The sequence below is a fragment of the Equus przewalskii genome, chromosome 2 (genome assembly GCF_037783145.1).
Source record: "Equus przewalskii isolate Varuska chromosome 2, EquPr2, whole genome shotgun sequence".
NCBI classification, from domain to species: Eukaryota; Metazoa; Chordata; class Mammalia; order Perissodactyla; family Equidae; genus Equus; species Equus przewalskii.
In genome coordinates this window covers 77,571,971-77,644,059 of record NC_091832.1, presented here as the reverse complement: position 1 = coordinate 77,644,059, position 72,089 = coordinate 77,571,971, and the positions used below count along the sequence as shown (strand labels likewise).

The following is a 72,089-nucleotide window of genomic DNA, read 5'->3' as shown; positions in this document are numbered from 1 at the left end:
AGCTTTTTTTCATTTTCATGGAAGATAAGGAAAGTTTATATTTTACATTTTATGAACCACGTTTAACAAGAGCAGGAGTTTCATTCATTGCTTTGGGGCAATTATTTTCAATCAGTTATAGGGCACAGAAACAGTAATACCTCAATTTTGAAAAGTTATGTCACTGAGCAAAGTGAAATTACATAAGTTCTAATCTGTAAAATAAAAACAGTAAATTAATATTATTATTATCATTAGTCCCAAATGGACCAGGTTAGTTAATCAGTGATCACTGACCTTGGATCCCACCAAGTAGAAAAGTAACTCAAGGCTCACCTCCACCAACAGGTGAGAGCAGGATCAGCATCCTGCAACAAAAGATCAACCTTATCTGCTCTTAAAAGTTTTACACTTGTGCTAGAAGTACTAGCCTGGGCAAACAGGAAAAAAAGAGAAATACGAGGAATCCAAATCGGAAAGGAAGAAGTAAAATTATCTCTGTTCACAGGTGACATGATTTTATATGCAGAAAACCCTAAAAGACTCCACACAAACACAAAAAACTTAGACCTAAGAAACAAATTCGGGAAAGTTGCAGGATACAAAAATCAACACACAAAGATCAATTGTATTTCTATATACTAACAATCAACAACCTGAAAAGGAAATTAAGAAAACAATCCCATTTACAATAGAGTCAAAAAGGATAAAATACTTAAGAATAACCTCAAGCAAGAAGGCAAAAGACTTGTACACTGAAAACTACACAAAATTGCTGAAGGAAGTTAAAGAAGACACAAATAAATGGAAAGGCATCCTATATTCATGAATTGGAAGATTTAATATTGTTAACATGCCCATCCTACCTAAAGTAATCTACAGACACAATGTAAGTCCTCTCAAAATCTCCACGACCTTTTTTTAAGAAATAGTAAAAGCATCCTAAAATTGATATGGAGTCTCAAAGGAGCCTGAAGACCCTCAAGAGATCCAAAACAATCTTGAGAAAGAAAAACAAATGTGAAGGACTCACATTCCATGTTTGCAAAACATGTTACAAAGCTACAGTAGTCAAAACACTACGGTACTGGTGTAAAGCTAAGCACACAAACCAGTGAAATAGAGGAGAGAGCCCAGAAATAAACCCTCACATATATGGTCAACTGATCTTCCACAAGCGTGCTAAGGCTACATGATAGGGAACGACAGTCTCTTCAATGAGTGGTGCTGGGAAAACTGGATATCCACATGCAAAAGAGTGAAGTTGGACCTTACATTACACTATATATAAAAATTAACTCAAAATATACATTATATACAAAATTAAGTAACTAAAATTCAAGACCTGAAACTATGAAACTCTTAGAAGAAAAAAGGAGAAAATCTTCATGACATTGGGTTTGGCGATGGTTTCTTAGATACAGGAACAAAGCACAAGCAATAAAAGCAAAAATAATTGAATGGGACTACATCAAACTAAAAAGCTTCTGCACAGCAAGGGAAACATTCAACAGGGTGAAAAGGCAACCTACAAAATTAGCGAACATGTTTTAAACCATGTATCTGATAAAGGGTTAATATTCAGAATGTGTACAGAACCCCTACAACTCAATAGCAACAAAACAAATAGCCCAGTTAAAAAATAGGTGAAAGATTTGAATGGACATTTCTCCAAAGATGATATATAAATGGCTACGAAGCTTATGAAAAGATACCCAACATCACTAGTCATCAAAGAAAGGCAAGTCAAAACCACGAGATATCGCCTCACACCTGTTAGGATGGTCACTATAAAAATAAATAAATAAATAAAACAAAAGGACTAGTATTGGTGAGAATGTGGAGAGACTGGAACTGTTGGTGGGAATGTAAAATGGCATAACCTGTTATGTAAATTAATATGGAGGTTCCGAAAAATATTAAAAATAGAACTGGGGCCAGCCAGGTGGCGTAGAGGTTAAGTGTGCACGTTCCACTTCTGTGGCCTGGGGTTTGCTGGTTCAGATCCCAGGTGCGGACATGGCACCATCTGGCACAGCATGGCTTGCCACATATAAAGTAGAGATAGGGGTCCCACATATAAACTAGAGGAAGATGGGCAGGAATGTTTTCTCAGGGGTAGTCTTCCTCAGAAAAAAAGAGGAGGATTGGCAGCAGATGTTAGCTCAGGGCTAATCCTCCTCAGAAAAGAAAAAAAAAAAAAAATAGAACTGCCACAGAGTCAGCAATCTCACTTCTGGGTATTTATCAAAATAATTGAAATCAGTATCTTGAAGAGATATTTGTACTTCCGTATTCATTGCAGCATTATTCACAATAGCCAAGCTGTGAAAACAACCTAAATGTCCATTAATGAATGAATAAAGAAAATATGTTTTTTTAAATATATATCATGTATATATGTAATGGAATATAAATAATGAAATCCTGTCATTCGTTGGAACATTGATGAACGTTGAGGATATTATGCTAAGTGAAATAACCCTGTTGCAAAAGACAAATACTACGTAATTCCACTTATGTGAAATATCTCAAGTAGTCAAACTCTTAGAAACAGAATATAAAATGGTGGTTTCCAGAGGGGGGCAGAGGGGGAAAAGGGGAGTTGTTGTTCACTGGGTGTAGAGTTTCTGTTCTGCAAGATGAAAAAGTTGCAAAGATATGCTACATACTAATGTGCATATAGTTAACACTATTGTGATGTAATCTTAAAAAAGGTTAAGATGGTAAATTTGATGTTGTATATTTTTACCACAACAAAAAAAAGATCTCAACTTGCCTTATGGAATAAAAATTCTATATGAAATGCCTTTAATTATAGTAATAAACACAAAATAACTCTGAATTTTTTTACTTTGACCTTTTATTCAAGTCTATAAAATTTCCTCAATATTACTGAAAGCCAATGGGGAAAAATTATACAGAGAAAAACAAATGTTTGTCTTTCTCTTCAAAACTGTGAGGAAAGGCTGGTTAGGAGAAAACCCCAGGTCTATGGAGGAAAAAGACATAATTAGTTTATTCTTTCAGATCACTGGGGTCTGTCTAATAATTTCTCTCTGCTAGATCATGCCAGAAGGACAAACAGAAAAGTATTGAAATGTAAGCAATCAAACAGATCATATAAAACCTGAGATTTTCAATTTATATTCAGTAATTTTAATTGTTGATCTCCTTCTTATCTAAAAGCATATTAGTGAGTTCAAGGGATTTATCAGCTGATCAAGGAAAAGATGTAATCACGAGGTGGCACTAGGATGCGACAAGCTTTATTTGGGCCATCTTTTGACAGGTTTGCTTGTGGGGGATGTTCATAGCATGAGACCATCCGGAGGTCACCACTCAGAAGAGGAAGAGGGCAGGGGACTCCTGGAGGAGGTGGAGATCAGAAAGGGGACTCACATGTCTAGATGATGTCGCTCAACAGCAAGACCAGGTGTGTGTGGATCAGGGCACTCCAAAGGGCAACAAAGGCTTGGGGTCTTTTATAGCCTGGGTTTACCTTATCTACAGCGAGCAGATGTCAGGTGTAGTTTTGTAGGGGAGAGCAGGCAGCCCCTAAATGGCTAAAATTGGGGCTATATTTAAAATTGGCTATGTAAAATTTTGAGTTTGGCATGAGTGAGCTTTTGAACTAATGGGTCCCAGAGTGATGTGAAGAAGTAAACAGCATAGGACAATATATAAGGGGCCATCTTTAACCCATCAATACAACAGATATGTCACAAAGCATGCCCACTTAACAATAGAGAACAGGAATATAAATCAATTAAAGAAAGTCAGCAGCTTAGGAAAAAAACTGTTTCCGCTATGTGTTTTTAAATGAAGTACTATTATTTTCCAAGGAAGAAAGTATCTTATTTAGTCAACTTTGGGAAACAAAAATATTTTTTGTGACATGAAAAATACTTCATGTTTATGATGGTGTGAGTAGTCTATCCTTATGGCCTCTGGGTTTGTTTTATTTGCTTGATTGTATTGAAGCCAAATAATTTTTATCATTTTGAGATTTGAGGTTTCTTTTTTTCTGAGGAAGATTCGCCTTTAGCTAACATCTGTTGCCAATCTTCCTCTTTTTTTTTTTTTTTGCTTGAGAAAGATCAGCCCTGAGCCAACATCTGTGCTAATCTGCCTCTACTTTGTATGTGGTTCACCACCACAGCACTGACGACCAGTGATGTAGGTCCTCGCCCAGGATCCAAACCCTCGAACTCCGAGCCACCAAAGCGGAGCATGCCAAATTTAACTACTGCACCATGGGGCTGACCCCTTGAGATTTTTGAAAACCTTTTAGAAGACAAGTCTGTGGACTGTGGAAATAGATCAATTTGTGGTTCATTTTGAAACTTTGGTTCTAACTAGAAAAACTGTCCTTGAATTCACTCACTCTTTAAGGTCTCCCTCTTTGTAAACAAGATCGGTCTGTCATGAAATCAAAACATCTCTGTTTTCTAATGTGTGATTTAATACATATGTAAATTTATACTGAAAGACCAACTCAATACGCTTTAAAAATATACCGTCTTTTTTACGTAATGAGGTAACTTTCGTTAAGCAGCTTATTGCCTTTACCTTTACTTTTTTGCTGTTCTCTGAACTCAGCTAATTAACTACGAACTACAAATATGCACTTTTTCCCAGACATAAACTTTATTATGTGTAGGGATGGTTAAAAAAGAAGTGTACTACATTTGTGAATATTTAAGACATTTAATATATAATGACATTTAAGAGCTATGATAAAATATTATTGTGACAGTGTTTTTTAAAAAAATGTCATCCTATGTGGGCTATCCATCAAGGGTGGTCATTAGGTTACATTCTGTAACTGATAATATTATAATTTCAATAATACAGGAAAAGCAACCTTATTGTCTTTATACGAACACAGTTGTACATTGGAAACAAATGAGAGAAAGTAGTTCAAATATAAATTTAAGAAAATTCCATATGCCAATATACTGTAAAGGATGATCTTATCTAATAAAATGCCTTGAGTCCTTCTAGAGCCATATTTAGCACATCCCGTCATTTCTAATAAGTATTTAGAGCACTGCATCCTGGAGACAGCTGAAATTAGAGAATTCTGAAACCTTAAGCAAAAGCAGTTAACCCCAATCAAGTCTCAATAATTAATATCAGTAGTTGGCAGCTGAGCTTGGATGTCATCACATATTATAGATGATGAGCCTACAGTGAATTAGATCCTGTGGTTGATGAGATTATTTTCCCCATGGTTAGGAAACATATTTCATACCTTATTTTACCACCAGGTGTGTGGCTTTCACCACTACTGCAACTGGGCCACTGTTGGGATTCATATAATTAGTAAAAGTGTAAGTTGGGAGAAGTTGGCAGTGTAAACTTCAGCCATTCCAAAGTGAAATTCCAAACCTAATTGAGGCCTGATGGTTGTCAGCAGCTTCCATGATCAAGTTGAAAATCCTCTCCTCTGCCGAGCTGTGCTATCTTTGGTCGGCTCTTCTATCTCGCAGGGATTAGCCGTGTGCGTCCTCCCAGCCTCACTTCTCTTGGCAGCCTTCACTTTTAAACTCAAGACTTCTGGAGGTCACACTTTCTGTTGCTAGGCTTTTTTCATTTGGAAAACTTTTTAGAATTTATTGTGAGACCACCTTGGATGTTAAGATATTTGTGTAAGATTTAGCTAACACTGAAGACCTTGATGTGCAGGTGGAAACCCTGAATTCTGTCAATCATTGAACGTGGCTGAATTTATTTTTCCAGTTTCAGTATGGATCACCTTACTTCATTTTCCACTTTTGTAAACTATGAAGAGAAAGCAAAATGCTCAACGAAAATATAAGAGCTAATTGGGGTAGCCACACATAACTTACTTATCCTATCTTCTTTCTTTACAACGATTTTTTGTTAGTGGTGCTAGTTTTATCGTCTTTTTCAAAAGCCTTATCAGTTCTATGGACAAGGCATATCAGTTGTAAAAATTAAATATTTAACCAACTGTGAAGTCAGTCTGGTTATGAAAGCCCTTTAGACTAGCACTTAGTCTGCATTCAAAGTGTGATTCGAGAGAAGTATGTTTAATTTTAAAGCAAATACATGAATAACTTTTCCAGGTTTCTAACATCTGGATAATATAACCCAGTGATTGGATTAAAAAGGTTTGTCTGAGAAAGAGTGAAGTCCTAGCTTTGAATGCACGAGGAACTCAGGATCTTAAGAAGACTGAGCTTGCTTATGGTTAAAGTTTCAGAGATGTACAACCCCCTCGCCCCTTTGATCTCCTCTGTTCCTCCCATCTCTCTCACTCCCATTCCCCTCATCCTCCACCCCACTCCAAGGCAGTAGTAGATCCAAGCACGGCAGGGCAGAGGAGTCACATAGACTTACTTCTTTAAGAGGCTGGTTCAGCCTGACCCAAGGTAAGCACCCAGGATCCATGAGGAATGAAAGTAAATATGGGTTTTTCTATATCCAAATTAAAAAGAATGCAGTGATAGGAAGCATGGGTCAATAAAGAATGATTTTTAAAGGAGAATATTTCCTCTTTTCTAATTTAATATTTAATTCCATGTATATTCTTTCCGAACATGCCTAAAATAAGGGTAAAATACATTGAATACATTCATAATAGGCTAGAAACACACACACAAAAATTTTACTCTACTTTGTTACAGTATTGAAATGTAAGCATGCATTTAAGCTGTAAGGAAATTATGTACTCAGAACCAAAAACAATTTATATTTTCAATATGTAAATGTTAAATACAAGAGCATATGTAAACAGCTGGATTACAATTATTTTAGTCCTCCTTTCTGGATAATTTAGGATTAAACCAACAAAGCACCTACTATGCACAGATTGTTGCTTTGAGCCCTGTATAGACTAGGAAAAGCAAGCAAAGTGGTTCTCATTCTCAAGGTGTTCACCTGGAGGATGACCAGGTGAAAATGTAAATGACAGGAAACATTTAAGTGGATTCAAGAAGAACATGATATTGTTTGACATCACAATGACTCACTGACAAATAAGCTGCACAGAGAGAAATTCAATAAAGGTTCAGAAGGTCAGAGGGTCACAAGAGTTTACAACTCATGCAGGTACAGGGGACGTAAGTGTTGACCAGTCTTGAAGGTCAGGAAGATTTATATGGTCAGATGGGAGGGGGAGAAAATGCTAGAAAATGCTAGTAATCCAATATCCCATCTCTGACAGCAGAACATTTTGTTCTGTTTTCAACAGAAAAGATCTTTCAAATGACCAAATCTTCAAAGCCTAAATTTGTAATTACTAGTTAATTTCATTACAGCAGGGTCCCCTGAGAAAAGTGATGTATTTTAAATCCAAAAGACCTCACTGCAGAGCTTATTACTAGCATTTTACCAGCCAGAGGACTTGAAAACTTCTTCTAACCCTTACTGACCTTCAGTTTCTGTAATTGTAAAGTAAAGATACTAAACATGACTAGCAGAGATGACTCAATGTTGCCCTGAGGCTCTGGTGAAACATTCGAAATGAACATGCACTTGAGGTGTAAACACAATAAAATGTTGCAAACTGTTTTTAAGGAAAATATCCCTGCCCACTTGGGTAGTGAATTATTGCTATTGTCATGATATAGAAATATTGAGATATAAATATTGAAATCTTTTATTTATTCTTACCAACACTATTCAATCCATGTCAAGCAGTGCAATGATTTTGTCTATAAGGTGTAGATAATTTTCATTTTATAATGATTATTTTTTCAAAACGACAAAGAGGAGAATGACAAGTGAGCATCCTGCTGTTGATCCGTCCAGCCACAGGGTGTCATTCTAGTAGTACAGATTAGCTTGTGTTGAAGCAATACTCTGGCAGCAGGTACCAAGCACCACGTCATATTCAGTATATTAAATAAATAGTGAAAACCCTCAACTCTTACCCAAATTTAATACTTAATTGTTATACTCAGCATTAAGTGCAACATTAGATATTTTCATGGATCTATTTTGTAATTTTAAATGATTTTATCTTTAGAATAAAATATGAAGGCCTCAAACAAAAATTTCTGGAGTTGACATAACTTCAGTGAATTGAATTAGTCATTGTTTGCCTTGGGAGTATCGTGAGAGAACTACGCAACAGTTACCACTCTCCTATATTCAGAGTTGTAAGGAAAAGCAAGAAAGTTGACTAAGAACTACATTTATAAAAACATTTCTCCTTTAAAAATTTGTTTTCATTTATTACATGAAACTATTAAACTTTGTCCTGCCAGTTCCTGATTCAAGTAAAATCCATGTAAGTTTGATGTAGTTAATTTATGCTGAACCTGCAAAACTTTTCAGCCCAGATTTAACACAGACTCTGAAACTACAGTCTTATCCAAATCAGTGTGAACTTGGTACTAGGTAGCCCACATTGGCTTCTGCTTTATTTGGTGCAACTCATTAATCTGAAAAAGGGTAGTTTTAAACATGTAAGGAAACAAGGTGAAAATGGCTTAGAAAAATCCCTATGATCATTAAAACAGTGACAGATTAGGGTTAATAAGAGGTAGTATTAGACTGATACTTAAATCTCCTTTGTCTAGCCACTGGTAATTTGGGGAGACTTAAGCCTCTATCAGAAACTTGAGATGGAAACTCCCTCATGCCTGCTTATATTGTCTGCCCAGCCAATTACCTTGTGTAGAAAACAGATAAATGTTTTATTCACTCATTTAGCAGACTTTTTGGAGATACTTTGCCACAATAGAGAGAAAACCAGACACGATTCTTGCACTCATTCTGCTAGCCTTTAGTGAGTGAGAGAGACGTGAATCAAATAACCACACAAGACATAACGTTCCAACACGGTTAGTGCTAAGAAAGAGAAGTACACCACAGTGCTAGAAATGCTCATGTAATTGGGGAATTTACCTAGTCATGGAGATCAGAAAAGGATATCCTGTGTAAGCCAGGGGAGAACTAGGGTGTGATCAGTGAGTAATAGTTAGCAGTCAGATAGAGGTAACGTCTGAAGCCCTGTCCGGAAGACAGCATGGCAAGCTCCAGGAACTGAGGAAGTTTGGGTTGCTGTGCATTGGCAGTGCAAAAAATGTGGTGCAAGAAGGCTGAGGTGGGAGTCGGGAAGTTGTGTCAAGGATTTGGTCTTTCGTCTCTGGTCTTTATGCTAAGAGCAAGAGGAAGCCAATGGAAGGTTCTAAGCAAGAGCAAGGATGGAGGAGGGGAAAGAGGTGACTATTCCAGGATGAGATTTGTGCTTTATGAAAGATTATTCTGATTTTAGGATGCAAAAGTGATTCTAGGGAACCTAGTTAGGAGCTAGAGGATGGGATCTTGGATTAGAGAAGTAAAAGTTAAAAACTGAAACCAAAGAATGGACTTGAGACATCCAGAAAGAAATCCCTTTTCTATTTATAGACTCCATCTGGGGATAGATTTTTGGTTTCATCACCTTAATGGTTGGCGAGACATCATCCAACAAAAGAAGTTGGCTCAAGGGCCTAAACCCTTCAACCACCACCCCAAGGAGAGTAAAAGGAGATTTCCTGGTGTTATGATCTGTACTTTAATGATTTATGCTTATGTTTAGATATATATCACCACATGCTCCTCCAAAAATTATTACCCCGATTTAGACTTCTGCAAAAAGTGTAAGGGAGTTCCAATTTTCCCACATTCTTGATAACTTTGAGAACTGTCAATCTTTTTCATCTTTGCTTATAAAACTTGGTTAAAAAAATCTCGTATTGACATTTCTTCACTTATCAAGGCAATTGAACGTATTTTCACATTTATTAGCTATTTCAATGAATTGCCTATTTGTGTCATTTGTCCAGTGCTTCTGCAGTATTTGTCTTTTTCTGAAAGATTTATAAGAGCTCTAGTCTTTATGTATTTTTCAATTCATCTTCCTGTTTGTTTACTAAGAACAAGTTAAGGGTCTCTGCTTACTCTCAAACTATACTCAATCTTACAGCTTCTGCTCCCTCAAAATTTTCAGTTTACTTGTAACTTCAGCTAGTTCACGGCCACTAGGACCCATTATCAACTCTCAGTACGGTTACCAGATTTAGCAAATAAAATTATAGGGCGCCTAATTCAATTTGAATTTGAGATAAACAACACACAATTTTTTAATATGAGCATGTCCTACACAATATTCTGGACCTACAATACTAAGAAGTGATGTATTTATCTGAAATTCAAATTTCATGGACTATCCTGCATTTTTGGGGGGGGCAACCTTATCTTCGTTTTGACTTCATTTGTCATTACAAGCTGCCTAATTCACTCTATATTCTAAAGAGAAAGAATTATATTATTCTAGACTATCTCAGTTTGAACAGAGAACTCTTATAAGGTTAGTTTACAAGCTGCAGGCTTGCTAATGGATTGATCGCTTTTGGGTGAGTCATCCATGGCAGCTCTGAGGCTGAGGGGAGTAGCAAGGGGTCACTCCCATCGATCGGAAGAGGAGTTTCTCTCAGAAAAGAATGGAAAAGTTACACGCCCCAGGACTATTAAGTTTAAAAAAGTCATCTTCTCTTTTGGCACTTTTCGATAAATCTTGGGAATAGTTTTAAAACATCAATCATATTTATTTTGATTTTTTGAGCTTTAAAAACAATTCTATCATTTGGAAAGGCCCTACTTCACATATCTAGGTATTTCAGAAAAATCAAGCATAGCTTTGGTGGGCTAAATAACGCCCCCTAAAGATTTCCACCTCCTAATCCTTGCAATTTTCAAATGTGTTACCATAGGTGGCGAAAGGGACTCTGCAGATGTGATTAAGTAAAAGATCTTGAAGTGGGAAGATTATCCCGGATTATCCAGGTGGGCCCAATGTACTCACAAGGATACCTATAAGAAGGAGACAGTAGAATTAGAATAAGAGAAGGTAATATGTTAACAGAAGCAGAGTCAGAGAGACAGTGGTCGATGCTACGCTGCTGGCTTTGAAGATAGAGGACATGATTATGAGCTGAAGAAGGCAGGCAGCCACTAGAAGCTGGAAAAGGCAATGAAATGATTCTCTCCTCAAGCCTCCAGAAGGAATGCAGCTCTTCTAACACCTTGATTTTAGCCCATAAGACCCATTTTTGGTTTCTGACCTCCAGAACTGTGAGATTATGTGGGTGGGTGATTTTAAGCCACTACGTTTGTGGTCATTTGTTACAGCAGCAATGGAAACCCAATACAATGACCACGCTCAGAATATTTTTCAGGTTTTCTTGAATATCAGAACATTGCATTCACTATAAACAAAAGTACGATAGAATGAAATCTTAATGATGTTATTCCCTTCATTGCTTATATTATTTTAACCACTGTATTTTTGCCTATTTAAAGAAAACCAATGTATGAAAATAGAATTTCTATAAAAGAATAACTTTTAATACTTTGTGCTCTTCCATCACATATCAATTGAAATGTGGCAAACCAATAAATTTTGCTGTAAAGATACACTTTTTCATATTTGGTTTTCACTATTAAATGTTATCCAAGGGTAACTATTTTTGAAGTATTACGAAATTTAGATTATATTTCCAGAATATGTACCCCAATTGTTTTTAAATCTCACACTTCTCTTCTAAAGATTTATGTACATAGAATAAAGTGTAGTTAGTTTGAATATATATGACTTTTTGAAAATAAAGAAGAGTAAATATTAAAATGCTGTATTTTGAAAAGAATGTGTTGAGTTTCTGCCGTACAAAGACACTCACGTTTGAATATTCTATTTCAGGAAATTGTCATATCTTATCTTCTGTTTTGCATTCATTTACAGTAACATGCTTTAAAAACAGTTTCAGAGAAAAAAATTATATGTGACAACTATACTGTTGTATTCCTAATAAAACAGAAAAATTACATGTTACAAAGAGCCATAATTACAGGGAGTTTCAGAAGATATATTTGAAAAGGTCTAGTGGATTAGTCTTTAAAATGGTCCAGCTGCTGGTGAGTTTGGCTTTAATGTTAGGTTAGATATATTTTCAAGTACAACACATTTGGTTACCAAGCATATCATGGTTGATCCAAACAATTCTACGTTTACAATACTACATAGTTTGGTACTATGGAATTTTAAAAAAAACTGTTTTCTTAGCAGCAAACTCTTTCTTTTTTGAAATTTATTTTAGACGATTTTGAGAACTGCATATATGGTATGAATGTGTTTTTCCCCTCAAGAATGTTTCCATTGTAGAAACTGAAGAATTCCTAAGATATTTAGTTGGTTAGTAAGTTAGTAAATATTTTGAATAACACTGATTGATTCCCTATGTAATAGACACCATGATAACACATGTTAATTCTTGTAATGACCTTGTGGCGCATGTATTCATTACACACATAAGGAAAATGAGGCTGACAGAGTTTAACTTGCCCAAAGCCTGTGATTTTAGCAAATATGTATTTCTATCTCAGCTCTCAATAATATTCTGAATTACACTTTGTGAGTATGGTTTAACCATGATCCTTATGTAGATATAAGTATTATAATTACAGTATTTAAGCTATTAAATCTTTTCATTCAGCAGAATATTATCTACCTTAAATAGTAGTATGTAATAGTCAGTGATGTGAGATTATGCTGTGTAACAAATAATGCAAAAAAAAATCTCAGTGGGATTGTTTACTGCTTACTCAGGTGCAATCTACTTTGGATTCGTATATTTCTCCAGGGCAACTGCCCTTTGTTTGTTTAACATTCCAGCCTGCTCTGTGTATAATTTTGTGTTTTCTTTACCATAAAATCACGCACAAACATACATACACAGAACCCTAAAGTACACTATATAAGGGCCAAGAAAGGAAATGAAAAGCAAGGGGACGAGAGAGATTAATAAAAAAGGGATTTAATGATAGTTTTTTCTCAGCTGAAAAAGTAAAGGTCAAGAAACAATGACAAAAATCTGTAAAAGCACAACAGTACACATAAAAACTAGAGACTGTTGCATAAATATCAAAATGCCCATTAAATTAAACAAGATATTTAAGATAAATAAGCAATAGAAAATGTGGTTTAAAAAAGGAACTTACTATCCTAAGAGGTTGCCACTGATAAAAAATATGAAGGAGAGTCAAACCAGTTTGAGCAAGTTCTTGAATAATAAAGCCTTGAATAACTTCTGAAGTAAACTAGAATATAGCTAAGTTTGAAAACTGATTTCAGATAAGATAATCAGGCCTTCAGGAGCCTGTCCCATGAAGTTGCTTTTGGCTAAGAAATTTAGGCTTGATAGGCTGTGTCTGACCCAGTGTAATTCTTCATTCCTATCTAATTAGCCTCGAGAATGCTATCTCATTTCTTTCTTCTGTTACAATGTCTTTTTTTTCCTTAGATCTAAATTTAATAGAAAAATCTGCGGAGTGTACAATGTGTTGTTCACATCTACATGTCTGTCTTACTCCCACGTACATACACATAATAGCTGAACAGTTTCAAAAAGAATTCAGGAATTTAAAGTTTTAACTCTAGCACGACCACAGATTTAGGATACCATTCACTCTCTTTTCTTTCTTGTTTTGATCCTTTCTCTTTTTCTTGTACCTGACAGACTTCACTTAAAAAACTCAAATTAAAAAGAAAATAGCGTTGGCTGTTTCATCATTATTTCTTATCTCCACCTAAGGTGAATAAAACCAACACATGGAGGAAATTTGCATCAAAGCAGAATAACTAAGAAGAGAGAAAGCATGTTGCACTCTTTATTGAGGTATTTATGTATAAAACTAGGAAGAAATATTAAAACTCCACATTCTCTACTGCTTGGATTAAGTTCTCTTAGTGTATATGACCAGTATTTCGTCAGCTTGTCAAAAATATGTTAATGTAGGTATAATAAAAGATGTAATCTGCATGCCTTTAATGTTGTATTTTATCTTAAAACATAAATGTCCATTCAGTCAAAATCTTTTGTTGATATGCCAAGGTCTGATTCAGGTACATTTTTCTGATTGAATAACCCTCTATTTCTAGTTTCACTTTCTTTAAACTAGAACAAGAACTTAATATATGTTTTAAGCAACACAAGTATGGGATCCTTCTGTATTTTTCCCCAATGTTTTCTGGTTGTCTTTTCCACACCTAATTCATGAGCCTTGAGTTTTTGTTGTTGTCGTTGTCATCATTGTTTAGCAATTAGCTCATCTACAGTAAGTAAAACTCTTTAGGTAACCAAACTCCTCAAACCCTATGTTTTCATTATGTAACAAAATTTAACTGAATATTATCCCCATTAAGAAAATTTCTGTAACATTGTATGTAGGTTTTATGACTTTCAAGTCATAGACAAATACGTAACTCTTCGTGTCGATTCACTTATCGCCCCTTTACCTGAAATGTTCTGCCCTCAGGTATGCACAGGTGTTCCCCCTCACTTCCTTCTGGTCTCTGCTGAAATAGCAACTCTAGAGAAAGCCTTCCTCACCAGGCCAAAGTTAGCTCCCACATAACTGTCTATCCCTTATCCTGATTTGTTATTCCTTATAGTACTTAATACCATCTGATAGTGTTCTATTTTTATTTGCGTATTTTCTATGTTTCTCCACCCGCCCTAGAATCAAAGCTTCAGGAGTGCTGGTTTTAGGACTGTTTCTTCTTTCCAGTGCTGTGTCCTAGTGCCTAGAAAAGTCACTGATTCATAGCAGATGATCAAAAATATCTGTTGAACTGATACATGAAATAATCTTGAGCCCCCATTTCTGCTTAATAACAGAATAAATAATCTTGGTACTTCCAAGTAAATGAGGATAAATTTAGTATTTTAACAATCATTCCTGATTTAAACTTAGTCAGATTCGTGGATTCCTCCCTCTTGTCACTTGTTCTCAGGATGGCATCTCAAATCTGGTTACGCATAAGAGGATGGGCTTGCATGCTTTTGCAGTGGAGGAGAAGGTGCCTCATCCTTTGTAATTCTGCACTGGCACCCAGTGAGATGGAAAAATCTCACCTGACACTTGATCTTGGTCCTGTTTTTCTTTTGAAGCTTCTAGTGATGTCTGAGATCTGCCATGATCTTTGATTAACCAGTATTGACTGTCAGGCTCCTTTGGGTCTGCAGACTACTTCTATGATTGGGGATAAAGAGCAGAATAGTAGGCACAGAAAACCAAAGGAAACTCAGAGGTCCACAAAGGAGGAAGTTTTCCGAGGCCCTTTCAGGAACAAACAACCATGTTTCCATTTATAATTTGATGCTCCCGCTTCACTGTGCAGTAGGTTTATGACGGCTTCACCCCAGGGTTCCAAGAAGGAAATGGGGCATAAATGCTCCCAGTTCTTAGATCTGAAGGTCGCTATCATTTCCCACTTTGGAACTTGGCTTAAGATCCCTTGTCAGGAATCCTTAATAAGCGTGATCCAGTGTTATCTGTCCCCATCGTCCCTTTATCTCCCACCACATGGACAAGTATTTCTAGTATTCTCTTACATCAACAGAAATTTTAAGAACCTGAGGCCTTCATGTTCCTAGGGGTTAGAATGTAATGACCTTTTTTTCTTTGAACATATCCATCTTTTGCTTTTAAGCCTTGGCAAGACTATTTTCTATGTCATGGTTTTTAAAAGCTGGTTTGAAACTCTTGTTTTATCTGCCCAACAACTATGTCACTGAATGTCACTTTCAATAGATTGGCAGGTCTCTGAGGCACCTGGCTGAGAGAAGGGTAAAGAGCCTTCACACGTCTCAGAATTTCGTCCAGCTACATGGACTACACTCAACTGACACATACACATACATACATACACGGAGTTAAAAAAAGATTAGGAATAAAGGAAAAAAGAGGGAAGGAAAGAAAAATGGGGTGCCTCAAATTGGCTTTGTCTGACAATGTTTTAACATTGGAATACACCTAAGATAATAATATATTTATGTTTGTAGTCATAACATTGTAAAATAAACACTATCCTCAAGACCAACTGAGAAGAGGACTTGAAGTGAGGGCTTTTAGCGTGTAGGAGGAAAGAAGTATTTATTTTGAAGCAGAAAACACCACCGCCAAGAATAGACAGATGTGAAGGGAGAGATGCAGTGTGGATTCAGAGGTCACTGAAGAATCAACCATTTTGCTCCAAAAGATCTTACCTATTAGATGTTACTTAGGACATCAGGGACATCAGGAGGCAAAACCCAAAAAACCCAAAACAGTTCTGATACCCTTGTCTCTCAAAACAGACATTTCTAATTTCAATGCATGAAGTTATTTGATCATTACTAAATTTTGAATTTATAGAAATTTTCGAAGATATGGAAAACTTAAAATCAAACCAAGAATATTTCCACGTCCTGAAAGATAAGGCCACATTAATATAGTCATTCAATTGTTTCTTTTCTAATTTATGTAAAGTTTTCTTTTCTCTGTCTGCTTTATGCAACTGTGATAATAGTACATATGCAAAAATAGATCTCGGAGGTTTTGTTCACTTGATATTATGACACAAGCTTTCCATATTATTACAAGCTCTTCATTAACATTTATTGGCTACATAATACTCAAGATTGAAAGTCATATGTGCTAAGCAACAGGCATTTTAAATATACAAATTTCAGTGACATATGTATGAGACTTTTTCCAAAACTTTTTATACCATTATTTAGAAACTTTAGAAAACAGTATTTAGAGTATAGTCACACTACTTAGAGTCTGAAATTGTAAAAGCTTCTGAAGTGTTAAAATGTGCCCCCTCAACTGTTTCAATCCCATTTGGGATAGTTGAAGACCCCAACCATTGCATAGACTTGTCTGTTCTCCTCCCCTCAGTATAGCTCCTTCTGTCTGTATCCATTCAGCTCCCCAAAATAACAGACCAACCATTTCCTTCAAATTCTATCCCAACTTTCTTTCTAATGAATTGAATAATCGTAAAATTCTACTACCATCTATGAGGAACAAAACAACTTTAGAAATAACTATTCTATGGTTAATCATTGCTACAATGCTTCACTCAATTGAGAAAATGCTTAAGATTTAAGATTTGCCAAACATTTTTCAATCCATCTTCAATGATTTACATCTAGTTAACAGTTGTCTCCAGGATCAGCAACGTTATCTCGATGGAAGCATCAATTCTAACACATATTCAGAAGTCATATCACAGCAATATTTTAGGATCAGAATGTTGGGAATTGGGCCTTTGGCAAAGCAAATATCCTGTGCAGAATGGTGTAATTCAGGGCTATGTCATAGCTTTTCTCCTTCTGCTTTATTAAATTAATTGGATAAAGAATTTCAGATAATTGAAATGCATGTCCTCTTGACAAAGTACGTGGGATTTCGAGCATTTGTTAATTAGTATTGAAACTGTGTTCTAAAAAGATGCACTTAATTTTCTCTGCACCAAGCAATTTTGGTAATGATGACTATTAGCTCATTTTTCTCTTTACATTTCTGTTGTAACAATGAAAATTTCCACTGAGGCAGATGGATGCCTCATTTTTATTAGAAAAGAAGGTAAAGTGCAAATAAGTGCAAATTAGAAACACACTATTATAGTCGCGTGTTGCTTAACGATCGGGACGCATTCTGAGAAATGTGTCATTAGGCGATTTTGTCCTTGTACAAAACAAACATCATAGAGTGTACTCACGCCAACTTAGATGATGGTATAGCCTACTACACACCTAGACTATATGATGCTAATCTTATGGAACTACCATCGTACATGCAGTCTGTTGCTAACCAAAACACCGTTATGAGGCTGTATGCTTTGTCACTATGCATGACTGTACAGAGTATTCTAAAATATTACTTCACAATTATATACTTGCTTTAGAAAATCACTGTGTTCTTATAATAAGCATTTACTATGATCCTGGAGTTTATCTCCTTCCAGAAGTTGAGGCTTAGTCTTTATCCAAAATAAGTCTCCCCCTGTTTACCAAGTGACATAATAGAAAACCCTGCATACTAGATGGGAAGTCTCACAACCCATAATGAGTGACAACTCTGTCCTCTGGAGCCCTAGCTCCCCTTGCACTGAGCCTATTGCCATTGAGAGCTCAAATGTGATCAGAGGCAAGCACCGAGTGGATTTAAGGCTCAGAGAGAGAGAGCATTTGGCTCTACTGAAAGGCTGCCGGAAACATGAGCTGGTGCCCCATATGAGAGATCTCATCCTGGTCTCCTCTCCAACCCTGATCCAGTGCTTCAATCCCTGGCAGATATCTGGCCTCAGATCTTAGCTTGAAGGGGAAGTGTGTATCAGTCCTCCTGAGAACAGCATGACTACACTCTTCAGCTTCCCTGGACCTCTCAACCTGGCCCTGGCTTACGCATTACTAGGTGTAGGGTTATTCTCAAGCTTAGTTCTACCCTCCTCCAGAGTATACACTTTCCAAATACATCCCCAGCTGCTGTATACATGGCTTGAGGTACCATTTCTGAATCTAAGATCTCTCATACAAAAATGTCAGTATCCAAGAAGGGAACTTCATAAAATTTTCCATGACTCCTTTCTTCCCCTTCTCTGTTGATTATCCTGTGTCTCACTCTGTCACCCTCTATCTCTCAGGATTTCATCTGTGACTCAAGATACCTTGCTTCTCTAATTTAAACTATAGATTTGTTAGCTTTGGGTACAGTGATATGCTCACAGAGATTCTTAAAGCCAAACAATCTTCTTAAACGTGACAGGGTAAAATTATGACTCATACTACATTCAAAAGAAGAGAGAATCCTTGTAAACTCATCTGATCCTTTTCACAGTCACAGAAGAAAGAAATACAGGTTTTCCCCACTATTCGAAAGTTTGCTCTATGCCACTTCACTTTTACAAATGATGTACATTAGTACCTATTTTCGCTAACTGAAAGAAATCCAAAGAGGATTTTCCCTTTTACGAAAAAAGGTGAAAAGCGAAAACAGTGCTCAGAGTCCATTTCGCAGGGAGCCTTTAAAGAGGCAGCACACACCCAGAGTAGTGAGGGGGACCCCGTCGGGCTCTTTTCCTGGGAATTACACTCCCATGGCAGCATCAAGCCACCATTGCTTTGAGCTGTGAGCATCTGTACTTTATCTCTATTTATTTTGGTAAGTTATTTCGAGAGTCTGGGAACACCCCAAACTTTTTTCCATATGCATTAATGGTAATTGCTTCTTCACTTTGTACCATTTTGGCTTACAAAAGCTTCCATAGGAACGCTCTGCTTTCAGATAGCAGGGAAATCCGTAAACCTGTATTTTGTTCAATTAGATGATCTAGGATCGATCCAACCATTGAGATTGTCTCCTTAGGCAATTCCGTCTCCATTTGGAGAGTTCAGATACATCCTCAGTCTCTCAGGATGGCATGATGTAGCTAGCCTCTTAGTGAATGAGTCAGCAGTCGTTCTTTGGGACCTTATGGTCGCAGAGTGGAGATGTGTTCCTTGGATCCATGTGGAAGCCTTTGGATCCCTACTGGTATTTGCCATGCAGGCTTCTGAGGATGCTCCCTAGACTGGTAATCATCGAGCTGAGGGATGACTGGCTTTGTCCCAAAGGAGTCTGCAGGAATCTACTGCTAACAATTGTGATGTAACTTATTGTCCCTTGTAATTTATGGTCTGTGGCCTTTCAATAGAGACAATGCAGCTTGGTCCTCCCCTGCGGCTTATCCCCACCTCAGCAATTGCTGTTCCTGGAGACACCACGTACGTCTGTGATTTCCCTGCTAGTGGCCTACATTGGATTTCCCAGCTTTGAGGATACAATTCTGAGAAAACATTGCCCTGCCTCAATGATCCCCTCTGACAAGAACCATCAGCCAGGCTGTTAAGCTTCCCATGCCCTTCAGAAGCAAGAGAGGAATTCTTATCCCATCCTTATTATATATGAAGCAAAACTCCAGTCTTCTGTCAGCTTAACAATAAAATTCCACTGAGTTTATTTTGAAATGGCTTTCCCAGGGTTAGTATAGGGCAGCTTGGAAGGTGGTCTGCTCCCAGAATATCACATGTAAAGTGATGTTTCTGGAATCTCCTCCTTTATTGTTTCCCATATTGCGCTACACTCTTCTTTCCTAGGGGTGTAACCAGGAGAAACATCACCCTTGCTTTCTTTTCTTCTTTCAATAGTTCACTGGGGACTAGGACAAGAGGGACCGCATTTCCTCCCCCCTTTCCTAGACTAGCCCTGTCTCTTCCGTATCTGGGTCTGGCACATTACAAGTTTTCACTGAATCCTGTGGAAGAAAGTGACTAGAGGAGAGAGCAGCAGGATGAGCATTTTCTTCTGTGTTGAGGCCGTAGTTTCAATAACAAATGCTAGCGATAGTCTTAAGGAAGGTACGGAAGTTGTCTGATTACTGTCAGAAAAAATAAAAATAACTCATTATCATCTATGCCAAAACAAAAACCCACAAATTTTGGAAGATGGAATATACCAAAAAAAAAAAAAAAAAAACCCTCAACATCTTAAGCAAGTTATTTGTCTGAGGAATTACTTTTGAGCTAACTTTTGGCAGACCAAATCTGTTCATAATAAACACATTTATACAAGCTTTACTAAAGTATGTTTGTAATATGTGAAGACAATTGAATATTCCTACTCTTAAAATCCTCCAGGCCATTCTGAACATTTTTCAATGTCTTAAATGGAAATTATTGGGGTTTAAATCAAGCATGTATTAGATGATTTGAAGAGATGCAAAATGACTTTGACCAAAATATGACTGACCTTATCCACAGAAAAGTCCCTATCCTACTTTCATGAAAGATTAAATAGAATTCAAACGTGGCAATAATATATTCCAGTATCCCCAATTTTTCAAGAAAATGTCAACTTTACTTCTTCAATTACAGAATATACACACTTTGAGAGACAGCCAGAGAGTTCAATATTAGGTTACTTACTGTCAAATTCCTTCCAAAAGTCTAGCTAGAGTAGACATATGAGAAAGTTTAACTCTCTATTCTTTCAGGTTCTCCATGAATCACCAGAGTGAAACATATTTATGTTATTTTAATTCACTATGGTAATGCTAAGAATTAATGTGACCTTATGTTTTGAGGACCAGCATGAAAAGACATAAAAATCGTGTCTACATCTTCTATAAATTGCTACTGAAGACTTTGTCCTTATACCTGTTGCGCAATTCTCCACATATAAAGATGTGCCTGAAAACTTTCTCTGAATGAAATAGTTTAGCTCTTTTTTTTAAGACTTTATTTTTTTAGAGCAGTTTCAGGTTTATAACAAAATAGAGAGGAAAGTACAAAGATTTCCCCCACACATGCATAGCTTCTCCAATTATCAACATCCCCCACGAGAGTGGTACATTTGTTACAATTGATGAACCAATGTTGATTCATCATAATCACTGAAAGTCCGTAGATTATATTATGATCCAGTCTTGGTGTTGTACATTCTATGGGTTTGGACAAATGTGTAATGACATGAATCCATCACTACAGTATCATACAGAGCATTTCGCTGCCCTAAAAATTCTCTGTGCTCTGCCTAGTCATCGCTCCTGACACTTAACCCCTGGCAACAACAGGCCTTTTTACTTTTTTTCATAGTTTTACCTTTTCCATGATGTCTTATAGTTGGAATCATACAGTATGTAACCTTTTCAAATTGGCTTCTTTCACTCAGTAATACCCATTTAAGGTTCCTCCATGTCTTTTTGTTGCACTGAACAATATGCCATTGTCTGGATATATCAATTTATCCAGTTACCTATTGAAGGACATCTTGGTTGCTTCCAAATTTTGGCAATCATGAATAAAACTGCTATAAACATCCATGTGCAGGGGTTTGTGTGGACATAAGTTTTCAGCTCTTTTGAGTAAATACCAGGGAGCATGATTGCAGGATCGTATAGTGAGAGTATGCTTAGTTTTATAAGAAAGAACCAGACTGTCTTCCAAAGTGGCTGTTTCACTCCTTTTAAAGGAAATTATTGCCTGGAAGAATGCTCTCACGCCCTCACATGTACTCTCTCAGTCTCGCTCCTCCTCCCGGTCATGACCAACGAACGATCATACTGTGCATGTCATGTGACTTTGATGAGCTTACCATTAATAAGAAGTTTTCAAAAGTAACTTTCAATTCACCCAAAATATAGATTCAAAACCGTAGTATTTTCTAAATCATTAAGTCCAACTATAAAGGTTTATTTATACTTTATAAATCTAATGAATATAATAATCAATTTCAACAGGGCCTTTAATTCATGATTGATCAACCATCTTAATTATTTCTATTTACTTCTTATGCTCCACTCCAAAACAAACAAAATCTTTTAAAATATATAGCCATTTCTATTCATTTAATAAATTAAACATATACATATGTTTAAAGTTATTTTACAAATTTTAATGCTTCTTATAAAGTCAGTAAATATATATTTAATTTTTAACATAATATCTCAGGTCTATATTCAAATGTCAAATAAGATATTTTGAATTTAGAGTTAGTAACTCTGATATTCTAAATGCTTTCAAACAGCTCATCACACTGAATAGGAGATATGCAGAAGCCGTTCCCAAAATTCACACAAAAAGGCTTTTAAAAGTTTAATTTACTTCACCTTTAAATACATATATATAATTCTATTATTGTACCCATCAAGGAAATAATTATACTTAGGTTACTCGTCTCCTGGAGATGTTTGCTTAAAACATGAGTTTTGATTCAGCTGAGGACACTCACTAACAGATAGAGCCCCTTTTCATAATCTATAACAACGAGGGCTCTGTGACCTTCAGAGGGTTCAAAATACCATTCTCTTATTCTTATTCTTACTTTCTTTATCTCATTCTTCCTTCTCCTAAAGAATTCTGCAGCCACGTGGAGATGGTAACTGAGGGCTTTACTACTTGGTTGAACATTGCAAATCTTTGTCTCCCTTCACACATTTGAGTGTTTTGTTGTCTGGCCCTAAAAGCATTTTTAATGTCATTCCACTGGATCCTTCATACACTTATGTCATTCTTTCATAGCCTCTTTTAAATTTATTGCCTGATTTGGGTAAGCAGAATTCTGTATTCTGTATTGTTTTCCTATTTTCCCTGTCTTGCAGGCCACAAGTTTTATAGACACTACACGTCATCAGATTGGACTCTGTACATCTCTCACCTCCATAATCATAACACCAAACTCATGCTGATGACAGCAGTACGTAAAGATGAATGAGATCCAGCACTTGAGCTCATTAAGAATGCCCAGCGCAGTCCTAAGTAGTGGGGCTCCCTTGATTACATGCTCATTAGTTTTCCTTCTTTGTACTTTGCTTTCCACAGAATCCTAAGAAGCACCTTGTTCATATACAATGGTTTACCTTATTTTAAGTTATCCTAGTCTAAACTCCTTACTTTTCTCTTTACCATTGATATAGTGGATCTATTATTCTTATCTCTTTTTACCATAAGTTTTCCCTAATCCTTTTGGAAATAAAGGAGTTCTAAAAGAGTGAATAAATCATTTTATAAGTCCATTATTAGAATCAGGTACTGTTTGATAGGATGTGAAGTCAAACTGGATAGCTCAGTTATTAAGATATCTCACTAACGAAATTTGACTTTTTAATTTATTTAAAATAGCATAGCCTTTAAAGTTTTCAATATTATTCTTTAAAAAATACAGGGCCCTGGGCAAAATTTTCCCAAGAAGTATGTTGCAATATTCTTTTGGAATGAAAAAAAAGCATAGATTCTCGAATCTTTTTTTTTCTTTTTTGAACTATAGTTTAATCTCTTACTCTGTATGCTTGGGCAAGTTACCTAAGGAGTCTGAGCTTCAGTTTCCTCATCCATAAAATGGGAATAATTTTAAAACTAGCCTCATAGAGTTATTCTAGGGATTAATAGAGTGAATGTATGGGCAAAAACAGTAAGCACTCGACAAATGTTAGTGGTTATGTTTTCCCTTTTTTTAATTCCCACAAAACTTGGACAGAAAGAACACTGTCAGTATACTGGGAAGATATTAATGACAAAGGACATTTTTGGTTCTAACAAGTACATAGGCTTTTATGTTCTAATGTATTTAATAGAGTGTTGGAGAATGGCAGTTTTCTTGGCAAGGCTGTAGAGATTGCATCTTGGAAGAATGACAGAAAAGGAGATGCTAAGTTATCAGTGGCCAGATGAGGAAGATTTTAATGTGGTCTCCTAAGCAGTTTGGGATTTTGAATGCTAAGGAGAGAGATCCACTGACAGCCTTTAAGAAAAAGATTATGATTAAATTTACATTTTGAAAATATCAGACTGTTGACAATAAAAGCCCGACAATATAGAATAACAATATTCACCATAGCAGCAAGACTGACAGAAACCATTTAGAAAGATATCCTAAATATTAAAGAGTATTAAAGTGAATCGTACTAGGAAAGTTTCTCCTCAGTAACAACTACTTACAGTCACCGAGATGTTTTCCCAGTTGATACAATGTCTAAATCCCCTTTGAAAATCTGCAGAATTGGGGCAACAAATCTCTCTAAAGTGACTCTCAGAACTAATTAAGATCAAAAGCACATTTCTCACCAAAATATTAAATTGAAATTTCATGTATGACTAGGAAAGATGTAGAAAAATGTTTATTCACATTGAACTTTTAAAATAGATGAAATTCGCCTCTAGAGTCACTCCTGCCAGTCACTAATTCCAAGTAGCACTTTATTTCATCTTCCTTGTACACATCAACTCAAATAGCCTATGTAGCAGACATTGAAATGTTGAGCAAAAGCAATCTTCACTGAATGCATTTTTAGATGACCTGTGAAGAGAGTTATTTGTTCCAGCCTAGCCCAGGTTATGCAATATTACGAGATTCAGTCCCACGTCTGATCTCTTAAGGCTGCAAGGATACATTATGTCCCACATTTAACATTATTCCTGAGATGAATGTTTGACTTTTGAATTGTTGGAAGCAAATCTGTACAAGGCTTCCCTGGCTCAGCTACTGAAGGGACAAACACTCATTCTTCAGCCAAATGTTTGCTCAACTCATTTCATGGGAATTCTGACTCAGTGTAGAAGCTGTGAATTCTCTAACTCTCACCAGAAAAGAAGTAATGGCTTCCCAAATGCCATGACCTCCAAACTCAGGTAAAAATAGACACCAATACTCATGAAATTGTCTCCTTGTTAAATCTGACTATAAGTTTACTAAATCACTCAGAGCTGAATGCAATAAAAACTGTGAAATTAAGTTCTCCACTTATTGATCACTCTTTAAAGAAGTCGTACATTTTTTAAACTATTCTAAACTTAAGAAAAAAATGACATTAACTTATATTATTTGTTACTTTGCAGTTTCAAAGCAGATAGTAAATCATTATATCTCTTCAAACATTTCTCATTTTACAGAAACTGAGGTTTAAAAGAGTTAATTTTGTCTTATACAAGTACTAAATAAAATTAATCAAACAGAGGCCTTCTAATTCCTGGTAATAGTAAAATCAAAATTAAAGAAAATTACTGTGGGATTTGTCACTATACTTGACTTCTATAGCCACATCTTATGGTAAATAACTGATTTATTCCTTTCAGGACATTTAGTCCTGTCCGAAACGTCCATAAGACATTTAATCCATAAGACATTTGGTCCACAAGGCATTCGGTCCACAACAAAAGTTCCTTGACATTTGGTCCTATCCAAAACTTCCACAAACAGATTTGGTCCATGTTAAATGGTTTTGGAAAGGACCAAATATCAAGGACCTTTTGGTGTGGATCCAATGTCTCCATAGACATTTTGGACATTTCTAAATACGGCCAAATATCAAGGACCTTTTGGTTTGGACCAAATGTCTGATGGATGTTTTGGACAGGACCAAATGTCAAGGATCTTTTGGTGTGGACCAAATATCTTATGAGCCAAATGTCTTATGGACATTTGGGACAAGACCAACTGTTTGCTAATCAATTTATTCACTACACAAATGTTTATTAAAAACCTAGCCCTGTGATAGATGATGGGAGGAATGCAGAGATACATAAAACTGCCCCTATTTTCAAAGAGGTTGCTAATCCATAGTGTATCATCAGGAAGGTGGGGTGCGGGTTTGTGAACATGCATTTGCACACATGCATGTATGTTTCATTTTACTAAAATCAACTATCAGAAGATGAACCAGATTGAATACCATTTGTCTTTCAAACTTCCTAATGAATACCATGTTTCAGGACATTTGGCCCTCCCAAAGTTGGTAGTTGCAAGCTTGTTAAACACGTTCTCACATACCAATCTTTGCTTTTTCTTCTGGAAATTCTAATATAAACATGGTAAAAAACAAAATTATCTAAATGGATTCACGGCTAAAAGGTGCTATAAAATAATCAGCAAATGTATTGAAAAAACATCAGTTGTCACCAGAAAAAAAAATGCATTTTCTTTTGTAAGATATTCAATGTTTATACTCAATGCATAATTTAGAGACGAATTAACCTAGTTTTTCCTTTATAAATAAACTACTATGTTTCCCATGAGAGTTTTGTGAACCAGTTAGTACTTTGTGCTTTTGGCAGGAGGACAACTTTTTAGTACAATTTTATAACCTCAACACTATTGAATTACTCTTTTTAAATTATGTTTTTTCTTGTAGCCACTGTGTACCCTGGGACAATCATCAAACAGTATCTTGAGCAACATTTTCCATTTCCATACAGTTTGACACATAGTATTCTTAATTGCTTTCTCTCTGCAAAGGCAACTTACTTTGAAATGCTTTTCAACTCTGCATCATTTCCCCTCATTTGTAAGGCACCTCCTTTGATGACATAACCAATACGTATGATTTCACTTCTTAAATGCCACCTACAACTTGCTACCCATCTGCTATTTACCTGCAGAGTGTAAAAACAAGACATGTATTAAAGAATCAGTAAATACTTTTAAGTCTGGGGATGCCGTATCATTAATCTTATTGTTTAATGAGACAATTTCTAAATCTCCATGTGCTATCTGACAATTGTCCCTTGACATTTGTAATGTAGCACGAATTTGCAAGGGAATCAGAAAATAGGATGGTTGGCTGGGCCTGGTTCTGAGAAGAGGTTCTGAGATTTAACAAGCATGGCAATGATGGGAAAAGTTTGTTCAGGATAATGTCACATAAGGAATATACTTACTCTGGGGATGACCAGAACATTCCACTGAGCTCAGACACCAGAGCACAACTGCTTCCCTCTAACTCCAGCAACAGAGGCAGCTAGATCTTTCTCCTTTCCAACTATCTCCCTTCTTCTATTGTATCCACCTTATCCTCGTTAAATTTAGGGGTTCAGGGCAACAATTTTGGCAACAGTAATCTTCTGATTAGTGTTTCTGAACATGGCAGCTAAGTCAACATTCATACTTCTTTTGCATGTGAAGCATTTTATTATGTATGAAATGAACTAAGACACACACTTCCTGGTCACAGATAACAAAATGAGATGTACCAGTAGATCTAAACTTTTATCCTTTCTCTAGTAGCACAACTCTGCCTCTCAAACAAAAGGAGTTTGTTGGAAATGGTGTTTACCTTTTCCTACTCAACTGGCATTTGAGAAACAAAGAAAGGTTGAGGTTTTTATAGTACAGTCCTGCCCGACTTTGCTCATAGTCTGTTGCAATTCCATGTAATTCCACCTTGTCACAACAGGAAGCAAGTTAATAAACATGCAATTTGCCCTGAGGACTCTTCTTGTGAAAACTCTACAGGCTTTCCTCTTCGTCAACAAAACCAAAACTTCTACATTAATCCCAACCCTGTCATTAGCACAAACAGCATGAAATCCATACAACAGTGGAAATTTCTAAATTATTTTTAATTTTTTTAAAAAGTGTTAGCATTTGTATCCCAGAAAAATGTAGCTTTCTTGAGATGATGTAGCACATTTATGCTTCTACTTTATAGCAATTTGGCAATAAAATAACAATAGCTAGCATTGTTGATTATGAGGGGATGTTACCTCGCATATTTTTACCCACAAATCTTGAGTATTTCTACCACCTGCTGTTTCCAACCTTGTCCTTCTACTACAAGAAATATAGGACCAGAAAAGAAGGGACAAGTATGAAGAAATAGTACCACTCTTCTCTTCTACCATTTAAAGATTAACAAGTTGTCACCTACACTTTTGTTTATCAATATATATATAGGACAAAGGAAAAGGAAACAAAGAGAAGAAAGAAACAAGCATGATAGAAGGTGATGCTAGTAACAGCTATGATAAAAGAAGAAAGAAGATATTTGGAAAAGGAAAAAGATATGGCTGCCTCTGCTGCTGGAGTTAGAGGAAAGCAACTGTGCTCTGGTGTCTGAGTCCAGTGGAATGTTCTGTTCATCCCCAGAGTAAGTACACTCTTTGTGTGATATCATCCTGAACAAACTCTGCCCATTATTGCCACACTTGTTAATTTTTTTTATTGAATACCACTAAAATTTAGAAATCCATGAATATATTTTTTTAAAGATTTAAGAAAGAAATTCATGGAGCCAAATTCGCTGCCATGAATTGGATGAAAACTTTGCTAGAACCCACAACGAATGGTCCAAAAATGACTCTACCGCGTTTTAATTCCAAAACCATAGATCTGGCTGACCTAGATTGACCCAGTTGTTTTTCCTGGCCATCTCTTCAAATATTACTAGTTGCCTTCTGTTGGGGCTGTTTCAAAAAATGTCATGTTCCTTGTCACCCACATATTTCAGTCTTCTTTCATTCTCAAGTGCTGCTGTGAGGCTGGAGATGGTCAGTTATAAAACTAAGAGGATTCTGGCATCATAAACTGATTATCTTCGATTCTTTTAAAAACAACTACTAACATGAGACTTGAAGTTATCCAGCTTGCCAAATTCAAAAACATCTAGTATTCAACTTGTGTTTGCATTGTCAATGTGTTCTTATTTTCCACTTTCCCATGACTTCCTTTACCAGTTCAACATCTATTAAGAGACTTTTTGAAGTAAAAGAAATATCATAAACGTTTTCACATGTAAAGTATCTCACTCCGGCCATCAAATCAAAACCTTTAGTCAAATAGTAGAGACAGAGTAGAGAATAGTAAGAGAGTCAAACTTCATGAGATGTGTTACAAACAAAATTACTTCTGGCTTCTCCTGTACTTTCACTAACGTCACAGTTTGCCACTTAATTATCCTCTAATTGCTTCTCATAAATCATTAATATTGTCCCAAACTGTTTTCTGTGGTCCTTCAGGGCAAGAAGCCTTAGGACCTCGAAGGATCAGACCAAGTATTAGGAAGTTAATGGGTATTCACTAAGTGCTTTCTGAATGACAGTTAATTGCTAGAATACACTTATTTTTGAGTAACTGAAATTACTTCCTTGTGCAAGCTGAATATCAGCTGGTTCACACCTCTCATTAAAGACCAAGATAGTGTTGAAACAATGGATTGCCTCTGCAGTGCATAATTTTCAGGAAGTCCAGCACCCAGAGACTTACAGTCTGATGATGACATCTGACGCTAAAACTTCTGTTTCAGATACACTATGATTTAGATCACATAGGCCCCATGAAGACTGTCCTGTTCATGTACCAAAGAATTTTAAACATAGAATTTAGATTCTTTCTTTGATTCATACATGCATAAACACACAGAATCTATACGTGAATAAAAGACTTTATAAAATTTAAAGAAAGAAGGATGAGTTAGACTGCAACAAGACAAACATCTTGAAATCTAAACCCCCTTCCAAAAAATCAGCTGGGACCATTATCATTGATGGATTTCCATTGGGAACAACCCTGCATGTATTACCCAAGGTCTCCAGTCATCTTTTTTATTCCTTCTCTTCCCTTCCATCTCTCCTCTCCCTTATTCCTTAAAGGATTATTCCTAGAGCTACTGCTTTTTAGTGTTCTTCAATGAAGAGAAATTAAGCTTCCCAAGCTTCAAGCTAGACAGTAAATTCCAGGACCTTAGCTGCACAAATGCTTTGAATAACACATTTTCAGATAGCTGTAAAAGGCAATTTATTTTTCCCTTCTACTCCGGAATTTCCTTCACTGTCAATAGCTCTAAATGCTAGGGAAAATGCAGAGGAAATGTTAAATAACATTTCTTATTGATATAAGAGACAATATCAGATTTAAAGAATGATATCTTTTAAATCTTTAAAAAATGGAAGTAATGGGGGCTGGCCCCGTGGCCGAGTGGTTAAGTTCGCGCGCTCCACTGCAGGCGGCCCAGTGTTTCGTCGGTTCGAATCCTGGGCGCGGACATGGCACTGCTCGTCAGACCACGCTGAGGCAGCGTCCCACATGCCACAACTAGAGGAACCCACAACGAAGAATACACAACTATGTACCGGGGGCCTTTGGGGAAAAAAAAGGAAAAAATAAAATCTTTAAAAAAAAAAAAATGGAAGTAATGTGTCACAAAATCAGAGAAGTCATAGATCATGTAATAGTGTTCATAATAAAGAAATCTGAAGAGGAGGATAAGATGTGTCCAGGGTGGACAGAAGATCCAACATTTCTTCAGCATCCTCTATACCAGACAGTATCTTTTACCACAGAGAGTGAGTAACCAAAAGGTCTGTAGATTGAACACATGAATCTGAATAGAGCTGGGATTCAAACTCATGTCTCACTAAAAAGAAGAGACGATGAGATGGACGACTTTCTTAGCCAACAATCACTCAGTAAGTAGGTATTAAGTTATCAATTCTACACTATTACATGTTTCCATCAAACTATTTTATTTAGGTGTATCCTAATGCCATATATAAAAGATTTGACGTGGGTTATGATAAAACAGAAAATTTGATTAAAAATTTGATTAAAAAATATGGTAAAACAGAGCCATGGAAATTTAGCTAGCTGAGAGCAATATTACCAAAAATAAACATTATATAAAAATATAGGCCAAAGGATGTTATACAATCATGAAATACTGATACTAAATTATACTAAGCCTCTTGACCAGAAAAGTAATGAGAAACTCGATTAGTTATAAAATTCATGTCTTGCGTTATTAAAAAAATGGAGCAAATGTGTAAGAGAAATAAAGGTTTTCTTTCACTTCTTCTTAGAAAAATTATTTTTATGGTTAATGTAATGGATGCTTCCCCAAAAACTTTTTGACAAGTAAGGCAACAGTAGATTTCATACAGAAGTAACTTATCTATTTCTTCAATGAATGAAAGCGTAACTCAGCAGAAGAAATTCAGGGGGAAACGTAAAATGTGGCTCAAATATGCAGTTACCTGTTGCCAAAATAAGCAAGAATTAAACAATAGGATAAACAGATTGCATGTTCTTTAAAATAGCCCTCCTTTATAACCAATATTTTGGTAAAAGATGCATATTGGTTGACTTTGAAGATATAGTCTCTAGCAAGAATTCAAAATGTAGGTATCATCTCTAGCTTGTAAGAGGAGAGGCATGTGTCGTCTGTATGAATGAATACATTTGAAAGGATATAATACTAAGTGTTCATAGTGGTTGTCCAGGGAGGTATAATTATGAGTATATTTTGTTTTGTACATTTTTTGTCTTTCTTTAAGATTCGACGTGAAGTGGGTTACGTAGAGATATGCCAGAGCCTCCTCCCTCCCCTGCCTCGTTGTGCCTGTTTAAGGTTTGTATCAATGTTTAAAAAATTTGTAACTATATGTAGGCATGGATGTTAACTAGATTTGTTGTGGTGATAATTTCCCTAGACATACAAATATGGAATCTTTATGTTGAACGCCTGAAACTAATATAATGTTATACATCAATTATATCTCAATTAAAAAAAGAAGGCATCATCAACACAGGTATCAACTATGTGGATAACATGTTGCCATAAATGAGCATGATATACATGCAATTGCTTCATGCTGTGGATGTTATAAAGGAGTGAAAATACTTGGCTCAGATGAATGTGGGCCATAGTTAATGAAAAGCCAAGAATAAGTATAAACATGAAGAGATGCAAAAAAGCAAGGAAAAAACAACTGTACAAATTAAAGATTAGGATGACTCTTCATAAGAGCAATATTTACCTTAAAAAAAAAAAAAGAGAAGAAACAACAAAGGAAAAGAAAAAGAAAGTCGGGGGGTCTGGTTGCCTTCAAGTTAAAAATGAATCAACAGCATGGAATAGCCATCAAAAACGTTCTTATGAAGATCCACTACGTCCAGAGCAACAGAAGTGAGCATCCTGCTCTGTTTTAGACCTCACAGACCACAAACGGAGTGCTGACTCCTGTTTGGGGATCTACAGTTTAAGCAGGTCACCAACAAACCGGAGAGAGTCCCAAGGTGAGTAACCATAATGTTGATGAAAGCAAGAGAAGTAGGTATCGGAATCGGAAACTTTAAGTCCAAAAAGTGAAATTTTAGGGACTAGGAAGAAAGGTTAGATCTTCACATATTAGGAAGAGGGTTATGAGGAAGAGGGATCACATTTTCTTCCTCTGTTTAACCCAAATGTAGCAGACCTAAGGGATGACAGCGGGGGTTATCTCAGTGCAGTGGGGAATCTTCTTTTCATAATCATGACCAGCTTTCATAATGCAAGTACTCTCTTCATTTCTTTGCTTTCCACTCTTTTTAGTTTGGTTTCTGTCCTCATTTCTATATCAAACTTGTTCTTGATAAGACTTCTATGTTAATAAATCTAAGAGATGTATTTCAGAAGTTATTGTAATCAATTTCAGCAGCGTTCAGAGTCACCTGTTCTTATTTTACTGCAAACTTTCCAATTGTTCTGTATCTATTTTCTTTTTAGTCTCATTCTCCACAATAGTCAAATTAAGGACTTCTTTTCTTATTCTCTATTCTCCCCTTACTTGACAGTTGGACATCTCACAAAAGTAGTCTCCATCACAAACTTCTCTTCTGAATTCCGGATCACTATCTGTAAATGCCTACATGATGTCTCCTATTGTTTATTTTAAAATGACTTCAAACACAAGATGTCCAAAACTAGACCCAGATTCTCTCCTCCATTCCTCCCCCCCAAAAAATTCTGATATTCTTCCAGTATTCCCTGACTTGATGAATAGCAACACCAACAATTCTGTGGTCCAATCTTTTTGTGGTATATCCTTGAAGTTCTCTCATCTTCTCCACTCCTCCATTAATCACTATATTCTGTGGATTTAATTTTCTAACTATTTTCCAAATACTTTCACTTCTCATCCCCTCATTAGCACTCCAGTCAACGTCACCATCATTATCCATTCATGCTTTTTACTATATTTGCTTCCCAGCAGGTCTACCTAAATTCTGCTCTTGATACAACCCACTTCTGATTGTTCTCCATGTTTGTATTGATATTTTTTGGCTTCCATAACAAATTACCACAAGATTAGAGGCTTGGAATGATACTCATATTTTATCTCACAGTTTCTGTGGGTCAGAAGTCTGGGTCAAGGTTAGCTTAGCTTGTTCCTCTACTCTGCATCTCACAAAACTAAAAGCAAGGTGGAGGCATGACTGCATTCAGTTTTGGAGGCTCTGGGGAAGAATCTGCTTCCAAGCACATTCAGGTGTTGACCTAATTCAGTCCTGTGCTTGAAAGACTGAGGTCACTGTTTCCCTGCTGACTGTGTACAAGGGTCACCCTCAGCTCCTAGAAGTCTCACTCCATCCTTGCATGTGGCCCCCTAAATCTCAGAACCAGCAAAGGCATGTCAAAACCTTCTCCCATACAGAATCTCTCTTTCTCTTCTGCTGAATCTGTCTGGGTCCAGTCAAAGAAAGTTATCTACCCTTAAAGGCTCATGTGATCAGATTGGGCACACAGGCATAATCCAAGATAATCTTACTATATTAAGGCCCATAACCGTAATTACAGCTGTAAAATGTTTTTTGTCATCTAATGTAGCATATTCACAGGTTCCAGAGATTAGGGTGTGGACATCTTTAGAGGGTCATTCTGCCTCCCACAACGGTCAATGTCATCACTGCCGTTAGCTTAAAGGCAAATCCCCTTAACACAGCCAACACAGCCCTGTAATAAATGGCCTAAACCACTCCTTCAACCTTGATCAATGCAACTTTCCCCTCATTTTCTCTAGCCCAGCCACACTGGCCTTCCTTAAGGCCCTCATACTTTTTATGCTTCCATCCTCCATAAGGACATTACACATACTGGTCTGTCTGCCTAGAAAATTTCCTTCCAATTTCTTTCTCAGATAATTTCTACTTATCCTTCTGCTTTTAACCTTAAGACAGACTTCTTGATTAGGTCAAAATCCCATTTGTAGCCCTGTGTACCAGCTCTTCATAATCTGTCACAGTTTGATTTTACAGTAGTCTGTGATTATGCAACCAAAATCTCTCTCCACTTCGGCAACAGCTCCATAATGTAAGGAGTGTGCTCACCTCTGTGTTGGCAAAGTGCCTGCCACCAGCTAAGTGCTCAACAGACACTCCTCCAGGGAGTGCTGTGGGAATCGTCACAAGGAAAACTGCTCCAACATGGAATTACTACGTTGAAATTCATAAATTTCCTATACCTGATTTTTCAATATTAATAACATATTACAATATCATTTTACAATGACATCATGTTAAAGACGTTTCAATATATATAATTTATACTACCTATAATAATAAAGTGTCATTAATCCTATAAATGTTAGACTATCTCTTGACCAATTGTAGATATAGATCATTGTCAATTTTAGTTTCTCGGTTTTGCCTTTTAATGCTGAATGGGATTTTTTTTCCAGTCTCTTTTTCAACTGAGGACCCAAGAAAACAAGTGCCAACCATTGCAGCATAACAAAGGAGGTCTTAGATCATGTATCAGGACTGAAAAAGAGATGCCAAACCAGTTTTGTCAACTTTACCTAAGATGTATCTTCAAGTTATACAAGCAAAGATTAAGAATTTGGCCAAAAAATTGAAGAACTGTGCCATGTACATCTCCAGTCCTTCTGCTGCACCGCCCCCCCCATGGGAGAGGGAAGCATAGAGCGTCCCCTGGAAGAACTTCTTTGGGATCCCTCAGAGAACTTAATACGTGTCTCCTGGAACTTAAGGAATATAGTGGAGTGGTGCCTTACTCAAGTTTCAGGAAGCCGAAGTGGAAGAAGCTGTGTAAAGTGACAATGCCAGCAGGATAGGGGCTACAGCTGAGAGTTAACTGCAATCACTCAGAAAGCCACAGGTCCCTAGAGAGGCAAGGACTTTTCACCACAAAGAGGCCACGGGAAGAGGAGGAAAATGGAAGGGCCCCGCTGGTGCAGAGGCTTTTGCTCGTGTCAAGAAAATTACAGAGGAGAGATTCTCGGTGATGCGGGAATCTCCAAGTGCCTATGGGAGAGGCCATTTAAAAAATGCGCCACAAGCAGCAAAACCACCCCCAGCTGAAAGACTGTCTGGTCTGACCCCAAGCTTGGAGAGGCTGAAGCTGGAACTAACAAGTAAGAGGTAGAAACTGGCAGAACAAAGAAAGAAAAACTGATTGTATGCCCCTTTTCCAGTGCCAACAGGAGCTTGTGACAGGCTGAGATGGGATGGCGAAGGAGGAGCAAAATTTGAACTGAATTTGGAATTTTGTCAAATTAATTAAATAAGTGAAAGTCCTTTGAGGACTAAAGAGACAGGAGGTCTTCTAAAGATTATCTAATAGTAAAGTAACTACCAATCATTTAGTACAAGGAAGGGGGAAACCAACATAAGCAGCCAGTTTACAGGAGAAGACGTGAGAAAAATTAAAATTGTTTTAAAATTGCCTCCTATGAATTATTTTCTTAATGTTCATGGTACATATTCAGGATACACAGATTACAAAATCATTAAATGTATACATCCACATTAATGTGAGCATTTCTAAAACCCTGGAACAAGCTATCAAATATATGCAAGGTGAAATAAATGCTCAGTTTTTAAGGATAAAGCATAAACAAAGGTGCAACTTCTTTTGCTTAATTAGTTCCACTTCTTACAAAGTAAAGTATATTTCAATGACAAAAAGTCACGTGGTATTTCACTCTTGCTTTTGTGTTAGCACATAAGAGCATCTTGAGAAAGTGATGAAAGAAGAAAATATCTGACATCCAGATGTTTATTTTCTTAAGAAATATGTCTAAGAGTTAGATATTTGCCACATTTAGACTTGCGTGGCCTCCACAGAGATGACAGAAATCTTGTTCCAACTTGAGAGTCCCAGAACCCTCTGAAGTGGCTGAGAGGTTAGCACAATTCAGAGGCAGGACGCACCAATGCTATCCGTCTTCAGCTCAGTCATTCAATATGACAATACAAAGTTTGACCAAATGTGAAATTATGCCAATCAACCACTTCGTTTGTGTCAGAGTAGAACTTCACAAAGGATGATTGCTTGTATATATATATAGAGCCCAGTGTCAGATAATCACAAGGTCTGCATTTCTCCTTTATTATAGATCATGAATTTGGAAGCTGATTAAATTCGCATGTTCAGCATGCAACAAAGAGTTCTAAAGGGGGCTGGCTCCGTGGCCGAGTGTTAAGTTCCCGCGCTCCGCTGCGGCCGCCCAGGGTTCAGATCGTGGGCGAGGACATGGCACCGCTCATCAGGCTGCATTGAGGTGGGGTCCCACATCCCACAACTAGAAAGACCTGCAACTAAGATATACAACTATGTACCGGGGGGGTTGGGGAAATAAAGCAGAAAAAAAAAAAAAAGTTTGGCAACAGTTGTTAGCCCAGGTGCCAATCCTTAAAAGAAAAAAAAAAAAGAGTTCTAAAGAGGTAACATAGCTTCATACTCAGAGATTAGTAAACTTTTTTTCACCATTGTCCATATACCACTCACTTTTTTGTCTATTTTTGCAGTTAAAAATGTTGGTAACCATGCAGTGTCATTGTCCAAGAAAATATGAAGTTGGAATCATTCATTTGTGGCTTTTTGTGCAATGTCTGAAAGTCCAACAGTTCTATTAATATAAATATGTGTGAAACTGTAGACCGAGTAGAGTTCACAAAAAGATAGATTGATGACGACAAAAACTAAACTAATAGTAATTTATACTGAAAGGGAAAATAAAACGAAAGCCACAACTTACTTGAGGCAAGTTTTATGATGCATTGAGGAAAGTTTTCTCTGTGCAAAACAAAAATGCCAATTTCCTGTATCTGCACATGCACACAAACGTTTTGTAACATTGCTGTATCCACTTATGCACACAGACAGATGCTTTGTAACATTGCTGTGCCTGCCGGTGAACACAGACACGGTGACATTGCCTGGGCTCATATGTCAGCAGGACTTCACAGTACATTGAGTTCTTGATAAATTCTATAAACAAATTGTTTGCTTCACACATTCAAGATTGTTAATTCTCAACAACTTACTTATTGTTATACTAATAAATAACCTTTATTCCTGTTTTAAAGAAGAAAATATAGAATTCTAATTTTCACATCAGCAGACAGGACCTGCCTCTACTTTTTAGAAGTTTATATTAGAAACACAGTTCAATTATTCAAGTTCTAATCTACTGTGTTCATTAATAAAAGGAGAGATGTGCAGATGGCAGTGGTTCTCATTTTTCAAGACCTTCCTACGAAGCCTTGTTTATACACGCCCAGAGTAAGGATTCCATAAACGCTGCTGCTATGAATAAAATCTGTGTTCATTTTTGTCTTCTTAGTGAAATCATTCTAAAGTACCAGTTTGACACACAAACAACAGCCTTGGTCCTTTTGAAAATGTAGTGGCCACCTGCATAAATTCAGGTAAGGAACAGAGTTACTAAGAAGTGAATTAAAATCATGATATACAAACCTTGAAAGCTATGCAAAAGTTTGATTTTAAACTAATTATTCAGCTGAAATATTTATTTAACCAATTTAAAGAAATTTAAATTTACTTTTGAAATGTTTTGAAAAGACACTGGGTAGCTTGCCAACTGAAGTTATCGTGTAATAATTTAAAAGATTTAAAAAAAAGTAATTCACATTCCTGTCACATCCAAATTATTTCCATTTTTTCATGTTATCAGGTCTTTGTCCATAAGTACGCATAATTTACGACGTTTTGTTTCTTTCACTTATATCATTAAAGATTGTAATTTATTTAACCTATTCAGTCACTCAGAATAGACTAGAATATGCTGTGGTAACATCGAACTCCAAAATGTTGGGGTTTATAACCACAAAGATTTATTTCTCACTCACTCTCTGTGCCCACATGGGTCCCCTGGGGCTCATCTCCAGGACTTCTTACTTGGAGAGGCAGGCTGAGAAAGGATCCAGGGGGAAGAAGACCCACACACAGGTTTAAATCTTCTGCCTAGAAGTGAAGTTTGTCACTGCCATCCAGATTTACTTGATCCTGCCTAACTTCAAGGACGCAAGGAAAAGTAGTGCTACCACGTGCCTGGACAAGAGAAAGAACACGTTTTTTGAACAATACTGATGACAGTCCCATCCATTTTTGAACATTAAACTTGTTTTAAATATTTTTACAATTTTAAGGAGTGCTACAATGAATATTTTCTTACACATTTTTTCTGTTATTATTTCTTCAGTACAAATTCCTAGTAGTGGAATTACTGGGTCAAGCTTACGAATATTATAAGGACCCAATACATACTGCCATATTGCTTTTCAATGTTATAGTAAATAAATGTCTCTGTTGTATTCCCCTAGGAGCCACTGTGTTCCTCTTGGTATCCCCATTCCTAGCAGTGCCTTAAAGTATAGGCAATCAAGGACTCATTGGGTAAATAAATAAAACATCCTAGCCTATGATTTTGCAAAACCATCTCCTTGTTTTGAAATATCATGACTTTATATGGAGAAATGGAAATATTTTAACTGAGAGAAAATATTTTGGAGACTCATAACAGTTTAGAAATCTATCATTCTTTTATTTTCATATTAGTTTGTGATGCCAGTCACAGATTGCTGATACAGGAAGCTCAATGCAATCCTACTAGTACTATCTATCTATCTATCTATCTACCTATCTATCTATCTATCTATCTATCTATCTATCTATCTATCTAGCGTATCTGTATAGACACACTACCATTTTAGGAACAATAAAATAGTATCTAGATTTGCCTAGAATTTCTTTGATAATGACTGAATTAGAATTCTTACTTGCATTCAATAGGAACAGACTTTGGCTAATTGAAAGCAATGTTTTGAAAGGAAATTGAGTAGCTTACTGAATCACTAGGAAGACTGAAAAAACAAAGTTTCAAAAAATAGGCAGAAACTCTTATAGGCAAAATCTACCCATGTGCCCAGTCAGATGGAGGACACTTTGCTGTGACCACTGCTCCTTCAATACAACTGTTGGCATAGATGCCTCTGTTGGCACATGACATAGGTGCCATTGCTACCCCAATTCTGCCACAGCCTTTGGAAACCAGAAGTTGATGCTACTGCCTCTGCACTCTCTCCAGGCTCATTTCCTCTAGATTCAAATGCTTAGGTGGGAACATGTGATTGGCCAAGAATAAGTCAAGTGTCCAAACCCCAGGCTGCAAGATAGGGGGACACAGTGTCTGGGACTTTCAGCTTCTGTAGACAGAGGTGGGATGTGTTCCACCAATGATAATGCAGGGAAATATTCCCCAGACATAATGAGGGAATTCAGAAGCAGAGAAGCACAAACAAACAAATTTCAACAAAAATGAAGCAAATATTTACTACAATTAGCAAAATTAGACATTTTCTACAATTTCCTTTAGTATATTCCACTTCCCCCAATCCAAGCCTCATTGAGATTGTTCTGGTCACTTCCTCTGCCCTTTAGCCTTCAGGATTTAAAAACTTTGCTTTACTTTGTTTTCTTCCTATAAAGGGAGTATTCATTTTAAGTTTCCTTCGATGAGTCACATCCTACTGCTTTTAGAGACTCTAACGCATTTCCTTTTTTATATTTTGGTCATGTCATTCTTTATAAAGTCTATCCAGTCTATCCAGAAATGTATTGCAAGTTATTCAAGATACCTCCTTTCTCTGCTTTGGGCAAAGAGGAACATGTGGGCAGAAATTGCCAATATGCCAAGAATGAAGATGCAAACAGCAATAGGACTTTGTTCCTCCTAGTTGTGTAGTGGGAAAGACAAACAAATAATTCCAATACAAATGTATATGCCACATAAATGAAGTGGATATAGAATACTCTAGGCACACAAAAGAGAGAGTGACCAGTCTTGCTTAGGAAAAGTTTCAGACGAGAGGATATTTGACCTGAGGGTCTCCATTAGCACGAAGTCCATCATGCAAGGCAAAGAATAAGCCCTTATAGGAAACGTTGCCACATTTTGATTTCCTTAACAAGTTTCCTCTGAGATGCAAATTTTATCAAGAAAAAGAATAATTTAATAATGAGCTGTCACTGCATTTAAAGACATCTCTATAGCATAAGTTATCTAATGTTAAATAATTTTCTAAGCTTTTGGTACTAACTCATCACTGTCCCAGGTAATTATTTTCAAAGTAATAGAAGCTTTTAAAAAGGAAAGAGAAAATTCAAATTAGAGATACATATTTCAATCTTTGCCCCTCTAAAGCTAAAAGAACCTATCTTTAACTTTACGTCTTTTTTATCACTGACATAATGTTTATTTTCAGTACAAATAATACCATATAAACCACCAAAACAATTTTAAAAGAGCTCAAGGTAAAGTTTACAAAATCATCAATTTTTAGAACTAGCAGTTGTCCTTCCTCCGGTCTAAGGGCAGCCAAGTTCAAATATTACCACCTACACCTAGATTTTCCCCCACTTCCCTCTCGGCTATCTCTCCATACTCCCTCTGACTTAGTACCATTGACAATTCCTTTGCAGTACAGTTTCGGTTGGGAACCATTGATCTGATCTAAGGGCCTCATCTTTCAGAGGATGAAATTCAAATTGGGAGACATAAAGTGACTCAAATCTACTTGGTTCCAAAGTCAAGTCAAAGGCAAAGATGGTGAAATCTTTGAAAAATATCTCACACTGAGATTAGTAGAAAGTGCAGTGGAGTATTTAGTTGGGAGTTTAACTAAGTGTTTCTTAGGCAAGCAAAATTGAATTCAGGTGTATGAATGCTTTATGAAGGTATTTTCAGCTCAACCTTACAAATAACTAAAAAGTAGTGCTCCCTAACAATGGAATAAATTGTCTTACATGATGGTGAATTCCTATATATTTGTTGTATTCCTGAGGATAACAAACTTTGAAGACAGGGTGACTTGGAAGTGATCATTGCTTTGGACTGAAGATTCTCCTGGAAAATTCTAAGGTCTAGAGACTCTTGATCAGATGATTCAAGAAGGAGTTCCATTTCTGTCACCTCCTAATTCTTTCATCTGGGACGAATCAATAGTTTGTCCTTACCAGATTATTGTGATGATCTTCTAAGGTTGTACATGTAACATCACAAGGATATTTGTACTCTACTTCACAATTTGCACTTTATACTCTTATCCATCATCCAAAACTCTATCAAATATGTTATTATTTAAAAATAATTGGCACTGAACTCAAAACATGTGACTATTTGGGCCATTGTAAGAAAATAACAATAACAACAACAAAAACATCCGTCATGTTTTTCTTGGAAAATGAATTCTCAGGGCACATATTGTGAGTTTCTCTTTCAACCCTAAGAGTCTGTTTAATTCCCATGACCTGTATCTACATCAACAGGTTATCCTGTGCAACTAATGAAAAACAATAAGGTGGCAGAATGTTTATCGTTGTTTTACCTCACTGCCCTAATTATTTTGAATTAGTGTAGGTATAACCATAAGCACAAATTAATACTATTTTGCATGGCATTTTACTTTGTTGAAGAGGCAAGAACTTCTACCTGTATATAAATATGACCTTGTCCCTTAGAAATTACAGGAAGAACAGAGCAAGGAGATGGGTTTCTGATTCTTTTAAATCCAGAAATATAGAAGAAAGAAAGAGAAAGTGAGGGATGAAGGGAGGAAACGAGAGAGAGAGCAAGAGAGAGAAAAATAGAGAGAGAGAAAAGCACTAGACAAAAGAGAGAACTTGAAAGGGCTCATTTTCATCAGATTAAATTGGTGTTATTTTTCCCTAGTGTGCAATAACGGAACACCATGTGTAAGGATTAGCTCAAATTGATTTAAAGGCACCGATCTCGTTATGAAAGGTCTTTCAAAGGAAAAACATGATGTGTTCTGGCACTAGGAAGACAGTGCCAGGAAGCACATTCAGCAATTTGCTTTCCAAGTCGGAAACAGTCATTAAATCTAAAGATCAAGTTGTTTGCAAAACATGTTCAGGCACAAACTTGTTTCTAACTCTGCTGAACATTATTGCCGTCTGGTCTCATATGAGGGATTGCTTATAACATTGTCTTATATTATATTGCTTATAATATTGTCCTTCAGCTTCATCTCTGATAGATATTAACTCAATATATGAATATACACAGTGCAATTAAATTTGTTAATTTGTCCTTTAATAATTGGACACATAAGGAAACTATGGATAGAAAAAAACCCAAAAATTTATTTACTTACAAACTTTTAGTGTATTGTGGGAAAATAAATAAAACTTCTGTTGATGAAACTAAAAGAAACATTAAAAATATTACAATGAAGCTGCATCTCATAAAAGAAGAGGAAAAGAAAACACTCTGAAATATGACTAGAATAGTTAAAACTTCATCAGATTTCTTGCTTAAAGAAAGAGTGAGAAAAAAACTAAAAATAATTAACTGAGTCAATCTTATAGAGGAAATATTTATGAATCTCATTTATTATAAAACATCATCTATCCTCTGGCTAAATGATTCATAAATAATTGGTTACCTAATACAGTCAAGTGTTACCTAACGATGAGGATATCTTCTGAGAAACACATCGTAAGGTGATTTTGTAGTGCAAACATCATAGAGCACTTACACAAACATAGATGGTATAGCCTTCTGGTACTAACCTTATGGGACCACAATCATATATGTGATCTGTCTTTGACTGAAATAATGTTATGCGGTGCATGACTGTACAACAAAAATAAGTTTCCAAAGAGTCAATAATACTTGCCATTCTTACAACCACCCGCCTACATCTTTCCAATGTGTTAGCCATGGAAAACCACACACCCCAAAAATTAAAGTCTCAGAATTATGCTTCCTGCTTTGTAATACCCAAAGGCATGATTATCTAATACAGTGGAAACCACACCCTGTTTATGTGTTACTGCTGCTCACTTAAGACTGTTCTGGTTTCTCCTACTGTTTCCAAAACAAAGATAAGAACCAGACTATATGATTTCCAAATAAAGGAAAGTGACAGATGTGAATATTATAGGAAACAGATGATCTGCCTTACAGGAAAACAAACATAAAGTTAAATAAAATAAAAAATTATCTAAATAAAATAAAATTAAAGTTAATATACTACATATGTAATTAAGGGATAGGAATACTGGCAACATTATAAAGTTAAGTCAAGAGCATACCTAATAAGGTTAAAAATTTTTCCTTTCTCCTACAGATACCCAACACAGGACAGAGATAGAGGACAGAGATACCCAAACACAATATTCACAGTTCATGTATGTTCACCTAGGTGGTGCAATGCTAACATACACCACCATCAAGTGGACCTCAAAGGAGAGCAAGTGGGTCAAGATTCTGAGTACCTATAGTCTCACATCGTCCAAAATGTGCCTTAAATTCATCCTTCCCAATAATTTCTTATCCATCATTATCCTCTTCCATTCCTCACTGTCCCCCCTTCCAACTAGAAGCTACTTAAGTAGTAGAGCAATGATGATTGCATAAACTTCCTAAGTCAAGTCAATTAATTGAATCACAGAAAAGATACTTACTGACCACCTACTATGTGCTAGACATTGTTCTAAGTGCATTGTAATCGTCAGTGGAAAAAGCAAAAATATCTCCCTCACGGAGCTTACATTCTAAAGGAAGCCTACAGAAAACATTAATTGAATAAATGAGTAGATAATAAAGTATGTTAGAAAGTTATAACTGTTATTGGAAAAAAAGCAAAAGTAGGCAAAAGTAAGATCAAGAGTGCGTGGAGTGTGTAATTCCAATAGCGTGTTGAGGATAATCCTCATTAGGCAGGTTCTCATTGAGTAGGTGACACTTAAGATTAGTGGCTGGCCACATGGATTAACTGATGGAAGAGAATTTCAGGCAGGAGAAACAGCCAGTGCAGAAGCCCTGAGGAGGTCATTGTACAGAATTTGGCTATTACCATGAGGGCAAGAGGAGACTGTTAGAGGATTTTAAACAGGGGAGGGACGTGATCTGATTTATATTTCAAAATTATCGCTCTGACTGCTGTAATGAGACTCTAGGGGGCAGAGGTAGAAGCAAAATGACAAACTGGAGCCTGTTCAGTAAAGTAGGTGAAAAGTAATGTCTTAAACCCAGGTAGTAGAAGTGGAAAGAGTGAGAAATGGCTAGATTCCAGGAAATAAGTGGTCATGGAAATAAATTGTAAGAATTTTGTTCTTTGGGTACCATGAAGAGGACACTCACAGACACAAAGGGGAGCCTTGAGTTACTGAATAATTCTGTTTTCCTGGTCAATAGCATGAATGTAGCTGGAAAAATCAGACCCAACTTCATTTCTCCTCTGTCCTAGTCTTAATCATTAAACTTTTTAAATCAAATGAAAGTCATTTTTCATCATAATATGAAATAGTTCTTCATTTCAACAAATTTCCCAGTAGCTACTATATGGCAGAACAATGCTACACATGGTATAAAAGGACAAATCAGAAGTAGTCCCTGTATATTTTAACAGAGAGAAAAAGTCATTTAAACAAGTAAGGACAATTGAGTGATATCATTTTGTGCTAAAAGTTTAAGGAGGTAAATTAGGGTTCAAGGAGGGGTGGTTTTGGTGAAGGGCAGATGGAAAGGGGAATTTAAATGATTTTTGGATATGCTATCCTTGAAAAGAGTCTTGAAAGACGAATAATATTTGTCACAATAATCAGTGTATTTCATACAGAAGGGGAATATGAACAGAAACACAGACACATGATCCAGGAAAGTACTTTAGGACAAATTTAGGAAGTTTGCTGTGATTGAAGCATGGAATTGTTGGAAGACAGTTCTCCATGAGTCTCTCATGTTTCTGCACATCACGTAAAAGAGGCATTAACTGCCCTTTTGTTCCAAGGGTTTCTTTGATAATTTGCTGGATTGACTCACAGAACTCACTGAAAGCTGTTATACTCACTATTATGCTTTACTACAGCAAAACGGTACAGATAAGAATCAGCCAAGGGAAGAGACACATGGGGCAGAGTCCAAAAAAGTTCCAAACACAGAGCTTCTGGTTGTCTTCCCCAGTAGAGACATATGTCTATTCACTCCTCCCAATAGTGATGTGTGATAATACACACTCAGTATTCCCAGCTAGGGAAGCTCCCCTGAGCCTTGCTGTCCAGAGCCTTTACTGGGGTTCTGTTATATAGATCTGATTGACTGTCCATGTGATCAACTTGAGTCTCCAGCCCGTTCAGAGGTCTAGCTGATACATGACCCAAAGCCCCTACTATAAATCACATTGTTACACTATCTAGGATGGCTCAGGGATCCCAGGTAAACAAACACACTTTTTTCAAGCAGTACATTCCAAAAGCTTAGAAATTACCTCCCAGGAACTGAGGACAAAAGCCAGACATCTCTTTGGGAAAGGTTAAAGTTTTTACGACACACTCTAAACCAGGAATCTCATGTTTTCTGCCAACATCCATGAAACTGTGGCAGGATAACTTATTAACTTGCAGTCAGGGAAAAATTTCAGACCTTAAACAGTTCTTGATAGGAAAATGGAGAGGGATTTTGCCGAACGATATGCATAGAAAAGGAGGTAAGGAAGGACCACATCATGGATTCCTTTTATGCTTTGCTGAGAGGTTGAACTTTTACTCTTTAGCCAATTCAGATTGTATGTTTGTAGAGACACCCAGTTCACATTAGAAATATGATTTTCCTTAAGCGTCACTCAACACCCCATATATAGAGGCAAATACTGCAAGTGGTTGGAATGATTTCAGTTTAGGAGTTTTCAGGAAAAGTGTTCTGGAAATCTAGAGGGCAAAAGCATTGAAGATGTTGGTAATAAAAAGATTGAGTTAATGATCCAGACTTTATCAGCAGGAACAGAGAGTCATGAAGGGAAGGAAGCCTACCAATGGAAGTAAAGAAAAAGAAAGGTCTGGGGGGATAGAAGGCAAAGAACAGGCATCAAAGGAATAAAGAAGGGAGATGCGGGATGACAGAAGAATATGATGAAAGATTGACTTACTAGACTGCACAGCTTCAAAAGTTGATCAGTTGAACTAACAACAAGGTTCAGGATCTTCTAAAAGCATGGGTTGTTAAGATTAACTATAAGCAAATTTTAGACTCAAAAAGCATAGTAAATTTGAAAGTAAGATTAGTCGTATACAAAGACATTAAAGTCACTAAAGAGAATGTGAGGCATCATAAGAAAGAAAAAGAACATATGCTAGAAGCCAAAATGCTAAATGAATGGGGAGAGTCAAGTTGGTAAGTGACAACCTGGAAGGGCTAGAAGTGTCATATCTAGTGACAACAACCTCAAAAAGGAAGCGTAGAGAAATAGTTGTCTGGAATTGTCTGGAATGCCAATGTTTTCCCTATGTTGTATGGAAAATTCAACAGCTTTGATACGAATGGGCTTCAAGGGACAGTTCTTGAAACTAGAAGAGACCTAAGTTTCAGAATTGAAAAGGGGTGAGTGAGGAGGGGGCATTTGGGCATTCTCTGAAGAAACTGAAGACATAGGAATGTTTGCTAACAGGAAACCCAGCATAAAGAGTATGCAATGATCATCAATGGTGTGATGGTTAATTTTATGTGTCAACTTGGCTGGGCCATGAGAGGTGGGAGAGGGTTGTCCAGATAAGTGGTTAAACAGTATCCTGGCTGGTGTTTTGGGGTGAGATTAACATTTGAGTTCAATACAAATACAGCAGATTGTGCTCATCTAATCCACAAAGGCCTGACTGGAACAAAAGTCTCAGTAAGGGAGAATTCGCTCTCTCTGATTGACTGTCTTCAAGCTGGGACATAAATCTTCTCTCGCCTTTGGAGTCAGACTCACATTGCAACTATACCATCCGCTCTCCTGGGTCTCTAGCTTGCCAACTTGAGATTGTGGGACTTCTCAGCCTCTATAACCACGTGAGCCAATTCCTTACAGTAAATCTCTCTCTCTCATCATGCACCACATAATGATGCATAATGACCATAGTCAACAATGGACCACATATATGATGGTGGCCCCATAAGATGAGTACCACATAGCCTAGGTGTGTAGTTGGCTATACCATTTAGGTTTGTGTAAGTACAGTCTCTGATGTTTGCACAACAACAAAATCGCCTAACAATGCATTTCTCAAAACATATCCCCATCATTAAGCAATGCATGACTATATAGATGGATAGATAGATAGATAGATAGATATAGATATAGATATAGATATAAATATCTACTATTGGTTCTGTTTGCCTGGAGAACCCAGACTAATACAAATGGGGAGAGGTTATCAATGGAACAAGAAATGAAAGAGACACTGAAGAAAGCAATACGATAATGAAAATGAGATATTACATGGCTACGTGGACCCAAGAATGAGAGGCATAATGGGACTGATTTTCTGCAAGTTTCTAAACTCACAAACACAAGGTCTCAGTTGCAGAGTAAGGCTACTGAAGTACCAGAGTTGAATCTTTGCTAAAGTTTCCAATGGGGTGGTATTAAATCTTCTACTTAGGAGTTGCTGAAAGGATGAGCTAGTTTATTACATGCTGTCTCCTAGTAAAATTATCTGACACAGAATCTTGGTTGTCTTAAGCATCGGAAGTGGAAATTATACTGACCTGAGGCCAGAAGGCCCAGTATCTTCTGTCATGAGTTGGGGAGAGATATTCTTTAAAATGGATTCACTGCAATTAAAAGAACACATATAGTTTAATTTAAAAACCTAAGTCATAGAAGAAATCAGGAACGTGATAACATCCACCTGAAATGCTCAGAATAAAAAGAGATTAAAGACATTAAGTGGGGAAACAGATGAAATTGAGAGACAGTTTTCTTAAGTGGGCCGTTACCAAGGAAACTGAACAATGCATCTTTCTAAATCCTTTGTGTTTTCCTTCTATTTCTGCTTATTTTTGAGAGCCATAATGTGACTTTTTGAATTATGTGGCTGTGCTACTCACACGTTAAGAAGTGTGACCCCTAAAGAGATCTGGGCTTCAACAAAAACAGATAGTTGAATATCAGGCTAACAACAAAGTGACATTGCTTCATTTTCAATTAACAAATTGTCTCTCAGGACTTGACATTTCTGAGAGTGTTCAGAGATTCAAATAATGCCTGCCAGAGAGGGAAAAGAGCAAAGGGAACGTTTAAGAACTGACATTTAATGGCGTTCTTAACCTCTTTTGTACCATAAACCTCTGAAGTATCCGATGATCTCCTTATCAGGATAACCCATAAAATGCAGAGAAGTACAAAAGAACTCAAGTGTGTTGAAATACAGTTCTCAACAGACACTTTCAAATTGTGATGCTCTCATACGCATACTTTTTATTAATAGATTAAATAAGGAGATATAGGGACAGATCTAATAATTTCAATTATTAGATCTATAATTTTATAGTGATAAAAATGAGGTATTTTGAGACTTCTGCAACAGCTGTAACGTGATATGAAAATTTCTGTGTCACCCAATACACAAGTGATTGGGAGCCTATCCTTAGCTTCAAGCATGTTGAAATCTAGTAAAGTAACCTAGAACAAAAAGGGATGTGGGAAATAAAGAATAAGACAGTCACCTTGTAAAATTTACAAAAGGTATATTATACGGCCCAGAGATTTTTGTTAGTGCCATAGAATGGATTCCAACTCCTAGCGACCCTGTGTACAGCAGAGTGGAGCCCTGGCTGGTCTTTTTGCACCATCCTCTCATCTTCCAGAACTATGCCAGACAATGTCTGCTGCTATTCATAGGATGTCCATGCCCAATATTTTCAGAAGTGGGTGGCCCGGTCCTTCTTCCTAGTCTGTCTTAGTCTGGAAGCTCCACTGAAACCTGTCCACCATGGATGACCCTGCCGGTATTTGAAATACCGGTGGCATAGATTTCAGCAACACACAGTCACCACAGTATGACAACTGACAGATGGATGATGTGGTTCCCTGACCGGAAACTAAGCCAGAGCCACAGCATTAGAGCACTGAATCTTAACTACCAGAACACCAGGGCTGGCTCCCGAGAGTCAACTTGGATATATATTCTAGACTCTAGGCCTAGAGAAACTGTCACATTTATGCACCAGGGGTGTTTATTTTATTACAGTATTTTTAGTAAAAGTATGAAACTTAACAACCTAATGGTCCATAAAATAAATAAAAGGAGGTTTTATATAAAGTTGGATTTATTAATAAGGTGAAACATTATGAAGCAGTTAAACGATGTAATGTTGGCCATAATAGTGATACGGGTGTCAGCATCAATGGTCACATTACACTATCCATTTAGGTATCAACGTTAGTAGTAAGAGCTATGGGACTCACGGGGAAATCTCTAAGACACAAATTGAGCAGAAAAAATAACAGGCACAAGGAAAGTGTACACAGTATGATCCACTCGTACAATTGAAAAAATCACAGCCAGAACAATGCTATTTATTTCTTACAGAAAGCACACCGAAATCAGAATGGAAGAAGACACACTAACTTAAGATAGCTGTTATCCTGCGGAAGGATGAGGCTAAGGACAGTGTGATAAAGCAGCCTTTATACACCTGTGAAACTGTATAACAAGATGTTGATAAGTGTTTATTCTGGAATGTGGGAGTATGGATCCCTGTTATGAGATCTGAAGAGTAAATGGAAAGGAACAATATCAAAAATCTGATGATTAAGAAAAACAAAAATAAAGATAAAGAAATTCTTCCCTACTGAAGCTTCTCAGCGGTATGCTCGGGGACCAGCAGAAGCAGAATGTATAATATGATAGGCTTTTTCCACGGGCAACTAGGATTTGTGAGGAATTCCAATACTCTCCCAAAATATGATCAGTAATGGGATTTGAATACTCTATCTTGATAGAGTATGAATCTGATTGAAAGTTAAAAGTTTGGATGATAATGTATAATAATGGTGTTTCAAATTTTTTTTTATAGTCTCTACTACATGCCCTGGGCTTTGTAATCATTTAATCCACACAAAACCCTCTGAGGGTTATTTTATAGTTCAGGCTATTTAGGTCAGATAGGTTCAATGACTTGCCAGAACTCACACAGCAAATATGAGGAGGCGATAAGATGTGAACTCCTGCAGTCGGGCCCCAGGGTGCATGTTCGCAAGCACGCCTCCTACTCTGTGGGTGTGCCTGCACAGCAGTGCTGAATTTGAAGACAAACATTTGTATTCTTGGGCCATGACTAGCAAGCACTCAGGGCTACAGACAAAGCACTCAGTGACTTGTCTAAAGTCTCAGCCAGTACTTTTGCCCCATGAAATATTTATTGAGCGTCTGTTGCATGCTAGGTTCTACCATACAAGTTTTGTACATATATATCGTTCCTTAGTTATTGAAAGATATTTTTGAAAAACTCCTATTTGCAAGATGCTGTGGGAAATAAGGCAGGGTGCCTGAGGTAAAGAAGATTGTAGCCTAGTGAAGAAACCAAAATACGAACAACTAATAATATTATGTGTTTTAACGAGTTGGAAATTTGCCGATCTGACAAAATGAGTTCAAAATAATTTTTATTGAGATATAATTGACATAAAATTTAAAATAGAGGAGAAAAACTTTTCCATATAACACAACAAAACACAATACTGAGGAGAAAAATATTATGATGTATAAGAATAAAAAGTAAAACAAGAATTACCTAACAATTCTCACCCAAAAAATGGTGATATCTAGAAGCCAACATGGCTTTCTTAAGACTAAGTGGCCATAACACTAATATGTGATATAAATCACATGCATTTTGATTTAACCAAGCAAGTTAGTCAAATTAATGATCAATAGAGAGTCAGATGTCATAGCCACTCAGAAGGCATAACCTTCTTACAGCAATCTCTAGCACACCCCGTTTCTAAAATAAAAACAAGCAAAATTCCCTAGCTGTATATATTCCCCCATTAAATAATTCAGATTCAAGAAACTAAAATTAAAACTAAAATGTGAATATGACGCTCAAAATGCCCATAGACAGTTTGACAAGTTAGTATCTTTTCAAAAAGAACTGAAAAATCAGAATGTTCTTTAAGAGAAAGACGCAATGAGTTTTTCTATGACAGCAGTCTCCTAAAAGGTGTAATGGTGATTGATAAATATTTTTCAACATTATGTTTAAATATGCATTTTAAAACAGCGTGATCAAATGTTTAAAAATGAACTTCTAAAATTACATTTCCCAAAGCAGTTTTAGAGGGAAGCCTGAAGGTCCTTATCTAAGACATTTGTGCATTTATGTTACTGAATTTTACGTTCCACATTTATGTGTATTTTAAATTTCAGACTAAGAAATCATACAGCTTGATAAAGGCTCTGAATGTAGAAATACTAACACGACTGCTTGGATTACATCAAATGTGAGGCTTTTTAATGTGTTTTGTTTTGTTTTACAGAATGGATAAACTCATATTTCTTTCATTTTTTATTTTGGGGGAACCTAGTTTCCCTGTATATTCTTTGATAGAAAAACCAATTGAAAATAGTGAAATATTTTTCCTTACCAGTAACGTCGAAACATCTCTATTACATAGAAAGAGGGTAGGACCATAGTATTATAAAATTTATTCTTTTATTTATTTGATAATTCATTCGGCAACTTAATGAGTACCTACTGCTTGCAAGGTAATGAGCTGTGGGCTTACAAATAAGTAAGAAAAAACTCTACCCCTCATAGAAGGTTTTCGTATTTCTGATACGTTTTACTCCTTTTGTTCGTGCTTATTGCTATTTCTGTGATAACTAGTAATTAATTGCTTTTGCAAAATTGAGGATATTGTTCACTCTTACATCAGGGCAACAAATATCACTTCAGCCTAGTAAATTTCAGGTAAAACAGAGCAAAATCAACATTCACTCTTTAAACAAAACTAAATTATGTTTTAAGTTCTGAGATATTTTTATATTCCAAACTATTCCTGTTTATTTTCCACCTACTTCTAAGGCCATCGGGAAATAGTTTTTTAACATCTGATGCTGGCTGGGTTTACATTCTTCCTCAAGGGAATTTATAAATTTTTCTACAATTTCTTCTACCAAAGTTTCCAGATAATAACGCAAGAAGAAAAGAGCATGCTATGGTTAAATAACGTGGGGAAGGAATGTAGTGACTCCACTTAAGTAGATATATTCACTGCAGAATTTCTCACATCCTTTAACATGCTAATGTGTATTGTGACTCCAAAGAAACTATATAGAATGCAGTATTTCATTAAATCATTTGACTTTGGAACACTTTATTCAAGGTTCTACAAGGACAGGTTTTCTGAGAAATACCTTTGGGGAAAAAAATGTGCTGGTGCAGGCACTTAGAAAGAAAAATGATGAGTTGTGAGAGCAAACACGGGTTTACTAAGAAGTCCTTTCAGCTAATCCATTGCCTGTTTAAGAGAGTTACTGAACTGTTATGCCTGGGACTGGAAGAGAGAGTATATCTGAATTTTAGCAAGGTATTTCATCACGATAGCAAGAAATGTGGGCTGGATGACAGTTTAATCACTTGGGAACACGTCAGGTTAACACAAAAAATAATAATTATTTATGTATGTCCACCTGGATTTTTGCCTCTAATGATCTCACTCAGTCCAACTTCTTAATCCCTAGTCTTCACGAGGACATCGATGCAACCTCACTAAACTGCAGGAGGAAGAGACAGCTGATGGACTAGTTCAGGGCAGGGAAAATCTTTCTATAAATGACAACAGAGTAAGTATGCAACGTGACTTTCTAAAAGCAAACTATGCAGAAAATATAGAAATCTTTGATGTGCAATGTGAAAATGATAAGAAATTGCTGTCTCATCATCAACTTCCACTCAAGCCAAGCTACAAATAACAGCATTAATTATAATAAGACTTTGTATGGACCTGCTTCTGCAGGCAGATTCTGTAGCAGTGTTATTTGTAATATCTGCTGGAGCACCTTACTGTAATTTGAACACTGTGTATTTTCAATTAATGTTAAAGTTACTGTTCCACGGTATTTGTACAAGTTAGCTACCTGGGGTTAGTATTCTTACAATTTCTCTCTCCCTCATGCTGTTGCACATCTTCCTCTCCTTTCCTCACAGGGAAGTATTACAAAGTTTAGCAAGTGTTCGCTTTCAGGATTTTAAATTTAAATTGTGAATTATTTTCTACCCATGGATTCAAAGATACCAGACTTGAATATAGTTCACAGAAAAAGAAAGGCCTATAAAATTCCTATAAAATAGAGAGAAGAAACATGCTAACTTAAAAGGAAAAGGCAAGAGGGTTATTTTTAAGCTGAAGGAATTTTTTTCTGAATCTTCAACTGGGGAACTATCTCATTGGAGGACATTTACAAGGCAATGTAATTTTTTCGTCCTCCAGATAAGAGTCAGTTAACAAACAAGAAGACATCATAGTGAACTTGCATATTTCTCAGCTATTTCCATTAAAATGCCATCTGGCTTATAACTGGAATGGAGCGAACTGCATCCTTCAATTGGCTGTGTGATTCTTTTCTTTCTTGTTGAAGTATCAGAATGCGGCAGTGAGCCACCACATTCGGATGCACAGGATTGAGTATAGAAATGGTATTATTCTAGGGGCTGGCCCCGTGGCCGAGTGGTTAAGTTCGCGCGCTCTGCTGCAGGCGGCCCAGTGTTTCGTTGGTTCAAATCCTGGGCGCGGACATGGCACTGCTCATCAAACCACGCTGAGGCAGCGTCCCACATGCCACAACTAGAAGGACCCACAACGAAGAATATACAACTATGTACCAGGGGGCTTTGGGGAGAAAAAGGAAAAAAATAAAAATCTTTAAAAAAAAAAAAAAAAAAAGAAATGGTATTATTCTTGCTGTCCAAAGGAAAGTTCAAGGGTAATGACAGAATTAAAAATAGAAAATGTGGTTGCCTTGTCTTTTGATCTGTTTTCTCTCTATAACCACTGAGAAATAAAATTGTTTAAAACAACACTGAGGATATTTGGAATAATGCAAGGAATGCTTAAAACTATGAACGGCCACTGCATGGAGGTTGTCAGCTCTGACGGCTCATTCCACTTTTGGATTGTAACGTGTTCCTTCGAGTCTTTTTATTATTGGTCTACATTCAGACTATAATCTGTCTGTGCTCTATACAATTTATTTAAAGGAACCCTTTCGTATGTGAGTATTGTGTATCAGTGATAAGAAAAATAAAAAATGGTTTCAATAGAATTTTTATTATTTCTAAGAAAATGTCAGAAAAGTACATCTCAGTAAAATTAAAAATTATGCTCCATTAAAAATAGTGAAACTTTTGATATGCTTGCCTAGTAAAAGTGTTCCATGGACAAATATGGTTAGGAATGGTAATATATTTCCTTCTGGAAGATTTACAGTGACATTAGATTTCAAGGAAACATGTTTAATTTTGCTTTTCCTGTGATTTTTAGACTTATTTTAGGGATAAACATTTTTAAAGGTATTCAGTCTAGAAAAAACTGATCTACAAATATATGAAAGCTCTTATTCTGTGAGCAGCTGAGTTAGTTTACTGAGATATTCTGTGTTAGTCAGGGTAAGGAAGGCTAGCTGCTACAATAACAACCCTGACATCATAGTGGCGTACATGATGAATGTTTTTTTCTTAACATAAACTCCAAAGTTGATGAGCCTCATCTAGTATCTCTTTTAGCTTGCTTTCCTCCTTGCTTTCCTGTCAGCTATTTGGTATCCTTCCATCCTTCCATCTCCAACATCTCAGAGGACTTTGCTTTCAGCCCAGCCCACAAGAGAGAAAACATGAAAGTTACACAGGATGTTTTATGGCTGGGCCTGCATATACAGGAGTGTGTCACTTTTCCCCTTGTGACATGGGCCAAAACTTTATCACATTGTTCTACCTAGATATCAGAAAAATTGGGGGAATTTAGATTATTGTGAGTTAAGAAGTTGAAGAGAACTGAATATTGGCAAACATTCACAAAAATTATTTATGCTAATCCTTTAAATTAAGGTTCAATCAATCTTTACTTTCAAGTTTAAATTAAATTAAACTTATTAAAATTAAATTAATTTCAAGTTAAATTGGTTTTTGAAAATAAAAGAGTATCAAAGTATTTGCAATTCAAAGCCCAAGAAAGAAAATTATTTTTAAGTCTGATCTAATATATCTTCTCATTCATTTTAAGAAACTGTGGGTGTCTGTGTCTGTGTATCAATTTCGGATGTGCAAATTTTAAAACTTTCTTAGTAAAAATCTCTCTGCTCTAACATATCTAATAGCATTTTCTTACAAGTATCTGATAAATCACGATGATGGTTTTGATCATAGCAATTAACTGATTTTGGAAGAAAAATTAATTTAAGTCCAATATATGTAATTTAAATCGATAGTTATGATATATTGTACAGTTCTACATGTACAAAGTTATACAGCATGTGAATATACATAGAGACCACATATTTAAATGGATAATCATAACATTATAAGGCTAATTGTTTTAATGTTGCTAATGTGTGAGTTCATTCATTTTAAGAATTAAGTAAGTACACAAAGAGCATATCCACAAAGCAAACTGAAGTGAAAATGATGTTTGAATTCTAGCCAAAAAGACCAAAAGGAAAAAAAAATAAGTAAATACATATAATCACTTCTCTTCTCTTCTCTATTGAGATTCACTAAAAAGTACTTGATTATTTCTGTTTTGAGTGTAATCAGAAACCTGTAACAACAATTAAGTAGAAAAATAATAATGATCAAAGTCAAGAAGTAACACATATCCGCACTCTAGTCCTAGAGTGATGCTTCTTAGAACATGCTCAAAAACCCTTCACACAAATCCACAACCTCACCTAGATGCCATCAATCTCAGCAGGACCATATGCCCTACTTGCCTGAGACAGAGGTCTCCTTCATAGGGCCATCAACCTAAGAAGGAAAAAATACCCGTTTACTTATACACACATACACACACACCCCCCTCTTCATAGTAACGTTTTTCTATAGTTTCTGAGAAAGAAGTGGTGCTCTGATAAGTAGTTCAACTGCTTGTACTCTGGATATCTCACCTTTAAGGACTTTGCTGTTCAATTATCCTTCTTCTCAAATCTTCTAAGTCAATGGCTTTCTTCTTTACTGCTGTCCCACATGCTCAGGTATCCTCATCCAGTGAATGGATTCCTATGATCCTTCAACTCTGCTGCTTCTCAGTTTCTTCTTTTCTCCATGATCAAATCACTTGCAATGTATCTATACCCAATATTGCTACCATGACCCCACCCACTCTTTCCATTACCTTCCTGTGATCTGTCTTCTCTACTTATCTATTGAAACTCCTCTTACTAATGCATCCATGACCTCTTCATCTCCAAGGCCTAAGAACTTTCCCAGTTCTTTTCATCCTCATTCTCTTTATAGTTTATCTTTCCTGGCCTCCATGACAAGCCCATTTTATTTGTTTTCCCATGCAATTTTGACATTTGTTTTTTAATTCCTCCGTAACTACACTTTCTTTCTCTCCACCTCCCTTTAAACATGTTTGTCAAGGTTTACTTCCTCAGTATGCATGTCTTTTCCCTCAGCACTCTATCTCTCAGCTTTGTTAAAAAATTTATTCTCAACGTCTTTAGCAATCTTGTCTATGGAAGTGACTCCCTTAGCCGTATCCCCAGTCCAAATGTCCTCTCTCAAGTCAAGCCTTGTGGTTACAACAGAGTGTTAGACATCTTCTGCTGGATGCCTTCACTGCAACCACAAAGCGAATATGACCAAAGAAAACTTCACTTTCTCCCTAGAGCTAACGCCTTCTTCTGACATATCTATCTCTTTCAAAGAAGCCTCTATTTGCTCATTCACCAAGGCATAGACCTTTGATCACTTACTGATTACTTGACATTTGGGGCCATATTCACACAATTGAAAAATCCGACAGAGTCTGTGTCCACAATGCCTTTTAATCTTACTTAAACTACAATGTTTATTGCAAATCCTCAGAAATTGCTTTCTTACCTACTGGTCTTTCTGCTCTAATCCACTCTAAGCACCGATGTCCAATTATTATTTTTTTTAAGTTACCAGATCTCTTCTTAAGGACAGTCAATTACCTCTTCGAGAACATGCAATCAGAGATCAAAGTCTTCTACAAGGTGGCCTCTACCTCCTTTCCCCAATTTATATCCCACTGATCCCCAGTGAATATTCAATAATCCAGTTATGCTCATCTACAAATGTGTCCCCATGATTTTCCTCTTTTAAGACATTACTTATGCTTCATCCATTCCCAGGAATTCCTTCTACCTCTTTCTCCCTCCTGGACATCATGTCAATTCTATTTATCTGTAAAGACCATCTGGTCAAATTTCACCTTCTTCAGATTTGTCTTTTTTAATCCTCTCAACCATCTTAAAACCCTTATATAATGGCAGTTAGTTTATTCTGACTTGTATTTCAGATACAATGCCCCAGCCTCATTCATAATAAGTTCTTGAGCAACTATTTTTCTGTTTGCATCTGTGGCATTAAAATAAGAACCTTGAACACAGCCATCGTTCAGTAAATGTTAGTTGAATCTACAGATCTTTTACTTTGTTCACTCAAGTTGTGCTATTCAAATTTGAAATTTACATAATGTAAAAATCTAAAGAGTTTCAGAAACTTTGGGTAACAAAATGGGTATATTTAGTTAAGCAAACATTAAAAGCTTTCTCAATAAATTTAAATCACATAAAAACAGTTAAGAATCAAAGAAGAAATCTAACAAACAAAATGAATTGAAAGATTCTATAAAAAAGTATAAATATCTAAAAGGCAAAAGATGAGCATAAAAAAGAAAGTTTAGAAGTGAGAAAAAGCATATTTTCTTTTTAAATGTTACTGGAAATATGCTGCCCCTGATAGTTTTTCAATATTACCAAGAGAGAGATTAAAAACAAAAAATATGCAAATGTCCTATTTCTGCTTTAATTTATTTCCTTTTATAGGCTTTCTATTAGATTCGCTGCCAAGAAAACCTATGCTGTTTAGGGTCAGGAATTTATTTAGAATCTTCAAACTTCATAACTAATCTTTAATGAATTCCCCAAATAATATTCACAACTAAGTTTCCAGTGACTGGAATAAAAATGTCATGTCTCAGTTCAAAAGTTCTGGAAGCTCCAAGGGTTTGAAAATGTTAGATAATAATAATCATGAGGGACGAAAGGAGAGCAAGTAGTGGTAGAGTTTGTAGATGATTCCTTCAATAAATGCTAATATATTTGAAGACAGGTTTTTGGTTTTCCTTAAAAACCTTTGGGTTTGCAGAACTTACCATTGTATCGGCAAGACCTTGATTCACGATATACATTAATGTGACTGGGACATGACTCAAGTGAATCCTGTAAAGTCGCTGCTCAAAAGTGGTAGCCACTCAATTGCAGCAGCAACATTGTCTAAAAATTCAAAGCAGAAATGAATGCTCTGAATAATACTGTAGAATCTAGTATAAAAATAATTCTTGAAGCTCCAAAGAATTAACCACACCATTTTTGAGATCTTGTCCCTAGGTAAAAATAAAACTTACATTTTCACAGTTTTAGACAGCATTATAGCAAACTATACTTGAAACAAAATTAAGAACACATTGGTCTGTTGATCAGACAAAGCTCTGGTTCTCAGAGCACGTGTATTAAAGCAAAGCAACCAGAATTTTCTAAAATTCAAGAGAGTTCGTAAAACTAGGTAGGATTTAGCTTTGACTCACCTCTTACTGTAAATGGTCCAAGGTGTTTCTACCAAATGTCATTTCTTTTAAAGAAAAAAAAAAAATTCTTATTTGTTTTTCTATCTTAAAGATATTTCAAACAAAATATTATTTAGAATTTTTTCAAGGCTCATTTTATTTTCCTTAATTTTTAAATTTATGAAAATTTTAACCTTTAGACACATTCCTGGAACCTTTCTCTCTTACCTTGAAAAGCATAAGCATAGAATATTTTCTACCACGGTCCTTTTTCCTCTCAAGTCAAACACAGTGGAGGACTGTCGGAATTTACTTGATGTCTATTTACAGCACGGGTTTTGAATCACACTTTTGAAAGTCTTCTCTCCAAAAGTAGACTTTTAAAGATCTCCAGTACTTTCTCTGACAGACTGTATAAATCAAAGCAAAAATTTTTAGCTAATTGCTAATTTTCTTTCCCTCTCTATAAAATCTAGTTAATAATTCAGAGCTCAGGAGCTGTACCAAATATGTTACATAGGGAATTGAAGATCAGAACATTCGACAAGTAATGATCCAACAAATGCTTCTTTCTCAGGGCTGAAATAGCTCATTTATAAATTGCCTGTTTTTTTTAAAGACTGACTGAACCGACAGCTTGATCTATCAGTTTTGAAACATGCCCTGAAGCACAAAGACAAAGAGAGAGAAGCTCAGATGGAGGAATGAGGTCTGTGTCACACCTGGCGGGGTGCCTGCTGGAAGCTTCAAAGAGTGAAGGAAGCTGCTTTCAGGTTGCGGAGAAGGAGCTGACTCAACAAAGCCATTTTCTAAGCTTTAAAAGATATCTTTCACAAAGTTCTAAAGACTTCCTTGCTTCTCTCAGGTGCCTGAAGCCTGCGAGAAAATTTTTAATTAACTTAATTCAAGCCTTGTAGTTTCTATGAACAAACTGGGAAAACTGTGACAGGAAGTTTTCCTTCATTTTTCTGCTCTTCTTTATACTCCCTGAATGTGATTTTTGTGCCCAGATTGTATAGATTTCTTAACACAGATAATCTCTTTCTGGGCGGAATAAAAATATTTGCTGGATTCTCATTGAAAAATATCTGAAATTCTTAAAATGAAAAGCTAAGTGCCGAACAAATGAAGGGTAAATAAAAAACTCTTCTACACATTTATCGAAGGAATACTCAGATATAAATATGTGAAATATCTTCAGTAAAGTACAAGGGGGATGCTGTCACATTGTTGGCCAGTTAAGCTATTAAAATTTCTTACATTAGACATACTTGGAGATCTTGTCTCCCTTTGTAGTCTAAATCCAGTACATTGGCCAGGCTTTAAGATCTGTTGTAGTCATCCTAAAAATACCCTTTTTTATGAGATCATGGAAGCTCATAAAAAAATATCAGTGCTAGAATGACCCAAGTCCTACAAAAAAGTCAAACACCACCATATTACAAAGCCACACTGAAGCCAGAAAAGGAATCAGAAATTCAAAATGTAAGAATATAATTCTATATTTTCAATTGATAGTCACAAAACTCTGTGGTCTTGCAATTTCTGCTATTCATGCAAGTCTATTGTATTTTTCTCTTTTCATTGAAACTTTTTCACACGATAGCATATACTTGCCCCTTCACTTAACCTATAGCCACATACAGTCTTCTTTCTCGTGTAGCCCAGTAAATCTGATATCTAAAATATCACCAGGTGTCACTTCTTTGTCCTTATCTTCCAAATGATGGGGTTAACAAACTCTTTCTTTTCTATGTGGCCCCAGACCTTTCCTTGACTTCCATCATACTGTACTCTCACAGCTTTCATCCTAACTCTGATTTCTTCTCTTTCCCTTTACTATAAACATTCTCAAGATTTTGACCTTTTTTTGGCCTGTTTGCTTGTTGTTTTCTCTTTCCTTAGCAACCTCTGCAGTATCTTATCAATCTTAATACCATCATCTTTCATGAGCCAATGGTCTCTAAAGTTTCAATCAATGTGCCAGTGCAGTTGATCATCATATTTATGTAACTTCTCCTAATCTCTTTCCTGAGCTCAGCTTTGCTTTTATAACTGAATGCTAGAGTCACCTCCCTGGAACTTTCATGAGCAAATCAAACTTAACATGTCTAAAAGGATATCTAAAAGGATATCCTCTTAACCAGAAATTCCTCTTCACTTGTCGTGTCTGTAATTGGCACCAATATCCTCTCAAGCCTCGGGGCTATACATTGCCCTACCTTCATGTCCTTGCTCATGCTATTTCATGATCCTCCCAGTCAGAAAAAACTACTGAATTCCAAAGAATTTTTTCGAATATTTTTGTGATGCTTGTCAAGTTTTGATTTATTATGCTATTTGGCTCCATCTTACTTATCCTACTATGCTAAAAACTCCTTAAATCCAATTTCTTGTTTTCCTAACATAGAGTTCCCTCCCCAGAAAATGTTCAGATTATGTTTGGTATCTGAGTAAACGAAATGGATAATTAAGTTAATTCAGTTTACTCAAAAAACCACTCATAAAAGGAATATTTAATTTTGAGCTCATTTACACACACAGTTTTTTCTAAAATATTTATGACCATACCAACCCTGCAGTAGGAACTAGCTGGGGGAAAGGTTCAGTACTCACATTCCATAAGATTCACTCCAGGGCACACACCAGGTAAGAGGTAGGATTGTGGATGATAACAGATTTGCTGACCCCGGTTGAGGATATGAATCTCTACTGTTGGTCACATAATTGATTTTAAAGACAAGGCCCTGCAGATATTAATCTTTGCTGATTCCTCTGAATGGTGAAAACTCATATTTCAACACAACTGCTACCAGTCAGGATTCTTCACATCTAATCTTTGGCTCTTTCTTCTACGCATTTTACCTGGTGATGATGACGTACTCTTTGTGTGAAAGGAAAATAAACAGCTAAGTCAATGTCTTCATGAAAGGGATTAAGAGCATAATTATATGGCAGTATAGGGTGAAAGGATAGATTCCATCATCTCGCTGTATGGGTGAGAAAGGTACAAAGGCTAAACTAGGAATTCAAAGAAGAGTGAAGGCTCTTAATAGAACTGACATTACTTGAAGGGGCAATTATTTCCATGAGTAAATCTAAAAGGTAAGTGGAAGTTCACAAAGCATTTCAAAATAACAGAACTATGTGGCAATGTCTCGAATACTTGAAAACAACATTTTAGTAAAGCAAAAATCACTTAGTTTTTCAGATTGTAAATTACCTTCATTAAATATTTTTAAATCAAGAGTGGCATACTATTCCCCAATTATTTTCCAGATATAAGCCACTAGTACAAAGGGTAGTGTATTCACATTAGGAAACATTAACTTTGATCTTCATAAGCAGTAAATATGTCTGTATCTTTTTTGTGTGTGTATGTGATATCATTATATATAGCATGATAGAAGATGACATTTAGGGGAAGATAAAACATCTGAAACACTGTTTCCATGGAAACTGTTTATAAAAGGGAATACAGAAACTCAATAAGTTAAGACAATTTTAAATTCAAAAGAAGCACATTTGACTTTCAGTAGCTAAATAAACAAAAAGAATTCTTTCTGTATAAATTATTCTTTGATGCCGTTGCCCGCCCCGTGGGACTAGGGATTGCCGGAGATCTCGGAGAGGACTGGGGCTGGAGAGAGTTCCAGAGACCCAGCTTAGTAGCCTAGGGGGAAACCCTACAGGCTCACAGCAGCCTTAGGGAAAGCCTCTGCACAGCACCAGTAGAAGGCACCCAGCCGCCAGCCACAAGGCTGGAAGACCCCAGGGCAAAAGCAGCATAGCTAGGTGTACAAACCACAGACTGTAGAAGATGCCAATAGCTCTCCTGCGACCCATAGAGGACAAGTGAGATTTGGTGGGTGCCGACAGCAACGGAGCGACAAACATAAGTGAAAAGCTGGAAAAGCCCATAACACCATTGCAGACCCCAAGGAGAGAGCGCATCTAGGTGGGCAACAACAGTAGGCACCTGCAGGCTGAAGCCCCCCTGTGACGGCCCCCACGGCAGAGGAGGGAATCCAAAGGGCCACTGTGGCTACGAAGAGGGGCCCAGGCCCAGTTAGCAACTACGGACAGGGTTCCTGGTTGGTGAAGTATAAACAGCTGCTCCCCCCACCGCAGCAGCTGAAACAAGTGAAAGGAGCAACTAAACTCTATCTCCATGCGGAGGCACAAATCAATATCATCAAGCAATATGAAAAAATACATTAAATCTCCAGAACAGAAAGAAAGTAACAAATACACAGAAAACAATCCCAAAGAAAATGAGATATATAACCTAAATGATGATGACTTCAAAACAGCCATCATTAGGATTCTCAATGAGTTAAGAGAGAATTCTGACCGACAACTCAACGAGTTCAGGAGCTATGTCACAAAAGAGTTTGATACAATAAAGAAGAACCAAACAGAAATATTGGAAATGAAGAACACAATAGAGGAGATTAAGAAAAATCTAGATGCTCTGAACAGTAGGGCCGATAATATGGAGGAAAGAATTAGCAATTTGGAAGATGGCAATATAGAATTATTGCAGGCAGAGGAGGAGAGAGAAGCAAGACTTAAAAGAAATGAAGAAACTCTCCGAGAATTATCAGACACAATTAGGAGATGCAACGTAAGGATTATAGGTATACCAGAGGGAGAAGAGAAGGAGAAAGGGGCAGAAAACCTATTCAAAGAAATAATGGCTGAGAACTTCCCAAATCTGGTGAGGGAAATGGATCTTCAGGTGACAGAAGCCAATAGATCTCCAAACTTTATCAATGCAAGAAGACCAACTCCACGGCATATAGTAGTGAAGCTAGCAAAAGTCAACGACAAGGAGAAAATATTAAGGACAGCCAGGCAAAAGAAACTAACCTACAAAGGAACCCCCATCAGGCTATCAGCAGATTTCTCAGCAGAAACTTTACAGGCTAGAAGAGAGTGGAATGATATATTCAAAAATCTGAAGGACAAAAATCTACAGCCGAGAATTCTCTACCCAGCGAAAATATCCTTCAAATACGATGGAGAAATAAAAACTTTCCCAGATAAACAAAAATTAAGGGAGTTCATTGCCACAAAACCTCCTCTTCAGGAAATCCTCAGGAAAACCCTCATTCCTGAAAAATCCAAAAAAGGAAAGGGGCTACAAAACCAAGAGCAGAGGAGATAAGTAGAAGGACAACAACAGAGAGTAGCAGCTCTACATCAGAACAGATTAAACCATGGGACGAGAAACAAAGGAAACTGAAGAAAACCGGAAAACAAGACACAAAATGGTAGTGGTAGGCCCCCACATCTCAATAATCACTCTAAATGTAAATGGATTGAACTCCCCAATCAAAAGACACAGAGTGGCAGGATGGATCAAAGAACAAGATCCAACAATATGCTGCCTCCAGGAAACACACCTCAGCCCCAAAGACAAACACAGACTCAGAGTGAAGGGATGGAGAACAATACTCCAAGCTAATAATGAACAAAAGAAAGCAGGTGTCGCTATACTAATATCAGACAAGGTAGATTTCAAAACAAAACAGATAAAGAAAGATAAAGAGGGACAGTATATAATGATAAAAGGGACTCTCCACCAAGAAGACATAACACTTATAAATATATACGCACCCAACACAGGAGCACCAAAATTTGTAAAGCAACTCTTAATAGAACTAAAAGAAGACATCAACAACAATACAATAATAGTAGGGGACCTCAACACACCATTAACACCAATGGACAGAACATCCAGACAGAAAATCAACAAGGAAATAATAGAATTAAATGAAAAATTAGACCAGATGGACTTAATAGATATATATAGAACACTTCATCCAAAAACAGCAGGTTACACATTCTTCTCAAGTGCACATGGAACATTCTCAAGGATTGACCATATTTTGGGAACCAAAGCAAACATCAATAAATACAAGAGAGTTGAAATAATATCAAGCATCTTTTCTGATCATAACGCTATTAAACTAGAAATCAACTACAAGAAAAAAGCAGAGAAAGGTGCAAAAATGTGGAGACTAAACAACACGCTTCTCAACAAACAATGGATCATTGAAGAAATTAAAGAAGAAATCAAATATTATCTGGAGACAAATGAAAATGAGAACACGACATACCAAATCATTTGGGATGCAGCAAAAGCAGTCCTAAGAGGGAAATTCATCGCAATACAGGCTCACCTCACTAAACAAGAAAAAGCTCACGTAAGCAACCTCAAACGACACCTAACAGAACTAGAAAAAGAAGAACAAACAAAGCCCAGAGTCAGTAGAAGGAGGGAAATAATAAAAATAAGAGCAGAAATAAACGATATTGAAACAAAAAAGACAATAGAAAGGATCAACGAAACAAAGAGTTGGTTCTTCGAAAGAATTAACAAAATTGACAAACCCCTAGCCAGACTCACCAAGAAAAGAAGAGAGAAATCGCAAATTAATAAAATCAGGAATGACAGAGGAGAAATCACAACAGATACCAATGAAATACAAGAGATCATAAGAGAATACTATGAAAAACTATATGCCAACAAATTGAACAACCTGGAAGAAATGGACAAATTCCTAGACTCCTACAATCTCCCCAAACTGAATCAGGAAGAAATGGAGAATCTGAATAGACCAATCACAAGTAAGGAAATAGAAACGGTAATCAAAAACCTCCCCAAAAACAAGAGTCCAGGACCAGACGGCTTCTCTGGAGAATTCTACCAAACATTCAAAGAAGACTTAATACCTATTCTCCTCAAACTGTTCCAGAAAATTGAGAAAGATGGAGAACTCCCTAACACATTCTATGAAGCCAACATCACTCTGATCCCCAAACCTGACAAGGACAACACAAAGAAGGAGAACTACAGGCCGATATCACTGATGAACATAGATGCAAAAATCCTCAACAAAATTTTGGCAAACCGATTACAGCAATACATCAAAAAGATTATACACCATGATCAAGTGGGATTTATACCAGGGACACAGGGATGGTTCAACATCCGCAAGTCAATCAACGTGATACACTACATCAACAAAATGAAAAACAAAAACCACATGATCATCTCAATAGATGCAGAGAAAGCATTCGACAAGATCCAACACCCATTTATGATAAAAACCCTCAGTAAAATGGGTATAGAAGGAAAGTACCTCAACATAATAAAGGCCATATATGATAGACCCACAGCCAACATCATACTCAATGGACAAAAGCTGAAAGCCATCCCTCTGAGGACAGGAACAAGACAAGGGTGCCCACTTTCACCACTCCTATTCAACATAGTACTGGAGGTGCTGGCCAGAGCAATTCGGCAGGAAAAAGAAATAAAAGGAATCCAAATAGGTAACGAAGAAGTAAAACTCTCGTTGTTTGCAGACGACATGATCTTATACATAGAAAACCCCAAAGAATCCACAGAAAAACTATTAGAAATAATCAACAACTACAGCAAAGTAGCAGGGTATAAAATTAACGTGCATAAATCAGTAGCATTTCTATACACTAACAATAAACTAACAGAAAAAGAACTCAGGAACTCTATCCCATTCACAATCGCAACGAAAAGAATAAAATACCTTGGGATAAACTTAACCAAGGAAGTGAAGGATCTATACAATGAAAACTACAAGACTTTCTTGAAAGAAATAGGCGATGACATAAAGAGATGGAAAAACATTCCTTGCACATGGATTGGAAGAATAAACATAGTTAAAATGTCCATACTACCTAAAGCAATATACAGATTCAATGCTATCCCAATCAGAATCCCAAGAACATTCTTCACAGAAATTGAACAAACAATCCTAAAATTCATATGGGGGAACAAAAGACCGCGAATTGCTAAAGCAATCCTGAGCAAGAAAAACAAAGCCGGCGGAATCACAATCCCCGATTTCAAAACATACTACAAAGCTACAGTGATCAAAACAGCATGGTACTGGTACAAAAACAGGTCCACAGATCAATGGAACAGAATTGAAAGCCCAGAGATAAAACCACACATCTATGGACAGCTAATCTTCGACAAAGGAGCAGAGGGCCTACAATGGAGAAAAGAAAGTCTCTTCAACAAATGGTGCTGGGAAAACTGGACAGCCACTTGCAAAAGATTGAAAATTGACCATTCTTTTCCACCACACACCAAAATAAACTCAAAATGGATCAAAGACCTAAAGATTAGGCCTGAGACAATAAGTCTTTTGGAAGAGAATATAGGCAGTACACTCTTTGACATCAGTTTCAAAAGAATCTTTTCGGACACTGCAACTCCTCAGCTGAGGGAAACAATAGAACGAATAAACAAATGGGACTTCATCAGACTAAAGAGCTTCTTCAAGGCAAGGGAAAACAGAATTGAAACAAAAAAACAGCTCACTAATTGGGAAAAAATATTTACAAGCCACTTATCCGACAAAGGGTTAATCTCCATAATATACAAAGAACTCACACTGCTTAACAACAAAAAAACAAACAACCCGATCAAAAAATGGGCAGAGGACATGAACAGACATTTCTCAAAAGAAGATATGAATATGGCCAATAGACACATGAAAAGATGTTCATCATCGCTAATCATCAGGGAAATGCAAATCAAAACTACACTAAGATATCACCTTACCCCCGTTAGATTGGCAAAAACATCCAAAACCAAGAACGACAAATGTTGGAGAGGTTGTGGAGAAAGAGGAACCCTCATACACTGTTGGTGGGAATGCAAACTGGTACAGCCACTATGGAAAACAGTATGGAGATTTCTCAAAAAGTTAAAAATAGAAATACCCTATGACCCAGCCATCCCATTACTGGGTATCTATCCTAAGAACCTGATAACAGATATCTCAAGAGTCCGTTGCACCCCTATGTTCATCGCAGCATTATTTACAATAGCCAAGACATGGAAACAGCCTACATGCCCAGAAACTGATGACTGGATAAAGAAGATGTGGTATATATACACAATGGAATACTACTCAGCCATAAAAAAAGACGAAATTGGCCCATTCACAACAACGTGGATGGACCTCGAGGGCATTATGTTAAGCGAAATAAGTCAGTCAGAGAAAGACGATCTCTATATGACTCCACTCATAGGTGGAAATTAGTATATTGAGAAGGAGATCTGATCGGTGGTTACCAGGGAAAAGGGGGGGTGGGGGGAGGGTACGAAGGGGGAAGTGGTGTACCCACAACATGACTAACAAAAATGTACAACTGAAATCTCACAACCTTGTAATCTATCATAACATTAAAAAAAAAAAATTATTCTTTGAAATAAATAAGGGAAAACTTGCTGCCAAGGTTACATTTAGTGACTTATACCAGAAATTTCCTAATTCATACGTAGAAAAGTAAAAGTAAAATGCTTTTAAATCTTTCTACTTCTCACTAGATGGTCTGTAGAACAATAATTTCATGTTCAATGGGCATAGATATTATCACTGTTCATTTAGATTTCAAAGACCATGCTCTAGTCTTAATTTACATCTTAAAACACAAATTAATATTTAGTTCAATAAATGCACAAGGCATTGAATTAGATAATGAAGAAGATACAGAGATGAGTGCTTCCAATCCGATGAGGAAGCAAAAACAAAGACTATAAATAATATAATCCAACTCAAAAGATATCAAGGAATGTAAGAAAGTGCCAAGCAAGGTGGTATGACAGTCCAAGGTTGAATAAATTACTTTGGACTGATCGGCAAATCAGTCTTCATGAAAGCAGTTGCAGTTAATCTGAACCTTAACAAAGATGATGGATTTGGAGAGGTAGAGATGTGGGTATGTATATTTTGAGGATGGTCTTGTAGTAAAGGCAAATAAAAACATGGTGCATTAGAAAAATGGTTTACTTGGTAGTAAACAATAGAACGTAATGTAAAAGAGAATTAAGACTTGGAAATTATAGACATGGTAAATCTTGGTTAAATTAAATTTGAATTATATTGAATCTAATTGAACAAATTGAAATGAATCAATGGTAAGAGTAAGGCTTGTTCATAGAGGTCTTGAAAGTCAAACTGGAGATTCTAGAATTTATTCTGTTGGAAGGTAATTTACTTATTTAATACATGTTTATTAATTGCTTACCACAAATTGAACATTTCAAGAATTTCTAGGAATTCAAAGATAAACAAGGCAGTTTTTGAGCTTTAGGAAGTCATTGTCTAGTTATCCTGGCCCAGGGTTAATGACAAGGTTTATTGCAGTGCTGCTTGACATACTTTTAAATGATCAGTGAGGCTTAGATGGACAAAGAGGGGAAGAAATAGAATTCCAGGGAGGGATAACTTGTGGCCTAAAGGCACAGAGGCTAGAACTGTCTAGATTTGTTGGGGTGGTCATGGTTTTCCCCGGACTTTCCCAGTTTTAGCACTGAAAATTCCGTGTCCCGGGAACTCCCTCAGTCCTGACAGATCAGGAGAATTGGTTGGGAGGGAGTGGACAAGAGGAACTACTATTTTAATAAGGCAGAATATAGAGTTAAGGCAGAGAGTGCCAAATTATGATACTGCAAAACCAGGGACATGCTGGATCATGGAGAGTTTTAATTTAAGGTTAAAAATTTAGAACTTTATCCCAGGGAACTATTGATGAGGTCTAAAAGGAGATAGCATAGTTATATCTACTCACGAGATAAAACATCCATCAGTAAGAATGTTATTGACACATACCCCCGCAAGAAATAATGGGAGCTGAGCAGACCAGTGGTAGAAAGCATAGAAAGGAAAAAGTAGAAACATTTGGGGAATAAAGTATACAAAACTCACTGATTGTGATTGAAGATATGATAGAGATGGAAGATGATGTTATTCATTCACTCATTCAAAAATATTTACTTAGTGCCTGCTAGATGCTAAACACTCTTCTAGGAAGTGAGGATACAGCAAAGAACAAAACAAATACATCACTTATGTTCTGTGGGGGATGCTGTCACATAAAGCAGAGAATGCAAGAGGAAGAACTAGTTATTGGAGTAAGAATAATGAGTCCATTTTGGTGCTTTGGCTGTCATACTTGTAAAGTGGCATGAAACAGCTTCTGGACTAGTCACTCATACTTTATAAAGGTCGCTCTATATGCAGTGAATAAGATAGACTTCGTGGGATAAATTCAGGAAAGAACTAGAGAAAAGTAAGAAGGTAGAGCCCTGTTCATGAATACTGGGTCCATGGCCCCCAGAGATTTAGTAGGAAAGCAAAAGAGGGGGTAAATAAGGGATACACCACAGAGGCTCTTTAAACTCAGTAACTTACTGGGGACCACATGATGGAGGTGGTGGTGATAGAAAAAAGAACTCAAAAGAAGAGGAGTTTCAGGGTGATGATGAGATAGAATTTTGACACATTGATTGTAGAGGTTCTCAGGGTCATTCATGGATGCTCTGATTAAGATGTCTAGCATAGAGTTAAAAATCTGAAGTTGGACATCAAGGGAATGTTTACCTGTTGACTAAAAGGCAACCTTAGAAATATACCCAAATCTCAGAGTGAATTCCAGCTGTTACTGGAAAGAGAATAGAGAGAAATAACAAGAGAAACAGGGATTGAAACTTAGGGACTATCCAAGAGGCAAGAAGAGAGGGAAACCTGTGAATAAAACAGAAAATGGAAAATAAGTTGGAAAAGAATAAAAAGTTTTCCATGTCATGAAAGCCATAAGGAGCATCTCAATCCAAATTTTCATGATAATGTTACTATGCATCATTCATGATACTAAGAATTACATTTTTAATGGGGGCAATTATTTTACTTAGAATCATAAATTAACTTCTCTCTGTTCCTCCCCAACTGTCTCTGTTTAATTAGCAAATTTTTAAATATACTTTTGATATAGAGTAAGCTTCATCAAATATGATTGGAGACATATGTTCTATTATAAATAGCCTGAACCATAAATTTTCATCAAAAATGGTTTAAATGTTTTAGTTCATCTAAAACAAAGAAAATTCTGAAATTTTTATCAGAAAACTTGAGTTTTCACAAATAGAACCTGTAAGTAGGAATATTCAACTAAACTAGCTTAAACACTGGTGTACTCTTAAAACAAGACTGGGTAACTGAAATGTTGATCACAACTAAGTGTAAACATGAGTTTACGTCAGATAAAATCTGGCAGAAATGCAGTCTCTTAATTACAAGATTGGATGCTTCTTTTCAAAAACTTATAAAAATTCTTTCCCACTAAACTATCCTAGTTGAGTTTAGAGAATCAGTTCTCCAGTAAAACAAAGTTGGAGAATATGAGTTTTATAGAACAAGCTTTTAAACATGACTTTCCATCCATTTTTGTTGTTGTTAGTGCTGTGGAGTTGATTCCAGCTCCTAGTGATGCTGTGGATAGCAAAGCAGAACCCTGCCAGTCTTTTTGCATCCTCCTCTCACCTTCTGGAGCTATATCAGACAATGCTCTGATGCTATTCACAAGGTATTCATGGCCAATCTTTTTGGAAGTTGGTGGCCAGGTCCTTCTCACTAATCTGTTTTAGTCTGGAAGCTCCACTGAAACCTGTCCACCATGGATGATCCAGTAGCCCAGCTTTCAGCATCACAGCAACATGCAGCCACCCCAGTACGACAACAGGCGGATGGAACGTATGGTTCCCTGACCAGGGAAACGAACCTAATCTGTGGCAATGAGAGCACTGAATCTTAACCACTAGACCACCAGGGCTGGCTTTTCCCATCCATAGTAGCTTAAAAATGGCCCTTTTCTTAAAATGTTGTTGAATATAAAGTTGACATCAAAATGAACCAACATGATTTTTCCTCAAAAATAGCTTGAAAGCACAACTTAAAAAAACAATAGATTAAATCAGATTTGCAAAAGCCTTCTAATTGATCTCTCTTATTCCAATTTGTAGTCCACATATTCCTTCAATTTCTAAAAATAGGGGCTGGGAGGAGGAGGAGTTACTGTTTAATGGGTACAGTTACTATTTCGGATGATGAAGAAATTCTGGAAATAGAGGTGATGGCTATACAACATGGTTAATGTACTCAATGCCATCGAATTGCAAAATAGTTAAAAATAAAATTATAAAATGTAAAAATAGTTAAAATGGAACAAAAAGAAAAAAGAAAACCTAAAGAAGAATCGGTTCACGCTCTCTAGTCATATTAAGAAAGCCTTCTATAATCTTGCCTGTGACTTTTTTTCCTGATCTCTAAAGATTTTTGCTTCAGCAACATCGAGCTGTCTGTGACTTCCCCCACATGATAGCTCCTGCTTGCCTCCTCACCTAAGTTCTCGCTCTCCCTCTTCTTGGAGTACACACACACACACACACACGTTTTTGTCTTCTCAGCTTCTATTCATCATTTAAGTCT

General features: G+C 36.6%; 1 long non-coding RNA gene across 2 annotated transcripts; it reads right to left on the bottom strand.

Annotated features, from left to right (window-relative positions):
- Positions 1-32,625: 32,625 nt before the first annotated feature.
- On the bottom strand, positions 32,626-59,355 carry LOC139081783 (uncharacterized). Of its 2 annotated transcripts, XR_011537096.1 has the most exons (5): positions 58,987-59,355; positions 58,780-58,823; positions 47,709-47,774; positions 38,005-38,206; positions 32,626-37,549 (listed from the first exon to the last, which is right to left on the bottom strand). It is a non-coding gene; the product is annotated as an uncharacterized lncRNA (long non-coding RNA). The 2 variants fall into 2 exon arrangements; XR_011537097.1 differs by lacking the exons at positions 32,626-37,549; positions 38,005-38,206; positions 47,709-47,774 and adding an exon at positions 55,916-55,967 and having other exon boundaries at positions 58,987-59,110.
- Positions 59,356-72,089: the final 12,734 nt, after the last annotated feature.